Genomic DNA, 70,166 nt, shown 5'->3' with positions numbered 1-70,166 from the left:
ACATCAAGTTTGTTGGTACTGGATAAAAAGGATAACTCCAACAATATCTTTGTCCTCAACGCCGCTTAATTTCCCGGAATTAGTCACCTCAACACCCTTCGATCTCTTTGCCTTTTCATTCGTTGTTTTATCTGTGTTTATCATTGGTATTCTTGCTTCGTTTTTTTACAGGAATTCACCCAAAGGATTACAAAAATACACCCAAAATTCGTTGAAGTACACCTTATGCATAATTCAGAACTCTTCCTCTTCCTCCTCTTCATCTTCTTCTGCTGCTTCTTCTTCTTTTTCATTTTCTTATTTCATATTCTCATAATTTTTTTTGGAGGAAAAAATCAAACAAAAAAAATATATAATGTTGTAAAACCAAAAGAAAAACGAGGAGAAACACGACGATGAAGATGAACACTTCAAAATGAAGAAAAAGAAGAAGCACGGGAAAAAGAGGAAGAAGGAGAAGAAAAAGAAGAGGTATGGAGAAAGAAAAAAAAATAACTTATATAACTTGTATAAAAAAACAGTTGTATATGCAGAATTCCTCAAAATAAAATGCCTTATTCAAATTTTCATTTTCTCAAAGCCTATAAAACCTTCACATCTAAACCTTTAAAATAATGTTAATATTATATTAAAATATAGATAAGAGTGTAAGTAGTAATGGACCTTACCTTAAGATATCAATCTGTTATTAGTTGGGAGTAAGTGTACATCTATGTGAAAAGTGACCAGGTCAGCACTAAATATTAGTTTTATAAAATTTTTATTTTTTAAAAATAATTTATAAAAATTATATTTTAAAAGATATTTTTTTAAAAAAAGATATCAATTATATTTAATAAAATCAAACTAAAAATAACTTAAATGCTTTCAATAATATTTTTATCTTTTAAAAATTACAAATATAACTATATAATTTTTTTATTTATCAAATACAATAAAAATTTTGTATTTTTTAAAAATACAAACATTTCTTTTAAAAACTTTATCAAATCATGCACAATTCGATAAAGTAAATCATGATATTCACCCATATGTATAAAAAATTAAAACGACCAAGACTATATTACTAACAAATTTTATTAACCCAAAGTTACCTGTGAACGGATTGCCCAATTGGTTAGTCCTTGAACGGATTGACGTGTAAAAGTAATTAAAGAACAAACATAGTAAAATTATATCCTCTCTACTCTCTAGGGGAAAACAAAGAAGCCTGTATATGACTAGGCGTACAATGCTATTAAATTAATTAATTATATATTTATGTATATTTATAAACTATTTTTTATGTGTGTTACGTTTTAACATACGATTGATTTATCATGGCATATACACCTTTTGTCTTTTTCCCCTTGTAAAATCTTTGTTTTGTTAAATGTTGGTCAAAGATGCAAAAAACATTTGTTGGGGAAAACAAAAAAAGAAAAACAAGGGAATAGTGGTAGAGAAAGCTTCAACTTTAGTTGGCTGAACCTGGCATGCCAAAATTCAGAATTGACCACCCCCAAGTCGAAGTGCGAGACAGTTGTATTGTTGCATCATTCAACAAACACCTAGAGGACAATAATAAGTGATTCAGTGAAACAGCATTCGATAGGTATGGCCAAGGCCAACAATTTTAAATCAATAAAATAAATAAAAAGGGCAAACGGAAAATGAAATCTTGCATGGAATCCACAGCCCTTGCCAAACACCTCCCAAGACAGAACACAACCACAACCATACATGTAGCCAAAAGAGTGATAGTAAGGAAACACAACGCTCTTCTTTCTTTTTTTTCTTCTTTTCCCTCTGATCTTTTGGCAAATAGGCCCATGATTATGTTATGCAAAAAGGTGAAGGAAGTAATTCATGAAACGCATGATATATGAAGCATCATCATGATGAACCCAACAAACAAACATGCCCCCAAATTCCCCAAAACAAGCATCATGATCATCATCTAAAGCCAACACTTTATCCCCAACAATAGAATCCAAATCAGTGCATATTGAACAAGGTGATTTGTCATCCTATTTGTTCAGCAGAGTTTAGCAATTGAGGATCAATTTGAAAGAACAGCATATCAGAAATCGGGACATTGATCTTGAAAGAATGCTTAATCGCTTACAAAGAATATGTTACTAATAAAACATGAATATAGACATTAATTAAACAAATCAAATAATTTAACACCGAGAAGGGAAACAAGCTTCGCTTCTTCTTCTTCTTTTTTCTTCCCAAATTGTACTGCGTTCACTTCATCACCAGCAAACTCCCCTCCTTCTACAGCAGTAGCCAGTTCTATGTTATTTACAAACATGAATCTCAATGTTTTTTTCTCTCAAAATTTGACTGAATCAATCTTCCAAGACCCAAGTTCTTCTTCTCCCTGAGTTTCTATTGAAAAACGAACTTGAATAGCTGTGACTTCTACTCACTGATCCATGCTCAGAACCTGAATACGACGATGACGAAGAGGAACGTGACCTAGATCCAATTCTCCCGAAGAAGGAAAAGAAATTGCGGAAAATTCTTCCAATTCCGCGATTCTCCCTAACCCTACTGCTTCCAACTGCGCGGGATATTCTTCTAGAACCACCGTTCGAGTTTCCTCCATTGCTTCCACCGCTGCCTCCGCCGTCCATCTCGGTATACACGACGGGCAAACGGTTCTCGCCGGATCTTCGGCCGCCGGAGAATCTTCCGACGGCGAAACCGCCTCCCGGCAACCTCCATATGGTCAACCCTACCGCTTCCTCATCGATCTGACCGGCGACTCTCCCTTCCGCCGCGTTCTGATCGGACGGCAGCTCGTGGCGGCACACAGGGCACGAATTCCGCATCGTGAGCCACGGCATGATGCAATCGGAGTGGTATAGGTGTTTACACGGCATCTCACGCGCCTCCGCACCGAGCTCAAAGGCTTCCTTGCACACGGCGCAGTAAGTTTCCGTCTCCACGTGAGAGCCTCCGATCTCAACCGTTGGCATTGACTCTATCGCCGCCTTCGATGCCGGCGGATTCTCCGGCCGACCAAATCCGTTGATCTCGATCTGAGAGAACTGCTCTAGTAACCTATCGAATCCAGATCCGAGCAAAAACTCTGACATCGTCGGCGGCAGAGGACGAAGACCGGAACCATCGCCGTCGTCATAGTACAACTCGAAAGTGGAACCCTCGTTATCGCCTCCGGCAGCGCCATCCTCCCCTGGTCCACGGAGAACGATAACCGGGTTAAACGGCGAGCGGCTGCCAGCGTTTCGGCGCCTCCGGCGGAAGCCTTGGCGGCGAGATGCTTGAAGACCGTCGGCGAAGAGAGACATGGCAGGGGACTGGCCGGCATGGATCTCTTCAACGAAACCGCTTTGGCAGTGGGGGCAAACGACGTCGTGTCGGTCGAGAAGGTGAACGAAACGTGTACAGCTGTAGCACCAATACGACGCCGTCGTGGCGTGAGTTATATCCGAGTTCATTTCTTTCGTCCAACGAGTTGACTCGTTCTTTGAAAGAGAGAATCAGAGAGAAAGAGAGTAAAAGAGGAACGAAATTAGTAGTAGGAAGAATGTGTTTGAGAGAGAGGTTTTATTTAAGGAGAGAAAAGGCTTGGCGTGTTTCAAACGCGGTTTTGATCTTCTCACCAAACAGTGCCCTAAACTCACACTTGTTCTGAATCGAACATACAAGGCAATTTCCACTTTTTATTTATTTACTCATAATAAAATTCATCTATCAACTAATCAATTCAAAAAATGTTTTGTTACAAAATTTATTAAGGTTATCAATTTTAAAAAGATAAAAATTTATTTTTTAGACATATTTATCGATTTATGATTCAAATAATTATGATTTTTTTTTGTAAATCTTTTGTCTATTTTAAAATCTCAAATTCTTAAATGTTTAAAATAAGGATGATTTAGGGAGATTTTGACTAAAATTAAATTATTGATTAATCAGGATTTAACAGAGATATGGAGGATAACATGGAAAATATGAAATAAACACGGATTTAGATGGTTGAAAATTGGAGAAAATATAAAGAAGAATATATACATTATTTATTTATATATTTTTACATTTTTTTATCTTTAATGTTAATTAAAAAAGGTTATACAAGTGACAAAAGGAGTGATGAGAAGAACATGAGGAGAGGAGGGAAAAAGAGAGGGTGTGATGTAATGGGAGAAGGCATACATAAATAAACAGAGGGCCCTGATTGCCTCAAGTTGGACCTGTTCTACTCATTCCAAGCTGTTGTCTGTGTTGGACAACTTTGTCCCTACAACTCTACACACACACACCTTACACCCATCTCTTCTCTAATCACTTTCTCTTCCAACTCAGCCCTCCTTTCTAAAATTTAATCATTTCACAAATTTTAATATTTTAAATCATCAACTATATTACATGCCTATCAAAATTAATTATTAAAAATAATTATCAGTATAAAATATATATTAAAAATAAATTAAATTATATATATTTATATATAAATATATTAATTATTAATTTTAATATATAAATAATATTATTATTAAACCATATACATACTCTAAGAAAAACAAAAATGAAAATCACACTAAAAAACGAACTATTGTAAATGAAAATCATTTTTTTAACACTAAATATATCTTAAATCATATATAATTAGTTTCTTTAAAAAAAATAGTATTCCATGTCTTTTTCCCATACAACAAATCAAATAAATCAACAAGAAGCGTTATTTTTTTTTCCCGAATAGTGCTTAATTAATTATAATCCATAAGGTTCAATTCTTTTTCATTATTTTCTCGCAGCAGCTGGTGCATGAATTTGGAATTGGAATTCCTTTTCAGATTATGAAAACAGACACACGTGTTGAAATATGCCATTGACCACGTCTATACAAGCTTCATTCTAGATTATTGCCTCCGAGGACTATTTAGTCCATTAGCCATTACATTAATGCATGTTGGCATAACTAATAAATCAAATACTATTATCGTAATATATTATTATACATTATTAATGACGGCAAAACAGTGGAATGAAAACCATGGATTAGGATATTATTATATTGATAGATAGATATAGGTAGCCACAGCCACCTCTTCCTAACCTTCCAATTTCAGCATTCTTTTAGGGTCTTATTAAAAAAGTGATTATGAATAATTAATCTATACAGATGCTAATTATACCATTAGAAGTCAATCAACTACTATATCATACACGATACAAAATATTATTTTGGAACCAAAAATTCACAGATCATACTTTAATTAATTATTTGAAAATATTCTGTAATTATAAATTCAATGAGTCAATTTCTCTCAACTGAAATATTTGTTAACCAAAATAAATTAACTAAAAATAATTAAAACTTATTTAAATATTAAATAAAACAAATTTTAGTTATTTTTTTGTCTTTTTAGTATTATGATTACCAAAATACATACTAGAATATTTAATTGCCAGAAGATAAATATACTACAAATTCTTATTTCTTTAAAGATTAACTGGATTCATGCAATATGTAGTTTTAATTACTTTCTTAATAAAAAACATGAGAAATGATTTGAATTATAATAGTACTTTCGGCGTGTACATGACTACAAATCTACAATATGCACTAAAGAAAATGAGATACAAAACTAGTTAATTTATTTGGTGATGCAAAACTAGTTAATAACTAAGATGCATGTCACAAACCCCTTTTTTTGTAATTAAAAGAAAAAAGGATGCAATAAGTCACGGATTTTTTGATAGAAACATGATACCAATTTTATGAGTCAAACTAAGAGGGGACTCTCTCTCTCTCTCTCTCTCTCTCTCTCTCTCTCTCTCTCTCTCTCTCTCTCTCTCTCTCTCTCTCTCTCTCTCTCTCTCTCTCTCTCTCTCTCTCTCTCTCTCTCTCTCTCTCTCTCTCTCAATGTGACCAAGTGGATTTTAGAACAACCAAATATTATTGATTGCAATAATTGAGTAATTCGATCTTATCAAGAATCTTGCAATTAAAAATCCCCTTATTAATATATTCTTTTCATAGCCTTAACATAAACTTTCAGGCTTGCATGATGCAAATATCCTTATATGTACAATTTGGGAATCTTTTTTGTCTCTAATATTTGGGATAAGTTCTATTTATGTCTTTAACGTTTAAATTATTCTATTTGTATTCTTAATGTTTATAAAAGTAATTTAATGTTATCCTACTATCAATTATACTAACAAATCAGATTATATTTTTCAATTATTTTTACTTAAATATATTCATTCTCAATTATGTCTCACTTGGATGTGTTCGATTTTAATATTATACCCACTATTTGTGTTTAGATTCAATTATGTCCCTAGAAAAGTGAATTATGTAAATATTATAGTAATTAATTTTAATTTTTGATGAGCTATTTTTCGGAGTGGATCATCGATTTTATTCTAGATATTTGTATTCTAACTTCAAAAAGAAAATTTTAAAACTCAAACTAAAGCGTTCATGATGTATAATTGACAGAAGGATAACATTAAATTACTTTTACAAACGTTATGAATACAAATATGATGATTTAAACGTTAAGAATACAAATACAATTTATCCTAAACGTTGGAGACAAAAACGATACTTTACTCTTTTTTGGAATATTGGATTGTGTCTTGTGAGATTTATTAAAACATTGGGATTTGTTGATGAATTTTACTAATATGAGATAGTCTGTAAAAGAGAAATTATTAGTAACAATTTCAATTCCAACTAAAATTTAATAATTAAAAAAATTATTAATTACGATTTCAATTGATTGAAATGTAAAGTTTTTTAAAAAAAATAGTCGTAAATAATGATTTTAATTCTAACTTCGTCCTTCAAAAATTGTTAACGGCAATTTTTTTTATTTTCTTTTTGTAAAATGAGAAAAAATTAATATTATCCATCTCTCGTATCAGTATATTACACCATTTTAACCCAATATTAACATATTATACTAATGTATCTCTCGTATTAAAATTAATTAATTTACCTACATTTCGTACTTCCTTTACAAGCTTATATATAGGGACCAACAACATGTAAACGATCATTTTCAAAAGCATAGGGTGTGATTACGAGTTTGGTTTCGGAAGATTAGATATTTAAATTTCAATTATTTTGTTATTTCTAATAAATTATTGTACTATAAATTTTTTTTAAAAGATAAGATTGAAATTTAAACTCGAAATTTTTAGGTGAAACTACAAAAAGAAAAAATATAAGGAACCAATAGATATATTATACAATGTATAAATTGGGGTTAAATTGAAATTAAAAATATATTATGGACAATTAATTAATTTTGAATTGTTTTTAATTTGAAATTTGAAACAAAGTAGGATTACCGTCAGTTATAGAATCAAAACAACGACCTTCTTCTCTCAATACAACGTGACCTCCATTCTCTCCATTTATCTCAGAATCTTGCCGGTGCAGCGCTGCTACAATCACCGCCTGCCGTTCGAGTCTGTTCCGACCGGCCTCGTCATTCGCACAGTCCACCGCCCAACACGACGTTCTTCTCGTTTGGTCGATCTTCACGGCAACGCAGCAACCCGGACGTCCAGCGGTGTGTGCCTTCTTCCCAATGTCGACGTCGCAAGATGAAGGTGTTTCAAGTGTGCTTCCTCCTTCACGCACATCACCCAGCCGAAGTCCTTAATGGAGTGCAATATGGTTGATCCGCTGGATTGTGTTCCATCTACCGTCGGTAATGAAAATTCATCGAATCCACATGAAAACGTAGCCGACCATTTTGTCATCGACGGTGAGCTATCGAATAAGGTGAGTAACTACGTTCAAAACATTGATAATAGATAGTTATTTTTCAACTGATTTAAATTTTAAATCTCAATGCAAATGGCGTGTTGTTGTTTATGTTTAATGCTTACCTAGATGTGAAGGAGAATTTGTGATTTTACCAAATCTGTGATTGTTTTATATTGAATGGTATGCTTATATATACGGAGAATTTGTATAAATTAATTAATCATGTCATGCTTATATGATTGTTTTATAATGGTATGGTATCCTTATATGCTTCCTGCAGATAATTTGGTATATTTATATGCTTCCTGCATATTATATGCTTATTTTTCATGCTTATATGCTTATATGTATGGAGAATTTGTATAAATTAATTAATGATATGCTTATATGATTGTTTTATAATGAATGGTATGCTTATATGCTTCTTACATGTGTAGATAAGAATTTATGTATATAAGTATACATGATGGTCATTGAATGAATAAAAATAACAACTCTAGGGTGATGCAGGCATTGAAATCGAGGACTGAATTATGTGTATGGTAATTGTATTTAATGCATGTTCAGCTATGTAACGTACAATGACATTGTGAAAGAGAATCCATAGTAGTTACAATCCTTATATAATAGATAAAATAAAATAATTAATTCTAGAATGGTTATTTTCATGCATTTGTTTTTAACCTAGAATTGTTAGGATGATTGACTTGATTTCTAGTTTTTGTTACGTTTTTTGTGCTGGTTATTGAGGTTTTATTTACATGATATTTAATAAGGATTTTTTTGTTTCTGTATTTATTTTGGAATTGTAGGTCATGTAACTGTCGGATGTTGCTGAAGTTGGAAGTGAAGAGATGGATCTTGGTTACGAGGTTTTGGAGTATAGTTTAATTTTTTGTAGTTATGATCTGCATGTTTGATTTGATCATTAATGGTATTGATTTTTTTATAATTAATCTGAAATGTAGTTACCGGATCATGTTGCCTTCAAGAAGACGAAATACCAAAAGTTGAAATGTGGTTTGCGCAGTTGCAGATGGCTCATGAATTTTATGTTACTTACGCAAAGAATGTAGGATTTGCAACTAAGATAATGACGACAATATGTGACAAGATCACAAAGAAACCCATTAACGAAGCTATCCACTGTAATCGCGACGGGTTTCGCGGGTCTCGTGTCAAAGCACCAACGCGGAAGAACACGATTTCAGCTACTGGGTGCAAGGTAAGGATATATGTGAAGTTTGATAAGGACATCCAAGAGTGAATTTTGTTCAAGGTTGAGTTGAGGCACTCGCACCCATGTTCAGTGAGAAAGGCGGTGCACTACCATAAGTATAGGGAGCTGACCATGCATGCGAAGTGCGTGATCGAGGATAATGATGAGATTGGGATTTGACCAAACAAGACATTTCTAGCTTTGACAAATGAGGCTGGGGGCCCGTCTAATCTGGAATTCTCAGAAAAGGATCACCAAGGCTCCGAACCAGCAACATGAATGCGAATGTCACGGAGATGATGAACTACTTCATGAGAATGAAGGACATCAATCCGAACTTCTTCTACGCGATGAAGTTGGACGAGAAGTATAAATTTAGAAGTGCAGTATGGGTGGATGTAAGATGTAGAGCGTCGTATGAATACTATGGAGACATCGTGTCAATTGATAGCACCTACAGTACAGACAGTTATGAAGTAGTTAAGTTGGTGTTTTTTTCTTTATTTTTTTGGTTTCTTCGGTCGTGATTGGGATTTCTTATTTCTGGTTGGTTTTTCTTGTAGGCATGGATTACTGTTTGTATCGTTTGTCGGTGTCAACTACCATGGTAAGTCGACCTTCTTCGGTTGTGCTTTGCTGGGAAATGAAGAAATCCTAAGTTATAAGTGGGTTTTCAACCAATGGGTGAAGTGCATGGGAACTGCTCCACAGCGGATTATCACCGATCAATGTAGATCCATCTTCCATGCGATCAAAAATGCGTTACTTGATACACGCCACCTGTGGTGCATCTGGCACATTACGAAGAAGTTATCGTACAAGCTTAGAGGTTACCGCCGGTACAAAGAGTGTTATGATGACCTCGACATTGTGTGGAACTCTCGGACTGAGGAGTCATTTGAGGATAACGGGTTTGAATTTATAGATGAGTACAACTTACATAACAACACATGACTGTTAGGTATGTTATTGTACAATTACCTTACGCGCTTTAATTGACAATTATTTGGAATCTGGCTTTTGTTAAGTTGTAGTAATAAGTTCAGTGTAAGGTTTCTTTGCTAACATTAGTTTTTTTTTGTAGACCTCTATAATGACCGATGCATGTGGGTCCTCATATACTTCAAGGGTGAATTTTGGGCTGCCATGAAGAGTACGCAAAGGAGTGAGAGCATGCACGTATTCTACGGTGGATTCTTACACAGTAAGACTAACTTGGTCCAATTTGTTCACGAATATGACAATGTGCTTGTAATCAAAGAGCAGAGAAAATTGGAGGATGATGCAGCAGACTCGATGAGGGTTATCCCTCATGCAACGAGCTCACCTATGGAGAGACAATTTCAGCAGGAGTACACTACAAGCATATTTAGGGATATTTAAAATGAGTTCGTGAAGAAGGCTGATTGAAGAGTCTCTGTAGTTGCTGAAGAGAGGCCATCGGTATGCATGAAGGTGGAAGAAGAGAAATTAGTCAACGATACTATTCTTTGCGTTCCATACGATGTCCACTTTGACTGTTCTACACAGGAGGTTCATTGTGAGTGCAATCTTTTTGAGAGTTCAGATGTGTTGTGCTGTCACTGTCTTGCGGTTTTTCATTCGTATAAAGTGTATAAAGTACCTACCTGTTATTTTCTCCCTCGATATTGGATGAGAGTCATGTTGCATTCACAGCATTATGTGCACACTTCTACAATGTTGCTCAAGAGTTTGTCGATGACGACGACGAAACAGCATTGCTGCATGCTGCTCTGGAAGAAACAAGGGTCAAATTGGCTTCGCACCGTGCCAAGAAGAGGTCCGAGAGCATGGCGGAGACCCACACCAGCATTGGATTACAGAGTTCAAATGTTGTCGGTGTAGTCGACACCCAAGGGCCATCGAAGGTCACCACAAAGGGTTGGCCAAAGAGTAAGAGGCTCGGTGCTGCCCTGGAGAAGTTCTTCAGAAAATCTGCTCGGAGGAAAAACAAGAATGCCTCCCTGGTACATGTTTGTATCAACCTTGACCTTGCATGTTTATTTGGTATAGTACTATGCAAGAAGTTAATTATTGTCATTTTTTGTTGTGTTTAGCAGGTGGTTCGTCCGGAGGCATCTCAAGATGTAAACTTCAGTGTTGTTGTCGGCTGGAATGATCCTTAACAAGCTGGTGGTTTCATGTCTTTGTTAAGCTCCTTCAACAAAAGTTAGAATAAGTTAGACATGGGTGTGCTTGTATTTATTTTTAATCTCCAGGTTTATAGGGTTCAGATTGGTATCTATTTATTATCAAGATTAGATGAAGATGGTGGTCTTATATTATAAAAAAATAGTTTTAAGGTTTGTAGGTCGCTGTTGCAAGAGCCTATACTTGATTAATTTCCATGAACCATTTTTCTTTGGCCAGAATGAACCACTTTACTTTATTAATTTCAATGTACTGAATGCATAATGATTATAGATGATGGTTATTCTTTAACTTACGAGTTAGGTTATTAAATTTGTACTAAATTGCTTCATACTATACTATATAGTCATTCGGTATGTAGCTGTTCATTTTAGATAGTGACTACATGGTTATTTTTTTTCACGTACTTAGGAGGTTCATTTCTGTACGTGATCGGATGTTTGCTTTTACTTCGGGTAGGTGGTGCTTGTTCGGAGTCCTTGCGCAGCCGTTTTCTTCCACCGTTGGCATTACCCAAGAGTTTATAATTACATGCACATCACAACACGTTGCACACCAGACAAGGTGGAATGTACCAACATAATAAGAACTAGTCGCATATATACTAAAATAAACATCCATGATAGTAACACAATTAATTTAATGAAAGCAGATCACCTCATGGGCATCCATATACCTTTGCTGAAGTGTAGTCCTGCACCGGGTAGACAGTGCTTGGTCGGAGTCTTTGCTGTGCCTTTTACACCTTGCTTTTTTGTTTTCTACTTTACTACTAGCTGCTTTCTTCTTTTTTTTTCCCTTCTTTGCCTTGTCCACGATGCATCCCTGTGTGTTCAATGTGGGACAACAAAGTTAGCAAAAATCAACTTGAACCTCCGATGACATTTGTATTCAATTTGAGTATAAAAATGAAATTATTAGGGATTGTACCTGTGAAATAACATGGTCGGCCTTCTTATCAAGTTCATTAGCGGTCCATTCATCAATCCAAGGCTCGGGTGCTTGACATGCATGTAACGGACCATGATTTAAGCACTGAAAGTACAGAACTTGGACACAAGTAATTCAAATGATAGAATTTACAACATAAGGCGTACATGTGGTATAAATTTAGGTAAATTATTTGCGATACCAGCAACATGAACATGCACCAACCGCATGTTTTCCGGTTCTCGTTTTGGAATTTTCTTATTGCATCTCGCAACCACTTTAATATCTGATATGGCCAATGAAATCTTCTTGGGTTCGAGACATCCAAAATCGGAGGGAGGTGCCATGGGAAAATAGTCAATTGGCTTGTAGGGCAATGAAGCATCTTCAAAACTACAAGGATAAAGTATCGTCTAAAAGCCATCCTTTATTGCTTGGTCTCCATTGGATAGGCAAAGACAAAGTCTTGCAATTGTGTTGTTGTTTTCTTCTAGAACTGTCTCTTAAGTGCCAGATGGGAAGCATTTTTCTTCTGTAGTTCGGGGATTGAGTCCCCCTACATTAACGAAACATTGTACAACAATCAATCACTGTCAACAAACGCAAACCAAAAAACACACACAATATTTATTACATCTTACATAACTTCTACTAACCTCTAGAAGGTATATCGAATACACTGCCGATCAATTTGGCGGTAACGCGAATGTCTCCTGCGTCGATCCTGAGAGTGTTTGATTTCACGTCATAGGCCCTCACAAGTTGGAGTATGATGCTCTACTTTACATGCCATAACAGTACCCGTCGTAGGAAATCAAATCCAATAGCCTCAATCTTAGCCAATTTAGCGTCCTCATTATGTTTCCAAGTGGGAAAACAGGTTGTTGATGTAGCAAGGTGAGCATCGTGTCTCGACTAATTTCTGTTGAGCAAAAATTAAGCAAAAGAATGACGTCACAACATATAACCAAATATGTTTTTTCAAACATGTAAACAATGTGATACCTTTTTACCCATGTGATTTTACGTTCGGACGGTATAAAATGGATTGTTGAAGCACCGTGAAAATTTACTCACATAGTAGATCCCCTGAATTCTAATGCAAGATTCTATTGAGTTTATAATTAACCAACGAAAATTATAATAACATGAGCAAAAAACCTTGTAATCATTCCAACTGATAAAACTCAAAAAACTATAAGTTCGAGGAAGAGAAATGATGTACACAACAATAATTTAGGTGGTCTGAGAGTTCGACTCGGCCACTTATAAACATAACAATTCAGCAGGTAAATCAGATTCATACAAAGCAAAAATATGACACACCTAAACAACAAAGTAATTAGTGCAATTCAGCCATCCAGTTATTTATTGGATTAACCATATGTTCCACACCGATCTAGGTATGCATATCCGAGTTCGGATTACAGTTTATGGACCATGTATATAATTTCTCACTAAAATACAAGACAACCCTCAAACATCACAATAGTCACACAAAATACCGACACAGTAAACTTTCCCTTTATGAAAATCAACCATCCAAATATGGGCAAAAACTAATCATAGTTACTACTCATATAACATTGTTTTTTCGAGTATTTAATAAATCATACATCAAAGTAACAAGATATATACATCATTAAAATTCGAGGATATAGATCAGCAGTTTTTCAACAAGAATGGTAATTTTTAATGCAAAAGGTAACTTTTATTGGAAGATTAGTGATTAGAGAATTGAAAGGATTTAATCAACACTTCCATGACCTATTGAAATAGAACATAGCCACTTGAAGAAGAAAACAACAAAAAAGCAATAGAAAACTGGTGACTTTTGTAGATTCATAAGTCTGCAGTTGATCTTATTGATATGGTCACAATAAAAGTAAAGTCAGTCGTATGTGTGAAAATAAACATTTAACTTAAACTTTTCCAAACTAAAACACGGTTAATATAATTAGAATCATGCATGCATTATCTTACTTACAAAAACAAGAGATCGATCAAACAGCCACTCCTTCAAACAAGAAGATAGTGTACTAGGATCAAAATAGCATTCACCATCATCAAAATCGATCATCCAAAGGTTTGGTAAACTAACCAACATATTTACACTTTAATTTATCATGTGCACATCAAGATATCTGCAAAGTAAAAATAAATCACACTTCATAAATCACGGAAACAAGGTTATATTGAACAATGATCAAATAGTAAATTAAGACTTGTTCTCCAATTTATTGTCTTATGCAATACGAAACTCGACTTGATGGGAAAATATACAATTACACTCCCTCAGGGAAAATACAATAGTTCTCACATATTAAGATTAATTGCTAAACAGAAAAAGAAAATAAAAAACAAAATCCCTGCAAAAAAAATAATAACCCGTTAAGCAAATAGGTGCTTGTCTATGAAAAATAACTATCCAATAACCTGCTAAGTAATCATCTACATAGTGTCAACTAGATATCAACAAAGGTCCACACAGTAAGGAAAAATAAAAAGGGCATATTTGAACCAAGTTTTTGCAATTCTTCCTGCAAAAAATTTAAATCAAAAGCAACCATCCGCATTACATTTTTAATCAACAAGATTTGACACAATAATCATGCAGCAAAGTGAGGTTTTCACTGTCAGAAAATCAACAACTCAGCAATATAAACAGTTTCCAGCACTAGAAATAGCAGAAATAGGGATCACGAGAAAAAGACATCAAGCCACTAACTGGTAAACATCAATGATGGTAGGTTTGAACTATCCAATGGTCACGCGGGAGGAGGTTCCAGGCCGCCGACTGATGCAGAACGCCGAGCGCAAACGACATTGGGTGATGTAGGTCGCGTCGGCAGATATTAGAGCTCCAGATCGTGCAGGGACGGAGCGCCGAATGTTTAGCCACAACGTGGCTTACGGGTTGCTTCTGTGTCAGGTGGCACTTCAGACGGGGATGCTCAGCAGTCACAGTGCACACCAATTGCTACCAGCAACGGAGGACGTGTGCGAGGGAGGTTGGCTCCTGAAGTCCTGTGCGTCAAGGACGCAGTTCGAAGGTCACATGGCGGTTGCTGGAGACGGGATGTTCAGCTTCGACAATGGAGATTTTAGGTAATAGCGTGACCTTCCGTTCAGAATAGATGAATTGGGGAAAATTTAAAAATAAGGATTAAAATAAAACTGAAGGCATTTAGGTTAATTAGGGTAAAAAGAGGTTAATCCTTATTTTTAATTCATATTGGGCTTAACAAACAGTCAATTGTAGCCATTGTATAGATATCTCATTGACTTTTTAGCGAAACTCAAAATTATGTTATTTGAGTTATAATTATTGTACTAACATTTTGAATTATAGTTAGTTGGTAATTATTGTACTAGCATTTAGTAATATTTGTTATTGTATTATCATCATACATTTACCGGATCTATATATAAATGGCTAACATTTTTAACCATAAATCATAATACATTGGATAAAGCAAAATGAAGCCTCTTCATGCTGCCGATGCAAGGCATTAATCATACCAATATTCATGGTTAATAAACATGTGTAGACATTTTCTTCTTTTTTCCCCCTCATCAATAGAATAAAGGCTATCAATTTGACTCAAGCTTGAAGCATAAGATGTGTATATATACCACCTTAGTGAAAAGTCAATGAAATTTGCAAAGTATTTTTATAATATAATGCGATTCTTTCTTTTTTCCTGACTTTGTTTACTAGTTGTATTAAATTCAACATGAAATTGAGCAAGGCTGACTTGTTCAAACTTCAAACCCAAAATGATTATAGTGCTTTGTCTTCTACTAAGGGAAGATTTTTTTATGATGGAGAAATTGCCTTTGTATTGAACGATTTAAATTACACAAATTTCACTTGATCTTTGGATAATGAAACGGATAAGTACATCAATTTACATTCCTTTTTTCTTTTTCTTTTCCTCTCTTTTTTCGCATAACTTATATTACACTCTCAAATCATTCTTATTTTATTAACTACTAATTCATCCTCAAATAATTTAAAGGCTGACTATTTTTTATAAAAGATGTTATTAATAAAATAGTTCTCAAACAATTTAAAAATATAGCAAAATTAATTAATAAATATTATATTTTTTATAAATAATAAAAAAAATTTATAATTAACAATTGACTTATTCATTTGATCTAAATTTTTGTGATAATATTTTAATAAATATTTCATAAAAATATTCGAAGCAAAATTTGATATCTAATTTTTTTATTTTTTTAAAAAAAATTGGTCATTCACAATTAAAAAAAAAATCACTTGATATCAAATTATCAAATTTTGAGGATACAAAAAAATTTATTTTTCTAATGATACTTGCAAAAAATGACACCAAAATATGATCTTTAAAGTTTTTTAATATATATTTAATATCTAATTTTTTTATTGTATCTGTAAATCTTTCAAAAACTTATTTATTATTAACATCTTTTATGATTATTTTTGTCAACGATATAGATTTTTGGATCTCGTGTTAATGGTTTTTTCCATTCTTTTTTGTTTCTTAACAACACAGGTCACTCCACCCAATTTTAAGAAAATAAATGAGTTAATAGTCAATTTGATTTTTGAAATTTGAAGTTAGACTTAAATTAACTTCTAAAATTTTAACTAACTTAAATTGGACTCCAAATTTACAACAGTGACTCGTATTAATTCCTGATTTTATCTCCAAACCGTTAACGATATGCTAATTTGAGATGTTAATGTATCACATCGGGTAAAATAAAACAACGTTCACATCCAATCTTTAACAAAATAACCTCACCAATAGAATTAAAACACATTTTTGTTCACTAATAATTATTATGAAATAAAATTCGTTCTAAGATCAATTTGAGTGAAACAACGTGATTTCATTTAAGATTGAGTCTAATATAATATATTGAGTATTAACTTAGAATAAATTAATAAAATTGCCCATAAAATCCCTTTTTTTTCTTTTTAAGTTTTCTCAGTCCTTTGAGAAAGATGTAGTATATTATTCTAAAATGTATTAAAATTATTGCTATCAAAATTTCATTTATCATAAGAACTAAGAAGTGACACCGATCTACTCTATTAACTTGCAAAACAAAAAGGACCAATTTGGTTTTCTCTTTATTTTTGGTCGACAAATGGATGAAATTGGATAAATTCAAGACTTTTTGTCAACAGAAAAAATGGTTATCTCCATTTGGTTTTGCAGAAAAACCCATAACCCTAAATTGGTCCATTTGGCATCACCCCTTTGGGCTATCTGTTTTATTTAGGAAAAACTTTACTGAGTTAAATCTTTTAAGTTGCTATCATCATCATTTTTTTTTGACAGCAGCTATAATTATGATTGTACAAAACAAAAGGGGAGCAAAAAAAAAAAAGTATATATCGTGCCAAGAATTGATGACTTCTCTTCTTGATGGGTGGCACACAATTTATGATCATTTAACTAGGTGAGTAAAGTTAACCAGATTGCAGTTCATATGATGACGACTGGAGTTAGATCTTTGTAACTTCAAGGTCAATAAATTTGCCTACCTAGAATTAAATTCGAGAACAATTTTGCCTGTGATATTTACTTAGTTAGTACTTAGTAGTAGTTTTAAAATAAAGGAATAATTGAGTGTGTTAGTTCATTATTCTAATAAACTTATTTAGTATTTATTAATTTTAGTAATAATGAATGAATCTTAAATAAGATAAATTTTAATTATTTTTAATTTTTTTATTAAATATTTTCATACTTAGACGAGTAATAACTTGAATATATATGTTATATTTTTAAAACATAAAAAATAACAAATTTAAAATTCTTTATTTAAAAATTAGAAAAATAATTAAAAATAAATTAAGACTCAATCATTTTTCTTTAATATATAATCCATATACTATAGATCAATGAGAAAATAAAATTTTTATTTATTTAACCGTTGTAGTAACTTAACTTAGGCTGTATTTATTTTTTGAAGTTGAGATTGGAAGATTGAAAGTGAGTATTATATTTGACGATCAGAGATTAAAATTAAAATTTTAATATCGAAATACAAAATTTTAGTTTTTTCAATACTTTTAGATAGTAAAAATACACGGAATATTATTATATTAATATTAAAATTTTTTTAAAAATATAGGCTAAAATTTTAATAACATTTTTTTTAAATATTTTTATTTAATTTTTCAAATTCTAAATCTACTCCTTATTATCATATTTATCTTAAACTAAATACGATATTGAGATATAATTCAATATATTTTATAGCGAATATAGTACAATGTATTATTAATATTGTATTAATGATAGGATTAATAATGTCATAGATAACTTAGACATCGACAAAGTCCTCTTGGCTTTTGAAATTGACTTCATACATCAAGATTGTCCATAAAAAAAATATTAATACACAAAATCAATCTAAAAAATCACTTAAAAACTTTAGTCCTTAGACATATAAAGGTCATGGCGTATAAAAATAAGCTCAAGGAACGTCATTCTCATTCCTTCTCAAGTAAGATAATTTTCTTCTTCATCATATGTTATTTAAATACAAATTATACATTACATAACCTAAATGAAATAAAACGGTTAATATAGTGTATATATAGTTGTAAGTGAGTAGATAACGGAGACAGCACAAAGTTTGGGGAGCAGTTTGAGTAAGAAAAGAAAAGGTAGAAGGAAGTAGAAGAAGTAGAATCCCCAAAAAAGAGAGTGAAGTTAGTTTTCTGAAACCGAAAGTGTGGGAAGTTGAAGAAATTTAACTGGTGCGAATTTTACTGTACTTTCCCTTATTTTACTCAACCAGCGAATCTATTAACACTACGTGGCACCCCCAAACAGATTCTGCTTTTCTGCTCTCTCTGCTCTCTGCATTAATACCCCGCTTTACCACCAAATTCTATTTAATCACTTCCTCCAAAACAAAACCCTAAGGGTTCTTGTAAGAACCAATCGCCGCCGGATTCACCTCTCTTTCTCTTTCATTTCTAACTCTGCTTTCTCCTTTCCCCATTTCCCCCACGTTTATTTTCTCTTCCTTCGTATATTAGGGATGAATTTCCTTCTCAGTGATCATGGCAACCAGCTTCAATTTAATTCCGCAACATCGTTTTCTGATTGATTGAGAGCTTCAGCTCCATGAATGACTGTTGCAATTTTCGTTTAGTTTATTAGATTTTATCTTTTATTTTATTTTATTTGCATATTTGCTTTTCGAGTTAGCAGCAGTTACAAGCTCACTCCTCGAGTTGTAAATACGGGGGATTATCGTTTTGATGAGGAAAGTTTAGATTTTTGATCAGGTTTCTAGCTTTGTTGGGGTTGCTTGGTTAAGGGATTTCCATGATCAGTTTTGGTTGTTGAAGAAAATGTTATCCGAATTCGGAAGGAGGCAGATGCTTGGTGGTAACGAGGGTTCCTTTGGAGATGAATTGGAAAAGGAGATTGGGATGTGCCTTCGCGAGCAACGAAGGCAAGAGGCTGATGATCTTGAAAGGGAACTCAATATATATAGAAGTGGATCAGCGCCTCCAACTGTTGAGGGTTCTTTGAGTGCAGTTGGAGGGTTATTTGGTGGTAATGGCGCAGGTGCAGGAGCAGGTGAAGCTTCTGCTGCTGCCTTTTCGGAGTTTTCCAGGACTAAGAATGGCAATGGTTTTGCTTCTGAGGAAGAGATGAGGTCTGATCCTGCTTATCTATCGTACTATTACTCGAATGTTAATTTGAATCCTCGACTTCCGCCTCCTTTGATGTCCAAGGAGGATTGGAGGTTCACACAGAGGCTAAAAAGTGGAGCTTCGGCTCTGGGAGGAATTGGAGATAGGAGGAAAGTGAGCAGGACTGATGATAATGGTGGTAGATCTTTGCTTGCAACACCACCGGGTTTTAACTTAAGGAAACAAGAAAATGAGGTGGATAACGAAAAAATGAGAGGCTCTTCTGAGTGGGGTGGTGATGGACTCATTGGTTTGCCTGGCCTGGGACTTGGGACCAAACAAAAGAGCCTTGCAGAAATTTTTCAGGTAGCTTCCATTCATCTTGCTCTATCTTCTCAACTCCTTGACTCATATTTGTTTATTGTTTTATATATTCCGGTCATGTGTCATTTTGTTTTTACACCTATGATCGTCTACACATCTCATAGAACCTTCATTTTGTCATGATGTTAAATCAGTTTGTGTATTAGTTTCCCCCATTAGCAAGCTGTTATTTTTCTGTTATTTCTGTTTCTGATCAGACTGACCTTCTATATGAGGGCCCTTGATTTTGATTCATTAATAAAGTGTAAATATTTGGTTTCATTCTAGCTGCAAGACTCAACTTGGACAATCAAGTTTTTCCTTGATAGATTTTGTAAAAACTCTGATATCAGTTATACTATGTATTTGGTTAGAATTTAAGTCTGATTCATTTAAACGCAAAATTTCTCTCTGCGCTTCTGCAATGTTATTTGTAGTGTTTGTGGTGTCCAAGATGGCAGCATGACATACTGTCTGAACTTTAAAAAACAAAAAACATTTTGTTTTTGTTCCAGTTCTACTGATGTTCTGTTCCCTTTTGTTTGTCCACAAGTTGTGGGCATGCACTAAATTCACATTGGTACTGATAGTTCTTTCCTTTGCTTTATATAGTTTATTTGCTACGTTTAGCTCAAAATATTTTGGGCACATTAAATTTGTTAGACCTCATACAGGTTGAATAAAATGAGTTAATGCCATTTTGTCAGTAATCATTCACACACAAACCGTCGCAAAGAAATTATCTTTTTGACATGTGTGTAATGTGTGTGTATGATTCGATCTGTTCTATTTTGTTCCAGCACACTTATTTCTTCTACTTGGTCATTTGGTTTGTAATTCTCCAGGATGATATGGGGCGCAGCACACCCGTTAGCGGCTTTCCTTCCCGTCCAGCCAGCCGTAATGCATATGATGAGAATGCTGATACCATAAGTGCTGCTGAAGTAGAACTTGCTCATTTACGGCGTGATTCTTCGGCCACTGATGCTTTAAGAACTGGATCAAATCTTCAGGGGTCATCTTCAGTCCAAAATATTAGCTCTCAATCTTCGTATACTTATGCTGCTGCACTAGGTTCTTCCATGTCACGAAGCACTACTCCTGATCCGCAGCATCTAGCTAGGGCTCCCAGTCCATGCCCCACGCCTATCGGTGGTGGGAGAGTTGCTGCTGCTGAGAAAAGAGGCATTACAAGTCCTGATGCATATAATGGTGTTTCCACTGGGAGTGAGTCTGCTGATATTGTGGCAGCACTATCTGGCATGAACCTGTCAGCAGATGATGTGCTAGATGGTGATAACCATTTCCAATCACAAGTTGAGTCAGAGGTTGATAATCATCGTAGATATCTTTTCGGTATGCAAGGTGGCCAGGATCATGGCAAGCAGCATGCATATTTAAAAAAGTCTGAATCTGGGCACTTGCAGAAATCATCCTACTCTGAGTCAGTTAAGAGCAGTGTGACTGGATCAGACATCAACAATCTGGCCTTCGATAGACATATTGATCAACAGAAATCTGGTGTTCCTTCCAATAAGTCTTATTTCAAGGGATCACCTACTTCTCCTTTTAGTTCTGGTGGTGGTATGCCAGTTCAATACCAGCCCTTGGATGGTACAAATCCATCATTTACCAACTACGGCATGAGTGGGTATGCTGGAAATCCTGCACTAGCTTCCTTGATGGCTAATCAACTTGGAACTGCTAATCTGCCACCCCTTCTTGAAAACGTTGCTGCAGCTTCAGCAATGGGATCCCCTGGATTGGACTCGAGAGTTCTTGGAGGTGGTTTGCCTTCTGGAGTTGCCTCCCAGCTGATATGCATAGTCATGGTCGGCTTGCAAATCAAATTGCTGGTGGTGCTCTTCAGTCTCCTTTCATTGATCCCGGGTATCTTCAGTACATGAGGACCTCTGATTATGCGGCAGCACAACTTGCTGCTCTTAATGACCCATCTATGGACAGGAACTACTTAGGTAACTCTTACGTGAATATGCTTGAGCTTCAGAAAGCTTATCTTGGGACGGTGCTTTCTCCTCAGAAGTCGCAATATAATGTTCCACTAGGTGGCAAGTCTGGTGGTTCCAATCATCATGGTTATTATGGAAATTCTCCATATGGTGTCGGCTTGTCTTACCCTGGAAGTCCTCTGGCAAATTCTTTATCCAATTCTCCTGCCGGATCTGGCAGTCCTATTAGGCACAATGACCTGAATATGCGTTTTGCATCTGGAATAAGGAATTTAACAGGGGTCATGGGAGGTTGGCATCTGGATGCTGGAAACGTGGATGAAGGCATTGCTTCTTCTCTGTTGGAAGAGTTTAAAAGCAATAAAACCAAGTGTTTTGAGCTTGCTGAAATTGCTGGTCATGTTGTTGACTTCAGGTATGTTCTTTTTATGTTAATTTTTATCGTTTGTAATTTTGTTTTGACCTTCTGAAGAATTTCATTTAATGAATTTGCTCTAATGGACAGTGCTGATCAATATGGGAGCCGATTTATTCAACAAAAGCTTGAAACAGCTACTACGGAAGAAAAAAACATGGTTTATCAGGAAATCATGCCACAAGCTGTTACTTTGATGACTGATGTCTTTGGTAACTATGTTGTTCAAAAGGTAACTATTACCCTCTATATTTTCTCTGGACACTCGGATTGATTCTTTTTCTGATCTTGTGAGTGACCATTGATATGTTGCAGTTTTTTGAGCATGGACTTGCATCCCAGAGAAGGGAATTGGCCAACAAGCTTTTTGGTAATGTTCTGAATCTCAGCCTTCAAATGTATGGTTGCCGTGTCATCCAAAAGGTATTAGCAAATTTAGTGCCATTAGCTGATATTTCTATTTGTGGCTCTGTTTTCTTGGTATTATGTATGTTAATCTTTTTCCCGTTTGGCTTTTGTGCTTCATGTATCCTGCCTTAGGCTATCGAGGTTGTTGATTTAGACCAAAAGATAAAGATGGTTCAAGAGCTTGATGGTAATGTCATGCGCTGTGTTCGAGATCAAAATGGTAACCATGTCATTCAGAAGTGTATAGAATGTGTCCCTGAGGATGCAATCAACTTTATTGTCTCAACTTTTTTTGGCCAAGTTGTGACGTTATCAACCCACCCATATGGTTGCCGGGTGATACAGGTAGGATTTCTTGGCCGCTAATGTTACTCCTTTCTTTAAGCCCTTAAGATCATTGAACGGTGAATTATATCTTTCACATGGCAGAGAGTACTGGAGCACTGCAATGACCCTAATACACAACAGAAAGTTATGGATGAGATTTTAGGTGCTGTTAGCATGTTAGCGCAAGATCAGTATGGAAACTACGTCGTCCAGGTTTATTATTTATTCTAATTACTTAGAATTTGGGCCTCCTTTTGCTACAGTCATTGATGGATCTTTGGCATGTTGCCTTCTAGTCCCTACCCCACCATTATTCTGTGTTCAACTGTTTTAATACTTGAAATTATATTCGCATATCATGTCATCCATACCTGTCAGTTAATCTCTTTTTTGTTTCATCCTCATAAAACAGCATGTACTGGAACATGGGAAGCCTGATGAGCGTTCAGCCATTATAAAGGAATTAGCAGGCAAAATAGTTCAAATGAGTCAACAGAAGTTTGCCTCTAATGTTGTCGAAAAATGTTTGACCTTTGGAGGTCCTTCTGAGCGCCAATTACTTGTGAATGAGATGCTTGGAACCACGGATGAAAATGAGCCTCTTCAGGTTTGTTTTAAATTTTAGTTTCGATTATGATTCTAGAGTTCCCTTTGTTTGAAGCAAGTTGCATATGATGAGATGCATGTTTTGTTGGTAACTTCATTACTGAGGGATGGAGATGTGTTGCTCGCTTAATCGAGTTTGCTTAAATGTGATGTTAGTCGTGTTAAGAAAAGTTCCAATTATGTTCTGTTAAGATCGTGAGGGAGGCTGGTCTGTCGAATATCTTTGATTATTTATCCATCCAATTGGGTCCGACCTAGTAGGACAAGCTTTTGTTGTTGTTGTTGTTGTTGTAGTAGTATCCGCTTTTGCCTTTCAGTATCGTTGATCTGAGTCTAATTTAAATGTTTTGGCATGGGAATTTCTTTTAAAAATAAATTTTCACAATGGATCGAATGTTACGTTGTTTGAACAGAATAACGAGAATTCACATTTTTGGTATTGGAACTTTGATCACAAAAAGTGTTATTCTATGTTGCCGTTCTTGATGCGGATATAATCTTATTTCTTTTTGTATAATACAGGCAATGATGAAAGATCAATTTGCAAATTATGTCGTGCAAAAGGTGCTCGAGACTTGTGATGACCAACAGCGTGAGCTAATCCTTTCACGAATTAAAGTCCATTTAAATGCACTGAAGAAGTACACCTATGGAAAGCATATTGTTGCCCGTGTAGAGAAACTTGTTGCTGCCGGAGGTACGTAATCCTTGAACTTTTCATGTTGAGTTTTCATATGCATGTAAGCATGCTAAATGGGGTCTTTTGGTTTCTTGCAGAAAGGAGAATTGCTGCACAGTCTCCTCATCCTGCTGCTTAGTTGGGCGTAGAACAAGTATGTTGTTTGTACAGCTAACTGAGACTAGTGTGAGCTGCTTCTATTTTCTCTCACATTTTCTACCTGCATCCAGAGGGTATGGTTGCCTCTGTCTATCTGAGATGGGTAGTAGCCTATTAAAAAATAAAATTCTCGGTTGTAATGAACTGTACATTTTGTAGTTCTAAGTTTATACGTAGAATTTAAGTGCGTTGGAGTATCAGGTATGTGCAAGGCTTGGTGCGCGCACACACCTGATGCTCATGCAGAGGAGATAAAATGACAATACAAGCCAGCCAGCAAGTTAAGGATGATGTAAATTCTATAAAATGGTGAGGGTAGTTTTTACAAGTTGGCGCGATGCGACTGTACAAATATATGTTGCCATGTGAAGAGCTGTTAAATGTTTTAGGTTGAGGGCAGGATTTTTTTATTCCCCTTCATGTATGGTTATTCACTGACTGTTTATTCCTCAATTTTCAAGTTTACTTCTATCATCATATGTTCTATGTTGTGATACTGCCTTTATGATGCTGAGTTTCTTGTCATCCTTGAGCTTGAATCTATATATGGATGGATTATGCAAACCGGCTCAAGTGAAATATGTAGGGTTTTAATTTGATCAGGTTTGGAATAGAGTTCTAGTCACCTTTCAAAGATTTAGACTTCCTTTGAGTAGCAACTAATTCCCTTAAATATTCAAAGTAGGAAAATGAAAAACCATCTCTTTGTTTTTCTTTTTCTCGAAATCACCATATTCAACTGTAATTAATTTTTGCTCAAATCTAGTTTTTACAAATTTATAGACCTATATTATGACATGATGTGGCGACGATCGAAATAATGCGATTTTTACCATTAGAAGTGTAAATCAATCCTAATTTTGCTTTAAAATAAATAAATAAATATGCCTAACAACGCCTCTTGAACAGATTAATAAACTCCATGTCAAAATGAGCAACAATACCAACTTCTTATGCTTGATGGTTGACCCAGGACAAGATAAAAGAAAACTCTTCCCGTTTCTAAAATGAAAGTGAAACTTGAAACATTCATGTTCTTATATGAAAACAACTCATCCATGGCATGATACACCCGAGTTGAAAATAAAACCGGATATTGGAAAGGCATTTATAAGGAATCTTATCCAAGTAAAGCTAGTTCTCTCTGCATTTGAAACTTGATATATCAACATTTTCATTCTTCAGTGTGAAATGCTAAGTAATTTGGTAATTCATAAAAAGTACAAAAAAAGGTTCATGATTGGACCCTAATCATCATCTTCATCTTCATCAATCTTCTGTCCAAATCCTCTAGGCCCGGCTCTGGATCTCACCACCTTCTTCTTCTTCTTCTTCCCACTTTTGTTAGCCGCTTCTTCCTTCTCAAACTTGTCCTTCTCTCTCTTCTGCAAGAAATCCGTCACTCCCAAATAGATAACCTGCCATATATACAGAGAGACCTCTCATAATCTGAGAAACCCAAACCAAGAAAGAACATCACAACACTAAAGCTAGAAACTTTGCGTACGGTTCTAATACCCCAATAGTAAGTATTGATAGCCCAATGAAAGCAATGAAGAGAAGTGCTGAAATAACTGTGGACACCCCATCATCATTGCTGGAGACCAATTCCTTGGCAGCATCAACCGCAGTTGAATCCGAAGGTACAATATCTTCAGCACCAGCAGAAAGAGTAGTTGGCCTAACTCTACTACTTCTGTGAGAGATTAGAACTGGTGGGTCGTGAAAAATGATGAATCTTTTTGTTTGGATAAGGTTGTGTGAGACAGGTGTTAGAGACAATGGAAGGGACCTAGTTCTAGTTGGAAGAAACAAGTAGGAGTTGGAGTGAAAACTAGAAGAGAGTAAGCATGCACTCTGTGATGATGAGGTAGCCATGGTTCATCTACTTCCAACTCCAATCACTTCCCAAAGTTTCTCTCTCCAACAACTTGGGGACACATAGGAATAACGAATGTTGCCGTCTGAAATTTGGGTCTTGGGCTTCGTTTTGCCCAACTACAAGGCCTGTCAGATTCAGAAGGCTTCGCACTGCAGGGTCAAAAACGTAAAAGACTTTAATGAGATGAATATTGATTATTGAATATTATTGGATAATGGATTCCAATTCCATCATAGTCAAACTACAGCATCTCGGACACGCATCAATTTACGATTTTGCACTTGCAACTTTCACCCTATTCTTATCCAGAAAAAAGATCTCAAAACCGATATCTAATAACGTTTTTCACACAATACAACTTGATGTATCTCGAGTCCTTCCTTCCTTGGAATCATTTCTTTATTTTGGTTTTATATTGTTGCTTCACAATCAGATGACTAAGAAGAAGAGACTAGAACCTAAGGAAAACCAATTGTATTTATTTTCTAGATCTTTCTATGAAAAGTACTCCTTATTTAAACATTATAAAAGGAAATACAAATAGTATAGTTGGTGCTAGTGAAGGCGGTGCTAGGATTCTCCGCCGCAGGATTTGATGGGTTGATGGGAGAAGACGGAGGTTTGTGAGTTGGCCAATAAGCATATTGCAAAGGATAGCGTCCCAAATCGTCCACGTCGATTGGTTCATACCTTCCAGCTGTATAACAAATCCCAACATATATATATATATATATATATATATATATATATATATATTAATAAATCAATTTCTCCTTTTGTCCCTTTCAAGTTTCAATTCACATCCTTCAACTACGCCATGGAACGAAATCTCCTTCCTTCCAACAAAAGAAACCCAATACTTGAAGTCTTGAACTTTGAGCGCCCCATTTCTTGACCTCCCAATTATTGGCACCTTATATGACGTCTATATTTACCAACTTAGAACTGCCATTAAATTAACCATTTTTTAAAGTGTAAAAGTGCTTTCACTTTGGCCCCGTGGCCATCACCCCCACGCACTTTCACACTAACAGACATTTCACACCTGTCTCTGGATTCTTCCATTATTACCCTTTATTTTTTTTTGGCAAAGATTTAAAATTTAGTTTCTCTAAATTTTAAATTTTCACTTTAAAGGATAAAGTTAAATCTCTCACTATTAAATGCTTTTTTTATCATATTTTTTTTAGTCCCACCTATGAAATAAATGGTGATAGATCATACTTTACCTTTTAAAGTAAATTTCAAAATTTAGAAGATCCAAATTCAAAGATTTGGATTCCACCATCAAATATTCAAGTATTACTATCCCACAGGATGGTCTGATTCTCTGGGCTTCTTATATTTTGTTTCGGTTAAATTATCACTTATTATTATTTTTATTCTTTAAAAAACTTAAGTTGGTAACACTTGTTACTTTAATTTTTGATATAATCTCTTCTTTAGCATGCATAAGTTTATATAAGCTAAGCTTGTTTGAACTTTGAATTCTTCTAACTTAAATATAGATAATTCCTATAATTGGAAATGTGATAAATTGTTCACAAGTATGATGTTATTGCACTTGCCAGAGTACAAACATGGAGTAAAATTAGCTACACTAAGGTAGAGCGCGTAAACTGCAGGGGGTGACACGTGTGGCACTAACGGAGCGGGTAAACGGGAAGGGATTAGACGGAGAGTAAGAATCGTTAGATATTTAGAAGATCAAAAATATCTGGCTAAGTCGTCCACGTTGGCACCGAGTATTGCACTTTTTCCTCTCTATAATTCAATTTTCCCAAACTGCCCCTCTTAAATTCTTAAAATAAAAAAAAGCGCAATAATATATTAATATATTGTTGGGGGCCAAATATCTACACCTAAATGGTGAGATAGTCTTGGCAATTGTTTGCTCTTTTTAATTGAACATCAATCTTCAAATTCCATCAACCCACGCCTTTTTTCCTTTCCTTTCCTTTCCCTTCAGCCTTGACTTTGGATCCAAAAACGCAGATATCGAAACCGTTTTGCTCAACAGACTCTGTTTTCTGTTTTATCAGTAGTGCGCTGCCCACACACCCCAACACTTAACAGAAACGGTTACAGCAACCGTAACAAAAAAAAACATGGGAGAAGAGGTTAAGATCGCCGACTACCCAGGCGGCGGCGCCGACGACGAGCGTGTTTCCGAGTGGGAGCTTGGCCTCCCCTCTCCCGCCGACCTTCCGCCGCTCTCTCAGGCCCTGATCCCGCCGGAGCTCGCCTCCGCCTTCAGCATCACCCCGGAGCCCTACCGGACTCTTCTCGACGTCAACCGCGCCTCGCAGGACACCATCTCCGCAATTCGCGGCGGCGCCTCCCAGGCCTTCTCCTCCAGCAATTTCCAACTCGATGACCGCGCCACCGTGTTTGAGCCCGACGCCACGGCGTTTGCCGATGAGGAATTAGAGCCCGATCGAGATGGCTCTGGCTCTGATTCCAGGAAGCTCCGGAAGATCGACAGCGCCGCCGAGGAGGCTGATTCGGCAGCGCCACCGGCCAACGACGATCCCTCCGCCCGGTCAATGAAGCGGCCGCGCCTCGTGTGGACGCCTCAGCTTCACAAGCGCTTCGTCGACGTGGTGGCCCACCTCGGAATCAAGAACGCGGTTCCGAAGACGATTATGCAGCTAATGAACGTAGAAGGATTGACTCGCGAGAACGTTGCGAGCCACCTTCAGAAATATCGCCTTTACTTGAAGCGAATGCAAGGGTTGTCCAACGAAGGTCCTTCTTCTTCTGACCAGTTGTTCGCGTCGACTCCTGTGCCGCAGAGCTTGCACGAGTCCGGCGGTGGTGGCGGAAGCGCGGGGCATTCCCATGGAAACGGACACCTTCCGGTTCCAATTCCGTTGCCGTATCCAGGTCCGCCGGCGATGATGCCAATGCCGATGCTCGGGATGCCTCCGATGGGTATGGCCGTAGGGAACCACCACGGATTCAACCCGTTGGCGCAGCAACGGGATTGGTCCGGTGCGAATAAATTTGGTTCCGTTGTTTCGTACCCTCAGAGTCACAGTCAGGGCGTCACTCCTAGTGATAAATGAATTCCAACTTTTGAATTTCTCATCTCACTATTAAAGGTGAGCGCTGAGCACTCATCACACAATTATTTTTTTTATTTTTCTTCTCCTTCTCTCCCTCTTATTGTTTCATTATTCTCTTCGAGTAATAATAATAAATAAGAATTAGCATTTAGCAATCATTATTCAGTTACACTTTATCTGTTTTGTTAATTAAATTTGAATACTCTGTTTTTGTTTTTGTCAATCTCTGTTTTTGTTTATATTTTCGGTGTTTACCAATGTGATTATGCCGAAGGTGAGGTGAAAAGATGCAGTTCTGTGATGTTGTCGTCTATTGATTGTGAAGGTGAATACTGAATCCCATTGAATAGGTGTTATATCATTCTTTGCTGTCTTGTTAATTTGTTTTAATGGACTTTCCTGTGACTTGTGACACTAAGCTAGGTATGTACATTTCCCCAGGTTTTTCAACCGTTCTTGTTGCTAATTGATTATTTAATTGTATTTTCAACCCCGTGCGGCTGTGAGAAAATGATCTTGTGTATATGTGATGTTCCTTTTGTAGATTCAAATGTTAAATTAATGGTCATTCCTTCAAGTCAGTTTCGGAGGTAGCTCCACGGATGAGCAACTTCATAATTCACATGGAGACATCATTGAGCCAAAACTACAGTTTGAATAGTAATATGTAACCTTTCAGCAGAATGTACATACCTATTCATTTGCATCATATTGTAGCAGCAATCTACCATGTGGTCTGCCCAAGGACAGCTGATTCTAAAGTAAATCCCTAATTTTTACTTTGATTCATAACTATATCTATCTATTACGTTTTGTACTCCTGAATATGTTTAATTCATAAGGAAAATATTTAAGCCACGCATTTTATATTTTGTTTGTTTCTCATTTTAGTTCACTTAATATTGTGGATAAAGCTGTTGAAGTTTGCCAGCATTGGCGTAGAGTATAGACTGGGAATACAAGATGGTTCCCCACATGTTAGTGTAGAGTGACGACTAGAGGTAGGGTAAGATGCATATCTGAAAATGTTTGGAACAGGAAGCAAGATGCACGGTGTTGGAGAATTTAATTCTGTTTGGGATAAATATTATGAATCAATTAAAGAATTCTTTTTAGCACAACAACAATTTATACCTTAGCATCATAAGGACAAAATTTTGACTCCAACTTAGCACTTTACCCATTCCCTTCCTAAAGAGATAGCACCATAGATTCCCCTTTAGAATAACACTTTTCATTGTGGTTTTGCGGGACAATTTTCCTTTTCATGCTTTGCCAATTACAAAAGTGCAAAAGCGATATGCATGCTAAAGAGGGATGTGTGGAAAAATATGTATGCATCTACATGTATGTAGTTGGGATCTATTCAGACGTCACAGTAAGTGTAATTTAAGAGTTGCTCATAATTATTTTCCCCTCTTTTTTGAACGTTCTATATAATAACATGTGCTTCTTAAGCCACAAATGATTCAGATGACGATGATTGATGTCAAACCAAAGGAGTCTCTAAAGATAGAAAGAAAGGAAAAAAATTATCACGGTTGCTCTAGAGCCACTAGGAAGCTGAAGGTTGCTTAGATGAACGGTTCTCTAATATCAAATTATCAAGTGAGAGTTGTTACTTATGTGGAACATGTTACGAAGTTTAAGATGTTTCCTAACGATTGAGTTGAAAAATTAGATGGTCTTAATTTTTTTTTAAAGTAAAGAGCTTAACACAGTACAATGGAGCAGTCAAATAGAAACAACAAAACAAACAAAAACAAAAAGCGTAGTAATATTAAAAGAAGTTTCGTTGTCATTTCTGGTATTGTCATCAACAGCTAAAGGGGTCGACGCCTCTTCACTCGTTGTGGCTCAACCTCAACACAGTTATGTGGGTAATTTTTTCAACACTTTTGTTTTTATTCTGAAATATCCTTCTATTCCTCTCCAACCATACATTCCAAACCACTGCACAGAAGGATCTCAACCGTTGCTCTCTATCCTCTCTCCTCCTTGGCTCCTTCGTCTAATACAAAAAATGTTCCCTCATTGTCCCTGAGATAGACCATTGTTGGCCAATCACTGATAACCATACACTCCACACTTGCCAAGCAAATTCACAGCATAGAAACAAATGGTGCACATGTTCCACACATTTATTACATAGAACACAGACATTATCCTCCTGGTTAATGATCCCTAGCCGGCTTAACCGTTCTTTTGTATTCAACCTACCTACCAGGACAAACCAAGCAAATAACTCTATTCTAGGTAGAACCAACCCTTTTCAGATGGTCTTAATTTTTTTTAAATTGTTCTTTAACATTTTGGATTCCTTCCAACATTATTTTCTTGAGGAGAGAAAATGACAAATAAGTTCTTGACCTTTTGATCTACAAACATTTAAGTTCTCAAAGATTTAAAAATACATTTAAGTCTTTGATTTTTTTAAAATTTGGACATATTGATCCCTCGTATTTACTTAGATTTATTAGACCCAATAAAAAAAGTTAAACGTAATTTTCATTGTAATGACCTAGTTAATATGGATGTACACGAGAAAAAATTTTAAAATGGGACAAATTATACTCAAAGATCGATGTGTCTAAAACTCTAAATTTTAAAAAGATCATAGCTTAAATATATTTTTAAATTCTCAAAACTTAATGTTTGCAACCAAAAAATAAGAGATTAATTTGTCTTTTTCTCCACAGATGAATTCTCCATCTCAACAACAACAACAAAAAAGAAGATAATGCCACGTCCACCATTATATACTATAACATGGAGTAACGAGAAAATCCTGAATCCAAAATAGACAGAGCCCAAAATAGTTGAAATAGATAAAGTAAATTGAACTACACCATTTAGGCATTTACGTTCTACAGACTATAAATCACAACGTTGATAAACTTTAAAAACAATGAAAAAAATTTGCAAATCAACAAACCGTAAAACTTAATTGACGTAACATTGAGTAATTGGAAACAACTTAGCATCATGATACAATATCCATCAATGAGGAGCTCAGTGGGTGAAGGAAATCAGATTGGCTCTGGAGCAAGGTGATGAAGGCTTTGGAGAGAGGAATCAAAGGTTTGATTCAAGCTCAAGTTGGAGGAGGGGCAAATACAAAATGGTGAAGACAATTAGAATGAGAATATTATTGAAAATAAAAAATTTAGAAACTAATTTGAAAACATTAAAGGCAATTTTAAACAATAAAAACAACTTAAAACTCATTTACAATCAAGCCATTTACAATGTATTTTTTTGGTAATAAACATCAGGCTTATAAAGAATTCGAAAACATTACACCCAACTCAAAATTTTAAAATATCAAATTAACGAGTCTCTTATCTTATAAACTTTTTATTTCTCTTTAGGTTTTTTAATTTGAAACTCGTTCATTACACTTCTTACACTTGTTACTTAACAGAATCTAGTTCAACCAGAGTCTTCTTCAATCCCAACTGCCAGCCTACCTTTAGGCCATGTACAACAGCCCAGAGCTTGGCTTGAAAAGCCGAGCAAGTTCCGAGATTAACCATGTATCTTGCGATCCATCTTCTATCTTCCCTCTAAACAAACCTCCACAACCAGCAGGCTTCGGATTTCCAGATGAGGCTCCATCTGTATTAAGTTTAATCCATTCATTTGGAGGGGTTGCCCAAGCTATGTGAGCTTCTATTCTCCTTTCTGTGCTAGGGTGCTACCTATCATCAACTTAGCTTCGTTGAAAGCTATTGTTATCTCATGATACTATTGAAAGCATTCTCAGGTCTTGTGAATGGTGGGGAGAAAATTTCCCTGTTTGGCTATTTCCAAATCATCCAAGTGGTTGTCGATAGTTAACCACTTAATTTGGCAATTTTGTCCAGTTTCCATTACTAAATTCCAACGGAATCACACCAATATTCTCTCGTTTTTTTGTCAGAAATAAACAATGTTATCCAATCAATTAAATTAGGAAGGCATAAACCCAATAACTTGAAGCCCCCATACAAAAAAGTAACTCCTTACAGACAAAGACTATATATACCACTTTCTACCAAAGGAAGAGATAAAAAGAAAATTTATCACGATTTAACAAAACAAATGATGTATTGACCCCGAAAAAAACGCAAGAACAAAACCCGATTAACATGATAGATTTTTTGGATAAGCTGATTAACATGCATGGATGTGGATTGACTAGGTCTCTTCCTCTTCCTCCTCCTTTGACTGCACCCAACAACTTCCTTTCTCAAATTAGCACACAACTATGCTTGAGATCCCTTCTTTCCATCCAGACCCAAAACCCGTCACTTTCTTTCATACCCACTTCTAAATATAGATATACAGGTGCTTTCAGCTACGGGAATCATGGGATTCGTAACAATGGAGGAAGACGTGGCAACAGACCAGTGGCTATGAGAGCAAGCCGCGGAGAATCTCCGTACGAGATTCTGGGAGTGTCCCCATCCGCAACTTCCGACGAAATCAAAAGGGCCTATAGGAAACTTGCCCTCAAGTATCACCCTGATGTTAACAAAGAGGTAAGTTCCAATGTTTTAAGGGGTTAATTGTTAATTCTATCTCTCAGGTGTTTTTTGTGCCCGCATGGTGTTTGTGAAAAGAACCTTAGGTATTGTTCGGCATTTCTTGACTTTCTTTGTAAGTGGCGGCGTGTTTTACATAAAGAGAAAATGGCCGAAGCTGCAATGACTACAAATGTTGCAGCTTTCATTGTGGGAACAAATAGTAACACTGATAAAGGATAGCAAACAACATAGACAATGGTGATTTTCCGTGAATGCTGTTTCTCCTCCGTTGTTCCCACAAACAGTGCAAACAGAAACTGAAAAATGTAAACTTGAATGATCACCTGAGTGAATAGCTAGGTTTAATGAATACTGAACTTTAGACAATTATGAACATAGGAAATAGTACTAGCACATTGTATGAGGTATATGCTCAAATTTTATGCCTCAAGGTGTAATTGTTCTATTTAAATTTGTCTGCCTCTCTTAGTATTCACATTGATTTTAGACTTTTAGTTATATTTACAGTTATTGTATTAATAATTAATATACTTTTCATAGGATAAGGCGCAGGAGAAGTTTATGAGGATAAAGCATGCATACAATACCCTGATAAATTCTAATTCCCGCAGAAAATATGATTTTGGAAATCGTGGTTCTGATTTTTCATATTCCTCTTCTCAAAGAAGCCAAAGTAGGAGCACACAAGAAGAAGAATTTTATGGATTAGGTAAGAATCCAAGACACTTATTTTTGTTGTATATCAGTGCCTTGCAGTTATTTATATATATTTTTTTAACCTTTGAGATGCTTCGTATCCTTCTGTCCTATCATTTCATTTGTTAGCTGCCTCTGCATTTTTTCCCCTTCAAATCCTCTTATGAACATCTCAATTCTGCAGGTAATTTTTTCAGGGATGTTCAAATAACAATAGGTAGATATATACTCTCTGGTAGACATCATGTGAATATGTGATCATGTCAGCCATAAGTTAATCTACATTCCTTACTAATTTTGTTGGGGAAAAGGGACGTCTCCTAGTATATAGCAACTATCTTTCATAATGAAGCAGTGTTTAGGATCTTATTATTTTGTTATTACAGAGGACTTTTTTAAAGATCTTCAAGAAGAATTCAAGAACTGGGAAGCTAATGCTGCTTCAGAGGGAAAGCCAAAGAGCCTATGGGAGGAAATAGCGGTAAGACTTCCCTCTTAGCATATTTATTTATTTCCTAGATGTCATATATATCTCAAAAAGGTTGGAAAAAATGACATGCATGGGGACTCAGCTCAAAACTTTTCATTTCAGGAAATAGGAGAAGAATTTGTGGAGTTTCTTGAGAAAGAACTCAATATTGTTGATACAGAAGCTGATCAAAATAACAATGAAACAACAACTCAGGGTGGAAATAAATCTAACATGTCTGGGACAGGCACACCGGATAATGAAGCTGGCAAAGGAAAAACAAGCATTGAAGATAACCTTGATGATGTAGAAGCCACTCTGGCCAAGTTAAAGAAGGAACTAGGCTTATAGGCTTATAGCACAGATGGATTAGGTTCCAAGTAGGCCGGGACCAAAAGCCAATGTTTTCCATTAAAGATTGCCTAAGTGGGCGTGTAAAGTTCATTTGCTTTGCGTTGGGAGCTCAAGTTGTCAAATTCATGAGCATACTCTTTTATAGTGTTTTAAATCCTCAATTTACATGGATTCCAGGTTTGAGACCCTGAGTAATTTTATATTAGTAGGGTCTCAAAATACCACAAAGTGAATATATTCTTTTGGGTTACTCATTTCCCCGTTAGAGTGAAGTTTTTCTATATTTGTTCTCTCTTGGTTTTTGGCCAGCATAGAAAATTATAAATTTATATATTTTTTAAGGTAAGGTTTTATAGTTTTACAAAAAGTGTACATAAAAAATTAATCACCAAATTTTGGTTATATATATATATATATATATATATATATATATATATATATATAGTTGTTTCACATATTTTTAATGGATATTTTGTATTTTAACATTTATCTTATACACCTATCATGTGATTTATAATTTTATAATAGTTTAAAAGAACACATTTTAACAGCTTTTTAAGGCTTGAAATTCAAAATAATTTTGTAGTATAAGGTAATTTAAAACTCCCCACAAAATGAAAATATACCTTAAGTTTATAAAATGAATAAAAATAAATCAAATTCAAATCTTTCTGTATATAAATCTTAACTTATAGGAAAAAAACTAAATCTTAACTTATAGGAAAAATACCAAGTTTGATCCTTAAAATTACACTCGAGTCTCAATTTAGTTATTGAAATTTTAATTGTCTCAATTTAGTTTCTAAATTTTTTAATTAATTTTGTAACGAAAATCACCACAAAGACTAACGTGATTAAAATTTAAAAAATTTAGGCACTAAATTGAAGCGATTGAAACTTCAAGAACTAGATTAAAGCTCGAGTGTGGCTTCAAAAACCAAACTGAATATTTTCTCTAACTTATAAGTTAATATAAAGACAACAAAAAAAATACGGAAAACACAAATTTACAATACAATATGCATTTCACGGTATCTAAAATATATTTTCTCAAATAGAAAGATCAATATTGAAAGGCATATTTTTTAATTTTCCAAAAAAGAAAAGCACATATATACCTTCTCTTAGGAATTACTCATTAACATTGTTAAAACAAATGTAGATAATTTTTTTAAAAGGTTTACTGATTACCTTAAAAATATTTAATTAATGAATATTATTAAAATTATAAAAAAACATCTTTATAATTACCAAGCAATAGTGTCCACTTAAACCAAATTCTACATTTAGCATCAAACTCTATAAAATCCGCATTGTTGTTTATCATAAACCGTTGGCTGCAAAGAATTCTTCTGCAAACCAAGAGAACAAAACCTACTCAGCAGCATCACCAATGTTTGTGACTCATTTGAACCTCAAAACCTCTCTCCAAAACGGAAAAATAAAGCACCAGTTCCTGAGTTATGATCAATGGCATATTCTGCTCTGACCAAACCAAGCTTGAGACCAACACCATAAGACGACCCATGACCCATTCGCCTGTATACTTCTGTAGGATTCCCTTTGACATTCTTCGAACTACCAAGATCATTGCCATGTTCAGCAAAAGCATACACATGTGTACCTTTAATGGGTATCCTTAGCTCAGCTGCAAGCTGTGGAAAGTAATAGAAACCATATAGTTGTTTGGATAAGTATTTACGAGGTATATATATATATATATTATCAGAATAAACTGAAAACATATAAAATTACAGAATGCATCCTATAATTCCCACCTCAAGGATATTTCTGGCTGCTCCAATCTCACCCATGTTGTAACCCCTCACAGAATAGGGACCACCAAGAGTGAAAGCATCGTAACTTGGAAGGTCACCTACACACCCACCGTAGTGGCTGTGGAGGACAAGCACTGGTGGTGGTGGCTTGCCGGCACCTTCCTCCACAGACATCAACGGGAGAAATCGTGTTAGAGTAAGCTGGTGACGATTAAAAAAGGGGAACTGGCTACCGATGCCAAGACCTTGATCCACCTGCAATTTGCATATGTAAAAACAGTCAGCTAAAAAAATTTTATAACTTCTGGACAAGAAATTTGCGGAAGACAATATCTAGTCCTCAAAGTTTATGCAAATTGAACCTTACTATAAAATATTTTGCTGAAAACTGGTTTTAAATAGAACCTGATGGCATCAATTTAACCATGCACTCAATAACATATAATAAGATGAGACTTAGTTGTTGGTTAAAGGGAATGAATCTATGTCCAGAAAAATCCAGCATGCTGCTAAATCCAGCCAGTATCTAATCTTATAGTGCACCAAGGATTGTCTCTAACTAACATCAATAGGTTAGCCACACTATGTGGACTACCATATTCAACTCGTGAAATTTTGTTTGTGTCCTCACCACTAATAACTTCGTTCCTATTTATCCTGCTCCTATATTAATGCCAGAGGAGAGAAACTAGACATTTTCTTGAAAGAACCAAGAATGTGAAGACTACAAAAGACCATAATATTTAACTTAGTAAATAATTAAAGACTGTCAGTCAAGATGTTTCAAAGGAATGAGTGAAAAAAATGAGGTCTACTTATATGTACAACAAAGAACATGTAACCTTAAAGGTTTCAAACAATTAGGCAGAATGGGCACAGAAACAATAGGCTCTGCCCCCATTTGATGCTTGTTGCACTCGTTGGTTTTCTTACCAATAAACAAATAAGGAATAACTTCTAAAGCAATGACTGTAAGATGAGACAGTTACCTGGAACACATTTCTTTCTCCAACAACAGCACCATTCACAAAACGTGTGTTGTCGCGCGTGATATTTGCCTGTAAAAATGCCATGCGATCAATGCCAGTCCCACTGAGAGTGGTTGGAGGTCCATCTGCACTAATTCCTCCACTAGGTAATATTCTTTGACCATTTGAACATATATGACTACTTTCATCACGTGTTGTTATCTCTTCCATTACAAGCCCATAAGTGAATTTACTCTGCCGTGTGAAATTCTGCTTGCCACACAAGAAATAAAAATTATGATTGAACAAAGTACCACTAATCCAAATAACCAAATCAAGGATTAAGATTTTATAGAAAGAACCAGTGGAATCACCTCTGTAATATTAGCTTTAACACCAGCTCGATCAACCCATATTGGGGGCACTTCATCCACCCCTGGTCCCCCAGTGAATACTGGACTCAGCTTTCGACTATTGAAACAGCTTACACGGAGAGTCCTGTTGCGTGCATAATATACACCATCCAGATATGGATGCGCGTACTCTAGCTTGAATGCAAGATCATCCTAGGGCAACAAATGTACATTTATGATTTATGATACAAATGCTCAAATGATTAAAAAAATGAGGTAAATTAGATGGACTAGCTTGAGTACCTGAGGATTGAAGAAGTTACTGGTTGTTATAGAACCAGTTAACGATCTATTCAATCCTTGCAAATTCCGATGTTCAAAGGTAACAGTTCCACCCGGCTGAAGTGAAGCCTGCACAAAAATTGGTCAAAAGCAATCAGATTGAACATGAAAAATTCCTCTGGTTGATGGACAACATTGGTTTCTAGTTATGCAGGAATACCAAGGTAGGGCGCCCTCCTCTTCCTGGGACAATACCCCACTCGGTACTGACTTCAGCTGTCTTCTGCTCTAACTCTTTTAGCTTAATTTCAACAATTATGCCTCCATCATTCTTCTCATCGGGCCGTGGGTTCACCTCAATATTTGAAAACAATGCAAGGGAATTTATGTTTCTTAAAGCCTGCTTCCCTGCTTCAATGTTAAAGGTGTGACCTGGGCGTAGCTGTTAATCCAACAGAAATAATGTCCATCAGACCATAGCACAAGCAACTTAAAGCAATGAATAAGTTTAAAACCAAGAACACCTAGACAGCCAAAAAAAAAAAAAAAAAAAAAAACCCAAACATAAACTAGCTACTAATCAAAACAAACAAATCAATTAAGCAGGCTCCAACATTATAAAAATCTCATTTCATTAATACCTGTCTAGGGAGCTCTCTTTGTACCACTGGCACCTGAGTGTTACCTTCAACAACATTGCCAAGCTTGTCCTGGAACTGTATATCCAACTGCGTGATATCGCCTTCCACAACTTCACAAACAACTTCTTGGGTGTTAAGGTTCCCGAAATTAACCACTTGGGCACAAGCATATCCTTCATCATGGTACCACTTCTGGACCCTGTCCCTTATCCTCTGCAGCAACCTAGCACTCACAGTCCCTTGGTCCCTCAGCATATCCTGAATCTCCCTATGAACCGAGATTGGCAAAAGACATGGCCTTGCCCCTTTGATCCTCTCCTTGTAGTCCCTCTCTTGGCTCCTATAGTACTCCAACCTCTCCTTATCAGTCATATCAGGATCCATCTCAATAGGCTTAGTTTGAGGCATTAACCCAACATTGATGCACCTGAACTTCTCTGCTTGCTGCCAAGTGCTCTCAGTGAAAGAAACTGTGACCCCAATTGTTCCATCAGGGTTTGTCTTCCCTTCGAGATCAACCTTCTCGAACATGCCACAGGTTGCAAGGGTTTCAAGCTCCTTCTGAAGCTGCGATTTTGTGTATGTGCCACCGGGGCGAAGAGAAACCATTTCGAAGAATGAATCTTCAGTTCCAACCCTTGTTCTTCGATTCCGATCGAAGAACTGAATATCCGAAACCTTGTATCTCTTGAAGCCACTGAGCTTGTTCAGCTGAACCACGATGTTTGCCGGAAGGCCGTGTTTGTCCCAATCCTGCGACGGAGATTCATCGGCAATGGCGTTCGAGGGAGCAAAGATTCGGGACCAGAAGCCTCCATTTCCGTCTCCTCCTCCCGCTCCTCCATTGCCGCCGAACCATCCACCTCCACCACCGCCGTTGCCGCCATTAGTTCCGCCGTTAATGCCTCCACCTATGCCCGAATCGACAGGAAGGAAGGGGTGGAGGAGAAGTGATGCGGCAGAGGAGATGGCAATGGTTTTGGATAGGGTTTTGATGAGGTTGGTGTTGCGGCGAGAGGGTTTTGCGTTTGCGTTCGGGTCATGGGAGGAAGGTAGGGTGCAATTGACAGTGGAGGGAGGCGGAAGGTTGTTGAGACGGCGGCGGGTGGCGACGGGAGTAGAAAGAGGGCCGCCACTGAGGCTATTGGGAGGAGTGAAGGAAGACATTGTTGGAGTCGCAGATAAGAAACAGGGTTTTTGTTGGGTTTTCTTTTTCTTTCCCTGTTTCCCCAATCTTGGAATAATGTGATCTTTTTATAATCATTTTCTATTGCACCCAAAAAATGTTGAAATTTTAAGGATAAAATTTATGAATCTGTGTTCAAATATAAATTTAATTTATTAATGCTATTTTTGAAAATCCATAAAAACAACTATCATAGGGATTTAGCTCATTTATAACTCACTCATGCTGTCATGCTTCTTTGAAGGTGAATTATATGATAAAGGGCATGTAAGTTTAAGGATTTTTTTTTTGAAAGATAAATTAAAAAAAAGTATGACTCATATTTTAAATAATAATAAAATAATAAAAAATAATTATAAAAAAATTATATTTTTTTATACAACTTTAATCTATACAGTAGAATGCCTTTTTTAAATTACACAACAACATTTAGACGATAAAATGATGATAAGAACCTTAAATATCATTTTAAGTTTTTAACCTTAAGACAATTCTAAACTTTAGAGAAATATAATGTAGGTAAAAATTTATATTACTTTACAGGAGAGAAAAAAAAAACTTGAATGGTTGATGTAGAATGTGACCCAATGCGACATGAGTTGCAGGGTCTCTACCCTCTGCCGCTTACTCCACCGAAAACCACCGGTTTTGGTGCTCTCGCGACCATCAACCACCCACGTTTCACATCACAGCGACACCGATCAAGACCATGCCTTTTTGTGCATTTACTGCCAAATCTTTGGTTACAAACGAAAGCCATTAGACCCCACTCGTTTGGAACTCTTGCCCCATTTGCGAAGTGACCCATTATCCTCTCCTCTTCTTCTTAACAAGTTTGTATCCGTTTGCGCAAAGTCGCTTCTTCTTGATGTGGGTATTCAGCTGCATGCATCCATTGTCAAGTTGGGATTTTCTTCTAACGTTCATATAGGCAGTGCTCTCATTAGTATGTACTGCAAATGTGGTGTTGTATCTGAGGCTCAGAAACTGTTCGATGAAATCACTGAGAAGAATGTGGTTGTTTGGAATTCCTTGATTTGTGGGTATTTACAAGTTAAGTGCCCTTTGATATCTGTAAATTTGTTTATGGATATGCTTAAGTTGGGGATCGATCCTGCGCCATTGACCATGTCAGCTGTTCTGGTAGCTTGCTCCCAAATGGAAGCTTATGAGCTGGGAACTCAGCTGCATAGTTTGTGTTTGAAAGTGGAGTTTGACCATAATGTTATCCTTGGTACGAATATGATTGATGTGTATTCAAAGTGCCGGGACCTGGAAGCGTCGAGGAGAGTTTTCGATCATATGGTGGAGAGAAATGTTATAACTTGGACTTCCATGGTTTCTGGATATGCCCAAAACAATCAACCAGAAAAGGCAATGGTTTTGATTAGAGAAATGCTGCGTTTAGGTTTTAATCCTAATCATGTCACTTACAATAGTTTGCTGAGTTCATTTTCCACGCATGACCATTTGGATAACTGCAGGCAAATTCATTGTTGTGTAATCAGAGAAGGTTTTGAAGCTAATGAATATGTTGTGGTCACCCTCATGACTGTTTACTCAGAATGTAATGGCAGCTTGGATGACTTTTGGAAAGCTTGCTCTGGTATTAGTAAATGGGACAAGGTTTCTTTGAACGCACTCATTGCTGGTCTCTCAAATTTAGGATATGGAGAAGAAGCATTGATCCGTTATTCATTAATGCGGGAAGCAGGCATTGAAACAGACCATTTTGTATTTTCAAGCATTCTCAACTCTGCAGGGATTATTTCGGCCCTGAATGATGGGAAAAAGATCCATGCTCTAATTCTCAAATATGGGTATGCTTCAAATTTGAATTTGCAAAATGGGCTTGTTTCAATGTATGCTAGATGTGGCAATATCAGTGATTCAAAGAAAGCGTTTTCGTCCATGGATAGCCATGATGTTATTTCCTGGAATTCACTTTTGTCAGGATATGCCCATCATGGTCATGGCAAGGAGGCTGTTGAACTGTTTGAGAAAATGAAAAGTAGTGAAATCAAACCCAACGATACCACCTTCTTGGCTGTTCTCACAGCCTGTAGCCATGTTGGCATGCTGGATAAAGGACTGCAATATTTTGAGTTGATGATGAATGATAAGACACTTGCCCCTCCGAGAATGGAACATTATGCTATAATTGTTGATCTTCTTGGCCGGTATGAATATCTTCCCGAAGCAGAGTCGATTATTAACAAAATGCCAATAGAAGCAGGGCCATCTACCTACAAAAGTTTGCTAAATGCTTGTCGAATTCATGGAAATAAAGAAATTGCTCTACGCTCTGCTGAAAAACTTCTGAAGCTGTACCCTGATGATCCTGCAACTTACATACTTCTATCAAATATATTGCATGACAGGGGTAATTGGGCTGATGGAGCAGGTGTACGGAAGCTTATGTATGTAAGAGGACTTGCAAAAAACCCTGGTTACAGTTGGATTTGAATTCACTCGTCAAAGAAGATTAACATAACTAATTTGTAAAAGAATCAGAAGTTATAACTTGAAGAATTACTGAAGGTTTCTATATGGATTTGCATTGGTCTCCATGGAGAGAGCAATATCTCTGGAGTGGCCAATTCATTGATACAAGTCACCATTTTATTTGGAACTCTTGAGTTAGCCTCTAGGGATATGTCATTTGGCTATCCTTTGCAATTGTACATAGTATTTTTCATTATCATCATAATTAAGTTAATGCAGTGTGATTTCATCAAATGAAAAGCTGTACATTCCACCTTACTTAGCCGTAAATTTTCATTAAATCAATTACTGTTACCGTTGTTAATTTTATCAATATTGCTTATGAGTTGAGCGTGCCTGTTAAAAATTAGAAAATTACTATTTGAGATAATAGATAAGATTTTTAGCCTCTATATCACTGCGCACTCCTAGAACCCCGGACACCAATTGCATGGCCACGCTTCATTTTGTGTCAAATTCCTTCCTATTATTATTATTATCAATAGAAACAAAATAAGTATAATTAAACACAGTTATTTTACCAACGCCAAATTATTGTGTTCCAAGGGAATTTTTTAAGCTAATCAGAGAAATGCCTTTGATCTCACCCAAAGATGTTGATACTTCAAGAAATCATAGCGTCTCTACCAAGGAATTCTTCAGAGGTAACCAGTCAATACTTTCACAACATTAACCAAATCAATGATCATGTTATTCTAGTCACAAAAATAATCTATGTTTGTTTGATTAAGAGAATGACATTGTTGGTTGCTGTTACAGGAGGAGAATTATCTAAGAGGTCACCAAACTACTCGCCGACGTCGCTGTCGCCGTCGTCTCCTTATTTCTTGAAGCACCAAGACCTGGAAGAAGACCATGGCCTCTATCAAAAGAAATCAGTTCTCACCAAAGTGAAGGAGAAAGCAAGGAAGCTTAGATATAGCCTCAGCAAGAGAAGAATAGAGGATAATAATAATAATAACATTAACAATGTCACTCCTTCATGGGGTGTCAGCTTAGATGATGTGGAAGAATATGCTGATGCTGAATACCTTGGAGCTCCTAGTATGTAATAATAATAAACATCATTGAATTCATCAACAATTGTTCAAAGATTTTGACTATAATGATTTGTGTCAATTACTTTACATTTCAGTGTATGAATCAGAGGTGGCACCTGAGATATACAAAGAGAATGCAAGGCAGCATCCAAGAGCAGATCCAGTAATATCTGAGAAACATGTTTTGCATAACACTGCTTCCTTCAGCACAATAAGGAATGAAAAAATAGCAGAGAAAGTTATACCAGCTTATTCCAACATGGGGTCTCCTTCGTCGGCTTCATTCACATCGTCGTCGTCGTCTCCTCCTCCGGTGAATATTTCCACCACCAAAAGTGATGCTTCAGTGATATATGAATCAACAAGTCCTAGGAAAGCTCCTTCTAATAATGCAGGTATGATGGAGAAGGTGATAGGAGCTGTGAACTCTTTGCTTGGGAATGAGGAACCGTCACAACAATGTGCCACAATCAAAACTACTCCCACACGTGAAGGTATATATATCACCACTTCTTCGTTATCTTTCTCATGAAATCACTTCTCCCACAAATTTAATCTATATCTCTGATACGTCTTTTCATACAAAAGTCTCTTAAATTTTTATATAGATAGATAAAAAGAGGCACATAAATAATTACATCTATAATAATCTCATCCAGAATAATCCTCTTTATGATTTGTGAAAATTTGACATCTCGATGTATCTAAATACCAATTATATTCAACTATATTAAGTGATTAATGTATCAAATTTTTTAAGTGACAGGTATTGTGAAGTAGAACAAGTGAATAGCACCATCATTTATCTTTACTATTCCTCAAAGTTTCATGCAAACTATTTTGCTGATACAAGAGTAGACAAATTTAATTTGATTGTTCCATAATTTTGCAGTTGGCCAGGAAGGAAACCATGGAAAGATTGTGCAAGCAAATTAGAAGTCCTAAGAAGAAGATGTAGTTTCAACATTTGTGTATATGCCAATATGGCTATATGTAAGAATGTATACAATGTATACAAAGGAATTCTTCAAATTCAATATTTTTGTTTAATTAGCTTCTAGAAGTTAAGTTAAATTTAATTAGCTTTTACCTTCGATTATATCTGAATGAGTTATATCTATTATTATCACTAGTGAATTAATACGCATTTTATTGCCTATTAGCCTACATTTTTTTATTTATTTATGTTTTATGTTATAGTTTAAAAATAATCAATATTTGTGGGTTGAAATATTATAATTAAAATAAAAATAAAATAAAGTAAATGTATTAAATAGATCGAATTCTTAATTAATAAAGTTTAAGATATGAGTTAGTCAACAAGAATTTAATTACTGGCGTTGAACTTACAAGAAATATATAGCCAAGTTATTGTTAAACAAATATTATAAGACGGTTTAAATTTAAAATAAAAAATCGCTTGTATCCGAAAAAAAGATGAAGGAATGGAATAGTGAACGATACCATCTCATTCATATTGATAATTAACGTCTTCAGTAACATTATAACTTGAGCTTCCTATACATATATATTAGTTTTTCACTTTTTCCATTTATAATTCGGATATTGCAATGACAAATTTAGAGCACTTTTAGAAAATAGTAATGATAGCGAAGATAATAAAAAATTAGCCTAAACAACTTAAACTTGTCTTTTCAGCATTTATTAATTCTAGTGATAATTAATAAATATTAAATAAAATAAATTTATACTGTTTAAATTGATTTTTTTTTATCTTTCAAACAATATTATTTAAAAAAAATGGAAATGGTAGGAGCCAAAGGAAAAAAAAGGAGTTAGGAAAAAAAATAAAAACAGAAGCTATCCATCTCACTTTATGGATTTTCTGTTAACAATAAACTTCAAATCTTCCTTTTCTTCTCATTTTTTTTTTCTTTATGATAAGTGAAGATGAGATTTCTTATAAAACTTTGTACAAAGTTAAAGGCACGATTGAAAACAATAAATAAAAAAAATATGTAATACTTTAAAAATGTGATTTTAATTAATCTCTTTTACTCTTAACAATGTAAGTAATGATGATATATAACTAAAACTAGAAAAAGAAGGAAACTAAAATTATGTATTAGACAGCTAATAAAGAAGCAAACACACTATCCAAAAACAGGAAATGCTTGTTTCCCATTTCTCCTCCATATTTTCCGGTGGAAAAAAAAAAGAAGAAGAAAAGGATGAAACGGTAAAACTTTGACTGAGAGAACAAAGGCTATAAGGGACACATCGTCCTAAAACAAAATAAGAACCATCCAAAAATAGGACAAACCGTTTTGGTTTGAATTCACACGTTTGAAAAACAGTTGTTACGTTACTGAAGGAAGGAAAATCAGGTATACCACCTTTGCATATTATTCTTTTCTCTTGTTATCATCCTTTCTTTTTTGTAACGCTTGAAACTGCATTTTGTAGTGTGAAGCTAAAAGTGATTATCATTGGAGTCATTGTATGTGTCTGAAGTGTTATAAGCTTTTGCATAACAAATAGAATAACAAGGAGAAAGATAGAAGAGGATCATTAACATGCAGCTCGATAAAGAAGATTTCATGGAAGAAGAATCATCATCCCAAACGTTTGTGATGGAGGACAGAGGGAAGAATAAGACGATGATGATAAAGAGAGGCAGAGCAGGAGGAGGGTGCCCAACAAGGCTACAGATGCATGCGCCAGCTTCACTTGAGATTGAAAAGGTGATCGGCAGCCGCCCTGCTAACCCGTTTGGCGAGGCTTCCAAGGCGATTCCTTTGTTATCGCCACTCATCCTATCGCCGGAAACTACAGCTAAACAATCGATTGAATCATCACAGAATAATAATGGCAGCAGCAATGATGAAGGTAAGAGAAACAGCTCATCCTCAACGTTGAACGCCGGGTGGGAACATCCAGCTTTCGCTTCATTTCCTGAGCCAAATTTGTGCAGTGTCTTCCAAAAGCAATGCGTCTTTGTGAACCACGGCCAATGAATATGATAGTATTGTACTATAGAGTGCATTAGTCTTTGTCTCTAGTTTGTAGGGTTTTTGAAGGAGGGAGGTGAGGACCTTTCTGCAATTTCAATGAATTTCTTATGAATGCATATAGTATTTAAGGTTGGTTTAAGATGGTTATACTATTGTCGTTGTTGTGTGCTTCTGAAAAGACACGTATTGCAAGGCACCCATATCAATATGTGAGTATTACTAGTATCCATTGTCTTGTGTTAACTCGCTGCTTTTGCAAACAGGTATGGTTCACGACTCACGAGACTCGCAGATGGTAATTTCTCTTTTTCTTTTTATTGAAAGCGATTGTCATAAGAGAACGTAACAAGTCTTTTATAAAACGCCACAACTGCTGCAAACTTACAAATAATATAAGATTTATATACTTGTGAGAATTTGGATAGCGAAGACGAATACATACAAGGTACATACATCAACGATGCAGACATTGAAAACATACTACAGTCATTAATCATCATTAATTTCTCCTCTGAACACTAACAAGCTTCTTGTCTAGCCTATTGCGATTAAGCCAAATCCCATGATTATCATACAAATCAATTCTTAAATTTAAACAATTATACAGTACTAAAGATCTACGTACTTGAAAACGGTGATGCCTCAGTACCTAAAGGCCGAAAATTGCTCATCCTTTATGTACACTAGTCAACAGGCCAACATCAAAGAATAGTCTCCAAGGCATATATAAAATAAAGGATTCCTCTCCTCCTCAAGCTTTCGACTAATTATAATAGAAGAAAGATTACAGTACACTCATCAGCGACACTGATGGCTTACGCTTAGCACCAAAGCACACCCCCCCCCCCCCCCCAAAAAAAACACTATCAGAAATCAAATTCCCCTGTAGCCTGCACAAGTGTAAAGTAGAATTCATAGTAACATTCTGAAAAAAAGTTGAAAGGAAAGGATGAAAAAATGCCGTTATTTGTTTCTCCTTAAAGACAAAGGTACCTTATTGAAGAGAATGTCCTTATTATTTATGTGCATGATGCCATCCTTTAGTGTGCATTTCCACCGGCTCTTTGTACGTGTCACCTATATTTGTAGTGTGTGTAAGATTTTTATTCACAAAAGGATTCTACAAACCCAAACCATTTATATCATATTTCAACAGCACTCTATCAAATAAGCACTCGTCGTGGATGAAGATTGGGTTACCTTGTCAAACTGGGCCAAAACAAGATGATGTGTATGTTGATCCTCTCCTTGGTCCAGATCATCAAAATCATCATCATCATCATTCTCATTTAATGGCTCATCATCATCATCGTCTTCTTCTTCATTATCATTTGCCACCTCATTTTGAGCAATGAGAGCAGGGGTGCTTACTGGTACCTCTAATAAAAAGGTCAAACATCATCAGCAATACGTATATCTTGAAGATAAAACACTAATATAGCCATGTTCTCAACATACCAGGAGGAGCTGGCGTATTTGCAATGTTGTAGTCTTCACTCAACACTCCTTCATAGTTGTATATCTGCCACATGATTAGAAGAATCATCACAGATGATTAAATAGAACATGGTGAGGAAAGTGCCAAATGAAGCACGGAATGAATTACCAAAGAAATAGAATTTCAGAATCCAATATTACTTATTTCCGCTTATTTGGCTAACTATTATCAGCCACCAAAAAGTAGCAAACAAGTGTGATATGTATCATTGTCAAGTATATAATTAATTCAGGTTCCGAATTATATTACGACATCCACCATCAATTGAAAATTTAACCACCAAGAATTTGATCTGCTTAAATATTTCCTCAAGACTACAACTGAAGTCCTGTATTTGGCACAGAAACAGGGAAAAGGAACTCATATTTTCAATAAATCAAAGAGAACTGTGCATGCAAATTTACAACTTCCATTGCTACTTACTTATAATAACTTACCAAAGATCAGCGAGTCCCCAATCCGATCAAATTAAATTAGACAAGAAGTTACTATTGAAACCTTACTTTAACATTGTAGAGAGTTATTAAATGCAAATCTGGGGTACATATTAACAAAGTCTAAAAGTACAAGACCTATGCATCCTTTTCCCCCAAAGAGTTAGAGTGCAACAGAAAACTAGAATAAGTAAACAACATAATTAATGCATATGCTGATGTAAAGGCAAAGAAGAAAAAATAATTGATCCGAGAGCATCCCATTACAAGCTCAGATCATAGCAGAAAGGAGACCCCATAATAATAATAAAATATAATATAATAAAAAGGAGAAAGTATCTCTACTCACATTAGGAGTAGAAAGCATATCATCATCAAAAGGAATTGGTCCATCAAGTTGTGGAATCCCAGAAGTTGGCCTCTCTGTGTTAGCTGACATTTTCTCTCTAGAAGTAGTTTGATGTGCATTAATGGAGATTCTCCCTCCACATACCTGAAAAATTGATGTTCAATGCAAATCCTATATTTAATAAACTGACAGAAATAGAAATATCTGCTAGATAGTGTTCAACCATTTTTTCTCTTCTTGAAAGCTTTTTGAATTTCAACCTTAAGTAGGGAAAGATTTAAAACTGAAAACGACACAGGCTCTTTTGAAAAGAATAGATTATTGTGAAAACCAACAGATTAATTTCGGTTAAATGCCTAACACATTACGTGTAGCTCTAGTTAAATTGTGAATTGTCCATCTTATAACTTTTATTCATTCAGTATAAGTCATAAATTACAAACTCATTACAATAAAAGCAGAAATATTAAATATTCAAAACCAGAAGGTTGACACTTACAAACAAGATGCAAAACCCACCATAAATAAATAAAATTATACTGGCCAATAGAGAACAACATGTACCTCAATTTCGAAAACTCCAGATGCAGAATCTCCAGCCCCATCCTGCTGGGGTATATATCCATCAGCATTGTTATAATGTGAAGACAAATCGTCGCGTTTTCGCTTTCCCATGGAGGCTGTGAAGAATTCCTAGGTGTTTTTCAAGCATAAGAAATATCCAAATGAGATGATCATATATTAACTCTTTAAGTTCATATTTAGCATTAAAATCAGCCTGTTAATATATATAACAAGACAGGAATATTTGCTGCTTCATACAAGAACACTAGCATAAGATCCCTTCAATTTTTACCAAGGCACAACAATTCTTCTATAATACCTCACTGGCTCCGCTTACCTGTGTCAGAGGTTGATTAGAAGTTCCTCTTTGTGCCTCTTCCCGTCCTTCATCGTAAGCTACAGTAATACACATCGTCATTACATTACACAAAGCCGTATTAATTTTGTCCCAAATTTTAAAGGGGACTCACCAACATTAACGTCAAGTGAAGGCCTCTGGTTCATCCAGGGTGAGGGAGACTGCTGTTGCTGCAAGATTTAAGGACAATATGAATGCACTAAAATTTAAAGATGCACTTACATGGTTTAATAACAAGGGAATAGCCAGTGGCCATCAATTGACGCAACTGAATAAATGGAAAACAGTAATTGAGAAACTGAAGAAATGAGGAATTTTTTCTGAAATTTTTATACAATGAATGAATCAATCTGACAAAATAAGCTTTACCACGTATGGACTAGATTGTCCTCCTTTTATATCAGCACTTCCTCCTGTATCATTTCCAGAAGTGTAGTCGCTCGGTCCAGTAGGGATGTTATACATAGAGTTATCCACGGTTCCTGGTAACGGGGTTAGCATTGGAGTTTGTAGAGGCGTCTGCAAGTTCAGAAAAATAGAATCACATAAAATACCCACAGTTCCCGACTCAAAAATCACATTAAAGGCAACTTAAACCTTAGCATAACAAAATTATGATTATGGTATTGGTCAAAACTCACAGGGGGAAAAAGCATTTCAGCAGTAGGAGTTTCGTACTCTTCATTCCCTTCATAAGGCACATTAAGATCATGAACCGGAGTAATTGGACCACCTGGCGTTGGTTTAGCTCCATTGGACCTTTCTATGGGAGCAACAACAACACCAGCTTGTATCATCTTTGATTCCCACAACTAAATAAATCATAAAACAAAAAGTAAACATCTTAATAACAATAAATAAACTAAACAGGAATATGATAATTGATCGGATCTAACCCTAAATCAACCAGCTCCAGCTCAGAAACAAAATATCTTGCAAACCAAATCGAAGATACTTCAATTGAAGTACGAATATCATTCATGTGATAGAAGAGAAAGATATGGAGGAAGCAAAATAAGAAATGGAGAGAAAATACGGAGTGAGAGAAAAGATGAGATTACAGCTTGGAGCTCCTTGAGAACTTCCTCGCCGGGGCCACCGTTGTTGATGAACTCGTCGCGAACCTTGGTGACAACATCGTCGATAACGTTGACGTAGACCTGGCTGGTGGTTGCGGTGGCCGCCATCACGGAAATTTTCTAGAAGCTCTAAGGGTGCGCGAGTGCGCGCGTATTGTAGAGTGTCCTCTCCGATTGGGTCTTCTTGCTCACCGATTCGAAGGAATTGGGAGCTCAGTGGAAGAAACGGAGAGGAGTCATGAAAAATTGGAATGGTGTTATAGGGTTTGGAGAGTGTGGAGTGGGAACTGACTGAAACGGCGAAGAGAGAGAAGAATGTCGATGGTAAGAAGAAACGGAGAAAGAGAGTGAGAGAGAGAATAAAGAGAAAGAGGAATATAAATAGGTTTGCATCCGATTTTTAAAGATAAATCCACGCGTCAATATATGCTTCCTTCTTTTCTCATCTTTTCCTCGCTCTCTCTATGCTCTCGTGATAATTTGGTAGTGACTAGTGAGGGAGAAATGAACTGAAAAACTATGTATCCTTCAAAACATTTTAATATATTAAATATAATTTTTTTAAAAAAATTTGCATTGTTATCTTTGTCTAAATCCTAAATCTTACTTTTATTACCTCCTTTTGTGTACTTTTATTATCCCTTTTGTAGAAAAAAAAAGTGATTTTTTATTTTTTTTGAAAATTGGTAAACTATCATTTTGTCACCTGAAAGATTTTAGGTCTACAAAATAATTATCTAGAAAATTGCAATTCATGACTCCAAATAAAAGATAAAAGTACAACAAATTTCACCAACTATAATTGTAATTGATTTAAAGTTCATTAAGGATAACATGCAAAGTGTCTTGTAAAATATAACGTGCCTCAATGCTCAATGGTATGTTCGTTAACGTTAGCACCTAAAAGATCATGGTTAGTAAAAAGTAAAAAGAGTAGAATTTTTACAATTTTGAGAGGGCTATAATGCATTTTTTTAAAGAAAAAACTATTTTATCTGAATTAAAATCGGAAAAAAAGTTATTTATCCTTAAAAGTCTTATTAATAACACAATTACAAATTATGTTCTTCAAATCACATCACTTCTTTGTTAATCTTTAATATGAGAAACTAATATTCATGATAGTCTAAACAGAGAGCAAAAGTATAGGTCTACAATTAATTCAAGATGTTAAATATATTTGTTTCCATTTTTTTTTAAATATTTGTTTCCTATTAAATATAAAAAGGGTTAAATTCAACCAAATGATAGTTATTCTTTTAAAAAAATGTTAGGAGACAAATATTTTTTACCATATTTTAGACTAATATCTTATTTTTATAATATTAAAATTTAGAATTTAAATTTTAATATTTAAAACTTAATATTGACCAAATATTGACAAAAAAAATAAATTTTATTACATATTGTTCTTTAATAATAATAGACCAAAATCATAGTTTCCGAACACAGTCATCACATGCTCTTGTTCATGTGTTGTTCAATCAAGCAATGCCTTGTGCAAGTTTAGAATCCAGACACATCATGGTTTGAACTTTGAACCAGGCCTACATAAATTCCATTATTATCATACAAAGCAATTCTGAAATTAACCAAAATATCTATTTATACAAAAGCCGAAGAAGGAACTACATACATAACCAGATTTGCACTTCAGGAAATGCTGAGTACCTAATCATCTTTAAAGGGGGAAAAAAATTGCTCATCCATTATGTACAAGAGGCCAACATCAAAAACAATTGTCTCCATTCTCCTCCTCAAGCTTGCAATTAATAATCAAAGGAAGATTACGAAACACTAACTGACACCTATTATAACCTAAAGCACTCCAACAAAATCAGAAATCAAATTCCCCTGTCGCCTGCACAATAAATAAAGTAACTCATCATGACAATTTGAAAAACTCGAAAGGTAGGACGAATAGAATATCGTTTCTTCCCCTTATATAATATTACACACCTTATTGAAGAGAATGTCCTTATCATTTATGTGCATGATGCCATCCTTTAATGTACATTTCCACCTGCTCTTGGTACGTGTCACCTATATTTTAGTAAGACTATTAGTCACAAAAGGATTCTGCAGCCCCAAACCATTGATTATGCAACTCTAGCACTGCATATATAAAGAACACAAAGTGGAGGAAGGTTGTCAGTTGTCACCTTGTCAAACTGGGCCAAAACAAGATGATGTGTATTTTGATCCTCTCCTTGGTCCAGATCATCCAAATCATCATCATCGTCATCATCATCATTCTCATTTAACGGTTCATCATCATCGTCGTTGTTGTCATCATCATTTACTGCCTCATTTTCAGCTACAAGTGCAGGAGTGCTTGCCGGTACCTCTAATAAAAAGGTAGATCATCATCATCAATATTTGTGATTGTCATTACCACAAAAGAAATCTAAGAAATATAATTAATATTTCCGTGGTCTAGGTATACCAGGAGGAGCAGGCGTATTTGCAACGTTGTAGTCTTCATTGAACACTCCTCCATAATTATATATCTGCCACAGGATCAAACAAATCCAGTAAAACCGGTTGAATAACGAGACATGGTGATAAAAATGTCCAATGAAGCATATGGAGTTTTCAGATAATTGCCCATTCAACCAGGACCTTATCTTATTTCATGCCTCTAATAAATTGACATGCCTACATATTTCCTCAGAATTGCAATCAAACTACTCTTTTTAACAGCTAAGAACCAGGGAAAAGGGAGCTAATATTTTTCACACTAAAAAGTGAACACAGGCAGCCATGTAAAATGTGAGTACTTGAATGTATAATTATCCTTGCTACCTAGCACCAAACCAATCTGCTGCTGAGGGGATTATAAATGAGATTCCGTAAAAAAAAAAATTAAAAGTGGCTATTAAAACCTCCTTTCAACATATATTATTGGTTAAATTGCAAGAAGATGCCTCTCTTTACCAAAGACCAAAATTTCAAGGGGTCATATCCATTTTTGGCACAAAAGAAAGAGAACAGAAAACTAGAATAAGTAAACATCTAAATACATAACTCAAATCATAACAGAAGAGAAGGAGAAAAGTGTGTCTACTCACGTTTGGAGTAGAAACCACATCATCATCAAAAGGAATTGGTCCATCAAGTTGAGGAATCCTACAAGCTGGCCACTCTCCATCGGCAAGCATGTTTTCTTTAGTAGTAGTATGATGTGCATTAATGGGGATTCCCCTTCCACATACCTGAAAAATTGACCGTTCAGATGCAAGTCCATGAATAATAAATAGATAGAAATAGATATGTTGTGTACATGTACTACATAAAACCAAAAGAACAATACACAGGAGTAGAGTAAGAAGCTGACAATTGAAACATTATGATAAATCCATAAGAGGCTTTGAGTAAATATTCATACTGCTGGCCATTTTGAGAAGGAAAATTTTGTATCTTAGCAAAGAAAGGGATTTGGACAGAGCCAGGAACCCAAGCACTAACCTGATATCTCTTCTCGTGGTATTATGTTTATTGCATACATGATTTCATCCACAATAAAACATAGACCATTTTGGTTTCTGGTGAACTAATATAGTCTTCAACAATTTTTCTATTTTAATTGAAGGCCTTGATGTAAAATCCCAACCTTAGATAAGGCAAGCTTTAAAGATGAAAAAAACACAAGTTTTGGCGGTAATAGAGTGATAGACAGGCAATCAACAAATTAACCGCTGTTTAATGTCTACCAACATGTAACCTTGATCCGTTCAGTTTAAGTCAAATCACAAATCAAGAAAATAACAATGGGAAGATTATTTATCTTTTATTTAAAAATGAAAAAAGAGCTGACAACTAGCCTACTTACATCATTAGTCAAGTCACAACAAAACTAATTGCAAATGACAGCATACATAAATAAATAATCAAATCATGCTGGCCAATAAGAAGAAAAACATGCCTCAATTTCAAGAAGTCCAGATGCAGAATCTCCAGCTCCATCCTGCTGAGGTAAATATCCACCAGCATTATATTGTGAAGGCAAATCATCACGTTTTCGCTTCCCTGTGGGTGCCCTGAAGAAGTCCTGCATGGTTTTTTCCAAGCATTAACAATATCTAAATGAGATTTTCATATTTTAATCTTAAAGATCAGAGTTAGCATTCTAGACAAAATCACACACAACATATATGATGGCTTCATCAAAAGAACTCTACCATTAGGGCTCACCAAATTTTAACAAAAAGGCACAAGCATTCTTCTGTAATACTTCACTATAATGCGTACCTGCGTTGAGGGTTTATTAGAAGTTCTTCTATTTGCATCCTCCCGCCCTTCCACATAAGCTACAATAATAAACATCATCATTATTTTGCAAAGGAGTCCAATTAAACACTGTCCTAAATTTAAACGGGACTAACCAACATTAACATCAAGTGAAGACCTCTGGTTCATCCAAGGAGAAGGAGGCTGCTGCTGCTGCAAGATTTAAGGACAATATCAATGTACCAATAATACTACTAACAACAAAATATTCATGTGCATCTAATAACAAGGTCTTGGCCAATGGCAATCAACTGCATAAACAGAGAATAGTGATGGAGAAACTAAAACAATGGAAAGTTGAAAACACACATGGGGAAATTTTTTGGAAATTTTTTATATAATTAACTATGGAGTTGATAAGACAAAATATCCGTTACCATGTATGGACTTGGTAGTCCTCCTTTTAAATCAGTGTTTCCTCCTGTATCATTTCCAGAAGAAGAGTAGTCGCTAGGTCCAGTAGGTATGTGATACATAGAATTATCCGCAGTTCCTGGCAAAGGGGTTTGCATAGGAGTTTGCAGGGGTGTCTACACATTCAAAGAGAAGCCCGTATTAAAACCCGAAGTTGTTAACTCATGAAATCACATTAAGGGATACCCTAGAAGTAAAAACTTATGATTATGGTATTGGTTAAAACTCACAGGTGGGAAAAGCATTTCAGCAGTAGGAGTTTCATACTCTTCATTCCCCTCGTAAGGCACATTAAGATCATGAACCGGAGTAATTGGACCACCAGGGGTTGGCTTAGCTCCATTGGACCTCTCAATGGGACCAACAATAACACCAGCTTGCATCATCTTTGATTCCCACATCTAAATACATCATCAACATAACTCAATAACAAAAAATAATACGAAATCCATAAATAAAACTGAAACTCGAATAAATGATCGGATCCAGGCCCTAAATCAACCAGCTGAGCAACAAAACCTCTTGCATACTACATAAAATCATATTTCAAGAAAGTACGGATCCCAGTCATGCAATTACAAGGAAAAAAATCAAATCAAAGAAGATATCAAGATTTCAGAATAAGGAACGGAGAGAGAAAAAAATAGATGCAGAGAAGATGAGATTACAGCTTGGAGCTCCTTGAGAACTTCGTCGCCGGGGCCGCCATTGTTGACGAACTCGTCGCGAACCTTGACGATGACGTCCTCGATGACGTCGACATAGACCTGGCTGGTGGTTGCGGAGGCCGCCATGAGGGAAAATTCTGGAAGGTCGGGGTGTGCGTGTTATCGATCGCGTCTCCTCTCAAATTTGGTCCTCTTGGCCACCGATTCGAAGGAATTGGGAGCTGAGCGGAAGAAATCGAGAGGAGAAATGGAAAATTGAAAAATGGAAGGGTGTTGTAGGGTTTGGGATAGAGTTTTTGGAGTTGGAGCTGAGTGGAACGGAGAAGAGGGAAAGGGAGAAACAGAAGAAGGAGCAGAACAATGTCGATGGTATGAGACAGAAGAAAATGGAGAGAGAAAGAGAGAAAGAAAGAGAAGAATATAAATAGGTTTGCATCTGATTTTTCAAACATCAATCCACGCGTCACATATATGCACCAACTTGCTCCTCCTTTATCTAGAAATTAGTTTTTCACCCTCATTTCTTGTATATTTCTACTTTTACCACCAATCAATCATAAATAACGAAAAAATTGTGCTATGTATAAATAAAAAATTAATCACCTAATTATTCGTATAAAATATATATTAAATTATAAAATATGTGTTAAAATAAATTAAATAATATAAATATATTAATAATTAATTTTTAGAATGTATATATTATTTTTATTATGAAAATATTATTTAATAAAAAAAATATCAGTATTTTATAAATAAATATATAATTTGTTATTATCAAATTAAAAATTAATTATGCTATATATATATATATATATATATATATTAAATTAATTATTTATTTAAATATATATTAAAATAATTAAATAATATATAAATATATAATAATTAATTTAATAACTCATTTTTTATTGGCAATTAATCACAATCTCAAGTATATGTATACCTAAGGATTAGTAGAATGCATGAACATATTGTTAACAAGTCAAATTTAATTGCTTGAGCCGGTATGTCTTTTATAAAAAAAAAGTATAGGTAGATAATAAGTTTAATGAACAATATAGTTATATATATGGTATTTTTTTTCTATTTATATTTTTTATAATTTTTATAGAGGTGTAGTGTATTTTTTATTTTATTAGGCTAATTTTAAAATTTATTGTTCACATTGTTTACAAAAATTATTATCTACCTAACAAAATCGCTTTTATATTCTTCTTTCTTTGCAAATTATTTCGGTAAAAAGTTATATTTTGATCATATAATATTATTATAATAGACCTTTGAACATACCGATTTTTTTATTGAAATAAATAAAAAAAGATTATTTCTTTAAATACGCATACATGAAACTGATTTCGAAAATACGCAACTCTATCTCATGTTAATCACCCATGAAATGGGTGTAGCCACCAATTCCTAGCAGTCGTCCACGAAATGGAGACATGACCTGACAAAAAAGGCGTTGACCTCCATCTCAACCCTGGCATCCGCGAGATGGACCACATCAGTAACAAAATGGCCATGTCACTTGCGGCGACCACGAATTAGACCATGGCGTGTCTGGCACACGCGAAATAGCCCATCTCTTTTGCGGCGCCCACGAAATGTGCACACCAATGACAGCAGTAACAAAATCGTATGGGTTTCAGGTGAAGGCTGTAAGGTTCCAGTGCTCCAGTCCCCATACAAGCATGCATTAGGTGCATGGGGTGGCATGGTTGGGGTTGATGAATTGATGTGTATATAAAGGGGAGACGGGTAGGGGATCAAATGCAGCATGCATTGAAAATTTGTGGAAGAGAGGGTTAAGAATTATAAACCGTGGAAAAGAGATCTAAAAAAAAGTGTGTTTTGGTTAATAATTTTGTGCTGTGGTTTGATTAGAAAAGTGTAACATGGGCGATGGTGGTGGTATTAACGTGGAAGAAAATCTTAATCGGTTAGATGAAGTTCACATTGTCGCGCATTTGATTCATAAGATTAGTTTCAGTGATCATCTGTTGTTAATTTTGTTATTAGTCTTTATCATTATTTAATATTTGCTAGTGTAAATTTAAGTGTGCTCTTCCTGTTTCAATGTTGTAGCCCGCATGTGTTCTGACGTCGCATGGCACACTTGTTGATGTTTTCACATCGGAGCCAGCAGATCCAAGCATGGATGTCAGGCGGCAAAGACTTGAACCATATTTACGACGAGCAAGATTTTATTATGCGTCATTAATAAAGCGTTTTGAGTATGACAATCCACTGATAAGTACATTTGTTGAACGATGGTGACTCAAGACACACACATTTCACCTCCCATGGGATGAGTGTACCATAACATTGGAGGATGTGGCAATGCAGTTAGGGTTACCCATTGATGGCGAGACTTTGTACTCTAAGGTCATGGAGCAAGTTTCACCAGAGAGATATATGGCAATGGTGCCATGAGCTACTTGGTGATGTTCCAACCGGACATGTTGGGACAACAAAGTACAACATAAAGTTAAAGTGGATCAAAACTCGTCTTCAACAGATGCCGCTTGACGTACCAGATGATGTCTTGATTCAGTATGCCCGTTGTTACATTTTGTATTTGTTGGAGGGGGCGTGCTACTGCCGGACAAGGCCAACAACACAGTCCACGTTTGTTACCTACCTTTGTAAGGCGATTTTGATGCCATCAGCACTTATAGTTGGGGTAGCGCATGTCTTTGTTGGTTATATCGAGTCATGTGCCTGGCAACAGATTACACCGTCGAAGGTATGGCTAGCTATCATACGTTGTTAATGTCGTAGATTTATTACGGCCTATCATTCTGGGCACTAGATGTGGCGACGCCGCATAGTTTTCCATTAGCAACAAGGTGTGGTATCATGTGGCCTATCCTGTTTAGTTTCCTTATGTCATAAATTTTGATTTGTTGTTCAGTATACAACTTATTTGCACGTACTCGTTTTCCATCAGGTGGGCGGGGAAGAAGGAATACAATGACTACGCTGAGCAACGCCTACTTAGGCACCGCCTGAGGTTGGACAATCTGCAAGTGGATGAGGTACGGTCTATCCTTTGTTGATATTTATCTATGGTGTTCGTGTTAATATGTGTTTATGTTATAGTCCTCTACTTGCAGTTTAATTGGTTGCCATACATAGATCCTCGTATTCTGTTGAGAGTGCCTGCTGAATTTCTCGGCCATTCTCATGGAAACTTTTACACCTTAGTTATACCTCTAATATTATTCTGGTGGATTGAGTTCCTCAATATCGACAAAGTGTTGCGTCAATTTGGGGGAAAACAAGGACCGCGCCAACCCTCCCTTGAATATCGATACATTCCATCGACAGTCGGCCCGAAACGATGATGGGTGGTGGCCCGTCCGCATACCACCAAGTTATGATGTTCGTTCATTCAAGGCCGACGTCTTTCATTCATAGGGGCTGATCTTGCCGTGGAGAAGGCCGATACAGGTCATCCTCACCGTGATATTCGAGCTCCTTCACGTGGGACAGGTGGGAGATTGGGTCACGACAACCATTAGTGGAGTCTACATAGTATTTAGTTTCATGTACTTTGTATTTCCTTGTGATGTTTCATATAGTTTAAGTTAGGTATGTTTGGGTTATATCTATTTTATTTACTTGTTTTTTGTTGTTTCCACATTTCTATAATGATGGTTACTTATCCAAAATTCGTTTTAATTAACATTGAAAACATATGTAACATAAATTCAATGTTGTAAGCTTAAGGAAAGTAACAACCAACAATAAACATGCTTCATTATAATGTAAAATACAAAGCGACTTAGATGAAATGGCATAACTGGAAACATGCAATACTAAGTAGAAGAAATATGCGGACAATTCCGTCTTGTATGACCCGGTTGTCTGCAAAGTCCGCAACGCTTTCCAAGTCCCGACTCTACCTTGTCCATCTCATTCCTGGTCCTCGTCAACACCGGACGTCCTTCCATTGTTCATCGGAGATGGGGGTTGGGAACGACGCGTTCACCATCGTATGGTGCCCACAACTCCTTGTTCGGCATTAGAGGAAATTCCATCTGGTAAACCCGGAACACGCTCTCAACATAATACACTGCCATGACATAACGCTGCCAATCAACCCTTGCATGTGCACATGCAGCCAACGCATGAGCACATGGATAGTGCAACGCCAAAAAGTATCCGTAGTCACATCTGCCATGTTCTAGGTAAACCGTAAACCACTGTACCCCCGACGGCCGCTATCTCCCGACTGAACAAGCATTTGGGAAATACCTTCTCTATTTGCCAGTATTGCTTTCTACAGAAATTGTGAAAAAACTTGACCACATGCGATCTGCGACTGTGCCTCTCGACCCTTCTTGACAAATAATGCATTAAGACGATGGTAGGTAGACTTCACAATTGCACATACCAGAAAGTTGCGAGTTTTCTTGAGAACTGAGTTGATATACTCCGACAGATTGGTTGTCATGTGACCGTATCGACGGCCCTCATCACGATGCTATAACCACTTCGGCGGCTCTAACCCTCAGATCCAGGCCATCATTCATGGAGATGTGACCGTATCCTCGCTGCTAATTAACTCAATGTAGTACTGTGCCAGCTCTTGTGTCTTAGAATACGCCGCGTTGACTAGGTGCCTTTTTGCTTCCTTGCTCTTGAAACTTGTTGCAAAGTTAGAGGCAATATGTCTCACATAGTACACATTGTGTTTCCATCCACACCCAGCCCGCTCTAAAGCAGCCTTTATTGCTGCATGCCGATCAGAGATAAGTAGTATCCTTGGTTGAGTCGTTACATGTCTCTTTAGATTCGATAGGAAAAAGAACCACGAATCAGTATTCTCCCTTTTGACAATTGCAAAAGCAATGGGTAGGATGTTGTTATTCCCATCCTGCGCTATACCCATCAACAAGGTCCTTGCGTATTTGCCATACAAGTGTATTCCGACCACTGATACAAGGGGCACGCAGTGCTTGAAGGCTTCAACACAGGACGGAAATGACCAAAAAACCTGATGAAATATGACACTGTGCCGGTCCAACGTGTTGCCAACATAGTTCGGACGCGTTTGGAGGTCAACAATTGTACCTGATACAACTACACTTAATTAAAACCATGCTGTAAGGACTCCAACTTATAAATTAACATAACTTTCAATTCACAAGGTTAGCTGGAATGAAAGCTTGCAGTGCGTTGAAATATCTTCGAGCTGGTCGTATGACTCCTCCCGATCACCATAAATTTTGGCAATTGCCTTCTGCTTTGCATGCCAAACCTTCTTGTAAGAAACCTTGTACCCGTATGCTGACTCGACGGAACCTTGCAATACCTTTATGCAAATAGTAGCATTCGCTTGTACCATGGGATATATACGGTGGCAGATGACTTTGCTATCAAGTTGAGCATGATCTTGCGACATCGAGCTTGCCAAACAATTGTGAGGCCCTTCGTATTTTTGAATCACCCAAAATCTGGATGCCCTTGTCTTCGAAACTCGAACCTTCCAATGACATTGGTCCCCAAACTGCTTACATCAACATACATACCAAGTTTGATCTGACTCTACCACCAGTGTTTTGCACTTCTACGAATGCTGTAGTTTTTCACGGCAAGTATAGCAGTTTCTCTATTGAGAAATTTCAAACCAACCTACAGCTCCATCTCACCGGACAAAGCATAGTTGCTCGGTGTGTCTTCAGTGGTGGTCGAATCCATTGCCACGAGATTTAAAGACAGATAGTGGCCTGGAGTGCCGCTAGATCCACCAACCAATTCGACACGACTTGGAAGATCCTTCTCGCGGTAAACGGGTTGGGTTTCAGGAACCACTTCTGCTTCTTCACCACTATCATCTTCGATCTCATCTTTGTCGGAAGTGTCTGCCAACCCGTCAACAATACCTTCTAGGGATGCAACTTGGTTAGAAGGGGAGGAACGTGCACAACGATTTCCTGCAGTTTGTTCGTGCATCACAAAGGCATTGAAGGTGGGACTCGGAGCTCTAACAATCTCCTGGAATGGCATCAAATCGGCGGCATGGAAATTTCCAGGTTGCACCAGATTATTGGAACTAGAGGAGCTTCCACCAACATCATGGAGACACACACATAGCTCCAATGAGTATATACTTCCAATGCTCTGATGATAAGAAAACATCATCGAAATTTGTTGGTCAGATTTAATCTGCATTTTTTAATACACAAATGAGTTGGCGACTGCAACTGGCATTCTCTAAGTCAACTTCGTGATTTTCTTCTTTCCGACCATACTGGTATTCATGAGGATCACATTCTTTAGCTCTTACAACGATGTTTGCGGCAGGATCATTATCCACAGTGGATCGTCCAAATGTAATACCTTCAAATGTAAGAGAAATTTCTCCATTAGGATATACGATAACGTAGACATTTTCGATAGCCATAGGAACAACAAAATACTAACTTCAGTATTTTACAAAGAAGGGATGAAGGGGAAGAGATGGAGATGGGAGAGAGTTGTTGGAGATTAATTTCTCTGTGGCGCAACAATTATTTCCAACCATGGTTGCAAGCTGCCTACCACAGCCCTTTATATAGCAAAATCTAGGCTCCATTTCGTGTGGAGTACAACTGCTTTAGGTCCATTTCGTGTCTGGTCCGCTAGTCTTATCCATCTGGTTCCATTTCGCGTGTACCACCATCGTCATGGCCCAATTCGCGAACGCCGGGCATGAAACGCCCATTTCGTGGGCGCTATCCAGGTAACGGAAACCTGGCCCATTTCGTGGGCACCATAGCTGAGGTGGAGTATATATCCACTTCATGGGTGATGGATCTGAGATGGAGCTGCGCATTTTGGAGATTATTTGCAGCCGTGCGTATTTAGAGAATTAATCTTTTTTCTTTATTTATTTCAATAAAAAGCAGAACATACTTTTGGATATAAGAGAATATATTATAGAAAAAGTTTAGGGGCCAGCAACTTTATTAAATTCTGGCCAGTATGTAACTAGCAAAACGAAAATGAGTAATCTTACACTATTGGATGAAATCTCACACCATTAAAAATATCATTAATAACTATTTAATGGCTAAAAATCACAAAAGTTATTGGTCCTAGCACTCCTCTGTATTATAAATACATTGACGCTTTTCAATTAAATGCATAGTAAACATATTAAATTTATTAGATTCGTTAAAAAAATTTGTTTTAATATTCCAAAGACATAAAATATTTTATATAATTATTTAGGTAATTAATATAAAATATATTTTTTTATTAATGTAATATTATATAATTTAATATACATATAAAATTATTTTATACTAACAATGTATTAAAATCAAATTTTTACCATACAACTAAATTTTGCACATATTTTTAGCTTAATTTGGACAATGTCAGCTGGCCGAATTTTTCTATTATCCACATAGCTCGGCGTCCTCACCAGAATTTTGGTTCAGGATCAACACAAATGACTCTATTAGTAATTTAAGATTGCCAAAAAATTTTTATTAAAATTTTTAGTGCAAATTTGGAAACTGAATTTTGGGATATTTTCTTTGAGTTTATAATTACACCCCAAAGAAGACATGAAAATATATAAGTTGAAGTAATCCAAAAGGGAAAGTATGAGAAATCAATTGAATACTTGTACAATGTGTACAATAGAGGTTTATGGAGTATTAGAAATATAATTATTAGTATTACTTTTTTTCATCAGCTGAATCTTTTGAGATGAGTGGTATCATGACATGATATTAGAGCGCTAGATTCGAAAAGTCAAGAATCAATTTAATATTTTGGCAAAATGTTGGGAAGATGTTTATTATCCCTAGTACTGTATACATTGTACAAACAGTCCATTGTATCCCTAGCAAGATCCAATCCAAAATTGTTTTGGACTTCTGTTAAAGCGATTTGAACAACTCTCATACAGCTTCCCTTCTTGTTGCAACCATTTAGTCGTTGCTTGAGAAATATTGAAACGTGTCATTTAATCATATGTTTAGAAAAAGAAATGGTTGTACATATGCATTGAAATTTAATTACATTCGATAGTTCTTTTTGTTGGGAATAAGGAGTATGACCACAATCCAATCAATCATGTGTTAAATAATTTATTATTATTATTATATTAAAATGTTAATATAATAAGGTCTTTGATTAAATTTAGATATTTATCATTGTGATAGTGATCATAATATTGAGAGATAAATCTTTTATAATTTAATCTAAATTGTTCTTAGTCATAGGATTATTAAAAAGGACATTAATAATCCGAAAAGACCAATATATATATATATATATATATATATATATATATATATATATATATATATATATATAATGGTTTTCATTGGATGAAGATTAATAGATCTCATTTATTAAATTATATATATAAATGGTGCATATAGAGATATGACCATTGAACTGACTCACTTTGAGAATTCCTAATGGTTATAATTACCGCATATTTGTCAGTAGGATATTCTCAAGATGAACATAGTAATAGAGTTTCCTTTGAACTGCGAATGTCATAGTAATTAACAATGTATTTATCATACTTTGATTCCGGACACCTAATACCCTAGGGTGCTAGTTGAATGGATATTGGGTATGATTTAAATACTTGTAGAATTAATGATTAGTCAATAAGAAATCCGTCAACTCTCGGTAAAGAGTTTGAGCTCTATGATTATAATGACTGAGAGGAATAAAACCTTGGCCAAGGGGATTGAATGAATGAAGAAATGCTTTCTTAGGTCATTCACAGTTCATTATAATAAAGGTAACAAGTTAGAGTTTGACAATTAAACCATACTCTAAAGGTTAACCAAGAGCTGAAAAGATGGAAGGAATTGTACTTTGTTCTTCTGAGGTTCTTAGTAAAAATATATTACTTCATACTATCGGGTCGTTGTGGAGTGTTGCTAGACGTCAACCTTGATTAGTAAATTTAGTACGACTAATTTACTACTCGCTTAGTATTGAACCTATAGGGTCACACACTAACGAGTGTTCTAACCTTTGTTATAGAATTATTTAATTATTATTTTGATTTGATCAAATAAATAATTATATTAATTCAAATGGAATATTATTATATTCTTTGCTAGCACCAAGAATATAATAATAGTATGATAATTGAGAACATTAAATGAGATTTGAGAATAATTAGTTATTCTATTTCTGAATTTGGATGAGATCCTAACTGATTCTGTTTTCAAATTGAGTTATGATATGATTCATAAAATTAGAATGATTCGAATTTGGAATTTCAAGATATGATTTAAATTTGAATTGAGAATCAAATTTAAAATCAGTAACAAATCTCATACTATATATATGTACGTCAAGAGTACAGGAAAGTCACAAGAGAGAATAACAAGAGTTTTATTCCTTTACCTCTACGCACATAAATGTATGTGAGCCTAATTCTTGGAGAAGAATTTTATGACGTGCAAAGAGTTGCAAGAGGTTTCTCAATTTAGATCAGATGTCCATTGGTCAAGGAGTTGACAGCAAAGGTTGATCTTAGTGTGGATACACATAGCGTCTTCGTACCATCGAAGGAGAAAAAAGATTTTTTACTAGCGTACTCAGGTATTTAGATCTAATCTATATATTCTTTATTATTGGAATAAAATTTAAGCACAAAAAAAATAGATCTTTAGGATTACCTTCTTTTCTTCCGCTGCGTGTTATGAATACATGGTAATCACTTTTTGGTTATTTTATTTGTTTCTTTTCTTTTCGACAATAATAATAGTAAAAAAAAAGGCAATGCTACCGGCCTTATATAACTAGATACACAGTTTTTTATAGTTGATAGACAGAATCACAGAACTATCTTTAATTATTTTCTTGAATTAACTATGCATAATTATAAACGGTTAAAATATTTTTATCCATTAAAAATGTATCCGCTCCTTAATTATCTAAGGTATGTCCTTCGCTTAATCTGAGAGAATAATTCTTTAACTTATAGTTAAATGTTACTTTAAGATAATCCTTCGCAGTGGTACAAGAGTTACAGATAACCATTATGAACAAAATTTCAGTTTCCACAATAATTGAATCTGATATCAAACCATATAAAAATGTTCTATGATTCACGATCTTGAGTCATGCCATGGAAAACAAAGTCAAGTGAAGCGATCAAGCATTATAGATAAAACTTGAAAAACATATATAGGACTAAAAATAAAGATTCAAATACAAAACGGTAGAGCAAATAAAACATAACCGTACATTAACTAAAAGTAAAAACTCACATGCATTAGTTTTCTTCGTGTGAAATTGATAATTGAGAGTCGTTAGATAATAATTTACTCAAATATATTAAATCATTTAACAATTTTCAATTAACAATTTCACATAAAGACAACATAACCTTTTGTATTAAATAAAAAACTTATAAACGCATGTAATAATAATAAGTTGAGTTTCACCATTACTCTATCTATATAAATGAAATCAGCTAGCACCAGATTCACCACCATGGCCATGGCCATGGCCATTTCCGTCACCACCACCACCGTCGGCAGCCACGGTCACCGCAGCAGCATCTCCCTGAGCTGCGTCTGTTTTTGAAGCTTCACCACCTTTGATGATGTTTCCCTTGTCAGCATCATCTTCCACCTCGTTTTCCTTATTCTTTGGGCCTCTGATGCAGAAACAAAAGCCATTGAACTTCATGGTTGACGACACAAGTAAGAAGCTAAGTGATGAAGTATTAAGGAGTATATATAAGAGAAACAGAAAAGAAATAAAGTAGACCACACTGCCAGCTTACATTTGCTGTTAATTTTTTTTTCTTTTATAGCAGAACGATCAAGGATGGCTAATGAGAATGATTGATAGGTACTATAATTGTTTTAATTATTTTTTTTTTATGTTTTTGCTTTTCATGGTCGAAAAAGTCACCCGGAATAAACGGACATTGATTGAATTTTGCTCTCTTAGCAAATAAAGGCATGCATTCATAGGTCTAATCTATTTATATATCCATTCTATATTATTAAAATCGTATTCTTTCGATTAATAACATAATTGACATGGGATTTAAAAAAATTTGTCCATTGAGACAAAATATACATAATATAAAAATAACTTTTATAATTAAAATTTGTTATTGTAAAATATAATTAATTTTTAAAATTTTAACTAATAAATTAAACCACTAAAACAATAATTTAAATAATAACATATAACATAGAATTTTATTTTTTTTGATATAATTTAAATATAATTAATTATTTATTGAGATAAATATTATATTTTTAATATTTAATTTGACTGAAATAAATTAATTAATTTTATTTTAATTATCATTAATTTTTTGTCTTATGTATTTTGATTGAAATGAATATTAAATTATTTAATATTTTATTTGACTACGTTACCTATAACTCATCAATCATATTAATTATTTAATTTGATTGGAATAAATAAATTAATTTTGTTTTAATTTATATTAATTTTTTTGTCATATATCTTTTGAAAAGATTTTTAGTTTCTTCAACTATTTAAAAGTGATACTTAGCACTGTTATCTAAAACATCAATAAACAATCGTTTATTATTCGGTAATAAGGTCAATCTTTTTATTTTTCTTAATAAGTGAAAGCCTGCTTAAAATTTAAAAATAATTAAAATATATTATGTCTTACAAGAAAAAAAGTCAAAAATAAAATCTTTAGCTTAGTATAATATATACTTCTATGAATAAAAAAGTATGGTATTAGTATAATTTACCTTTCTAAATTTGTAATAAACAGAAAAAATGGGAAAGACAGGCATATGGCAGAAAATTAAGTAAGTAGTACCTAATCGTAAGGAGAGGGAATAAAATTTTATAGGTGAATTTCCTGTGTAAATTTTTTTTTATCGTGTATCTATTATAAATCTACCATTTTTCTAATAACCATCATAATAGTTATAAATAGGATTGGAATAATACTATTTAACCTCGGGGTCTTACCCCAAAAAAAGTGTATATGCTACAGAAATATTGCTTTAATTTGAGAGTCTTCTTTTACATGGTGGTCCTAATATTTTACAGAGATTCGATGCCTGTTTCTAACGAGGCAGGTAAAAATCCATTTTGGCTTAATTTTTAATCAATGCAAACCATAATAAATAAATACATATGCTTGCAAGATTGAGATGATGCATTATTTGGGTAAACCACAAAAAGATAAACCTGAATTATTTCATTGTCGGTAAAAATATTTTTAAATTTTATTATCGGACAAAAATATTATTAAATTATTTAAAAATAAGACAAAAATACTTATTCATGAATTGAGATGTTTTATGTTAAAAGAAAAGGGTAATGTGTAAAGTGCAAAAAAATATTTTTGTTAATGAAATAGGTCTAATCACAACTGAATATTTTTGGTATATTTTTAAATTATTTGAAAATATTTTTGTTAATAACAAATTTTAAAAACATTTTTATCAGTTCTAAATTAATTTGAGTGCATTTTTTATGACTTAACCCACGTTATTTTATTTCATGGGTTTAATACTTCGGTTGCTTAAAGAATCAAGAAATTCTGCGTGTGTGTATATATATATATATATATATATATATATATATATATATATAAAAAAAATATAACAGAAAAAGCTATGATTGATGACGCGATATTGGTCTCTATATGACGATAAAGAACCACTGAATCTTATAATAAAGAAAAAGAATCAAGGAAATTTATATATCAAAATAGTATAAAAAAAAGTATTATTTATAATGCCAAATTGGTCTCTATACTAAGTGCACCGGGTTTTCAAATAATGGTTATTCTAACTTTTAAGAATAGTAATTAATATGCAGAAACGATGAGTCGTACGGTAGAAGGTTAGTATTATTTATATAAAAAATGTGTTGTGTGTATATTGAACTATTGATATCTGCTGAAATCCAAATCGAAACGCCCCCAGATTTAATTCATGAGAATTAATTGTTCTACTCAAGAAAGTGATAGTGCTTTGATTCTACTATACAAATTGAAATGGTACAAAGAATGGGCGTTCTAGACTTCTAGTGTTCTGCAAATTCATGTTTGAGTTTAACAAAGGCTTCACATGCTGAGTGTATAACAAAATTGCTCATATTGAAACCATCTTGCTTCTTTTCTATTAAACTAAATAT

General features: G+C 35.3%; 10 protein-coding genes and 1 pseudogene across 18 annotated transcripts in view; 4 read left to right on the top strand and 7 right to left on the bottom strand.

Moving 5' to 3' along the window:
- Positions 1-2,060: 2,060 nt before the first annotated feature.
- LOC112706678 (E3 ubiquitin-protein ligase RDUF2) lies at positions 2,061-3,697 on the bottom strand. The gene has a single exon (XM_025758101.3). It carries the CDS (start codon positions 3,450-3,452, stop codon positions 2,337-2,339), a length of 1,116 nt encoding a protein of 371 aa, XP_025613886.1. The 5' UTR covers positions 3,453-3,697; the 3' UTR covers positions 2,061-2,336.
- Positions 3,698-18,703: 15,006 nt separating this feature from the next.
- On the top strand, positions 18,704-25,129 carry LOC112706674 (pumilio homolog 2-like; annotated as a pseudogene).
- Positions 25,130-25,729: 600 nt separating this feature from the next.
- Positions 25,730-27,211, bottom strand: LOC112706677 (uncharacterized). Its single transcript, XM_025758100.3, has 2 exons — positions 26,171-27,211; positions 25,730-26,070 (listed from the first exon to the last, which is right to left on the bottom strand). The coding sequence occupies exons 1-2, from the start codon at positions 26,528-26,530 to the stop codon at positions 25,900-25,902; spliced, it is 531 nt and encodes a 176-aa protein (XP_025613885.1). The 5' UTR covers positions 26,531-27,211; the 3' UTR covers positions 25,730-25,899.
- Positions 27,212-28,220: 1,009 nt separating this feature from the next.
- Positions 28,221-31,482, top strand: LOC112706675 (transcription factor PCL1). 4 transcript variants are annotated; one of them, XR_011865016.1, is made up of 3 exons: positions 28,221-29,638; positions 30,147-30,363; positions 30,494-31,482. XR_011865016.1 is itself a non-coding variant. In XM_025758097.3 (2 exons), exon 1 carries the CDS (start codon positions 28,643-28,645, stop codon positions 29,600-29,602), a length of 960 nt encoding a protein of 319 aa, XP_025613882.1. In that variant the 5' UTR covers positions 28,221-28,642; the 3' UTR covers positions 29,603-29,638; positions 30,147-30,471. The 4 variants fall into 4 exon arrangements, 1 of the variants encoding a protein (XP_025613882.1); XR_003155834.3 differs by lacking the exon at positions 30,494-31,482 and adding an exon at positions 29,877-29,927 and having other exon boundaries at positions 30,147-30,471; XR_003155833.3 differs by lacking the exon at positions 30,494-31,482 and adding an exon at positions 29,877-30,025 and having other exon boundaries at positions 30,147-30,471.
- Positions 31,483-33,559: 2,077 nt separating this feature from the next.
- LOC112706676 (uncharacterized) lies at positions 33,560-35,904 on the top strand. 2 transcript variants are annotated; one of them, XM_025758098.3, is made up of 5 exons: positions 33,560-34,125; positions 34,672-34,840; positions 35,012-35,044; positions 35,214-35,308; positions 35,420-35,904. In XM_025758098.3, exons 1-5 carry the CDS (start codon positions 33,733-33,735, stop codon positions 35,645-35,647), a joined length of 918 nt encoding a protein of 305 aa, XP_025613883.1. In that variant the 5' UTR covers positions 33,560-33,732; the 3' UTR covers positions 35,648-35,904. The 2 variants fall into 2 exon arrangements, with proteins under 2 accessions (XP_025613883.1, XP_025613884.1); XM_025758099.3 differs by lacking the exon at positions 35,012-35,044.
- Positions 35,905-36,849: 945 nt separating this feature from the next.
- Positions 36,850-41,123, bottom strand: LOC112706673 (protein TOC75, chloroplastic). The gene is made up of 7 exons (XM_025758096.3): positions 39,673-41,123; positions 39,252-39,473; positions 39,053-39,160; positions 38,771-38,962; positions 38,418-38,666; positions 37,429-37,683; positions 36,850-37,305 (listed from the first exon to the last, which is right to left on the bottom strand). The coding sequence occupies exons 1-7, from the start codon at positions 40,837-40,839 to the stop codon at positions 37,066-37,068; spliced, it is 2,433 nt and encodes an 810-aa protein (XP_025613881.1). The 5' UTR covers positions 40,840-41,123; the 3' UTR covers positions 36,850-37,065.
- Positions 41,124-41,452: 329 nt separating this feature from the next.
- LOC112706672 (pentatricopeptide repeat-containing protein At3g09040, mitochondrial-like) lies at positions 41,453-43,324 on the top strand. Its single transcript, XM_025758095.2, has one exon. It carries the CDS (start codon positions 41,453-41,455, stop codon positions 43,322-43,324), a length of 1,872 nt encoding a protein of 623 aa, XP_025613880.1.
- A 4,435-nt stretch (positions 43,325-47,759) lies between these two features.
- Positions 47,760-52,152, bottom strand: LOC112706671 (transcription initiation factor IIA large subunit). 4 transcript variants are annotated; one of them, XM_025758093.3, is made up of 11 exons: positions 51,643-52,152; positions 51,223-51,393; positions 50,951-51,100; positions 50,694-50,751; positions 50,561-50,619; positions 50,224-50,352; positions 49,660-49,803; positions 48,837-48,900; positions 48,579-48,757; positions 48,372-48,455; positions 47,760-48,268 (listed from the first exon to the last, which is right to left on the bottom strand). In XM_025758093.3, the coding sequence occupies exons 1-11, from the start codon at positions 51,766-51,768 to the stop codon at positions 48,245-48,247; spliced, it is 1,188 nt and encodes a 395-aa protein (XP_025613878.1). In that variant the 5' UTR covers positions 51,769-52,152; the 3' UTR covers positions 47,760-48,244. The 4 variants fall into 4 exon arrangements, with proteins under 4 accessions (XP_025613878.1, XP_025613879.1, XP_072057036.1 ...); XM_025758094.3 differs by having other exon boundaries at positions 48,579-48,748; positions 51,643-52,068; XM_072200935.1 differs by having other exon boundaries at positions 48,259-48,455.
- An 885-nt stretch (positions 52,153-53,037) lies between these two features.
- Positions 53,038-57,512, bottom strand: LOC112706670 (transcription initiation factor IIA large subunit). 2 transcript variants are annotated; one of them, XR_003155829.2, is made up of 12 exons: positions 57,033-57,512; positions 56,595-56,765; positions 56,328-56,480; positions 56,046-56,103; positions 55,912-55,970; positions 55,586-55,711; positions 54,732-54,875; positions 54,107-54,170; positions 53,823-54,007; positions 53,620-53,703; positions 53,297-53,521; positions 53,038-53,207 (listed from the first exon to the last, which is right to left on the bottom strand). XR_003155829.2 is itself a non-coding variant. In XM_025758092.2 (11 exons), the coding sequence occupies exons 1-11, from the start codon at positions 57,156-57,158 to the stop codon at positions 53,498-53,500; spliced, it is 1,194 nt and encodes a 397-aa protein (XP_025613877.1). In that variant the 5' UTR covers positions 57,159-57,512; the 3' UTR covers positions 53,038-53,497. The 2 variants fall into 2 exon arrangements, 1 of the variants encoding a protein (XP_025613877.1); XM_025758092.2 differs by having other exon boundaries at positions 53,038-53,521.
- A 4,057-nt stretch (positions 57,513-61,569) lies between these two features.
- LOC112705158 (uncharacterized) lies at positions 61,570-62,445 on the bottom strand. The gene is made up of 2 exons (XM_025756011.1): positions 62,214-62,445; positions 61,570-62,114 (listed from the first exon to the last, which is right to left on the bottom strand). The coding sequence occupies exons 1-2, from the start codon at positions 62,443-62,445 to the stop codon at positions 61,570-61,572; spliced, it is 777 nt and encodes a 258-aa protein (XP_025611796.1).
- A 7,530-nt stretch (positions 62,446-69,975) lies between these two features.
- LOC112706669 (uncharacterized) overlaps positions 69,976-70,166 on the bottom strand; it is a 4,037-nt gene continuing 3,846 nt past the window's right edge. The window contains exon 15 of the mRNA XM_025758091.3: positions 69,976-70,166. This exon is cut by the window's right edge and continues 189 nt beyond it. The gene's annotated coding sequence lies outside the window, so the exon portion shown is untranslated.

Source organism: Arachis hypogaea, chromosome 8, assembly GCF_003086295.3.
Source record: "Arachis hypogaea cultivar Tifrunner chromosome 8, arahy.Tifrunner.gnm2.J5K5, whole genome shotgun sequence".
Classification (NCBI taxonomy): domain Eukaryota; kingdom Viridiplantae; phylum Streptophyta; class Magnoliopsida; order Fabales; family Fabaceae; genus Arachis; species Arachis hypogaea.
The sequence above is the reverse complement of the archived record's forward strand: the minus strand, read 5'-3'. Positions and strand labels throughout refer to the sequence as shown.

Bases quoted from the DNA above. Each gene is read 5' to 3' on its own strand.
- LOC112706678 (XM_025758101.3), bottom strand. From the start codon at position 3,452: ATGAACTCGGATATAACTCACGCCACGACGGCGTCGTATTGGTGCTAC.
- LOC112706677 (XM_025758100.3), bottom strand. From the start codon at position 26,530: ATGGCTACCTCATCATCACAGAGTGCATGCTTACTCTCTTCTAGTTTT. The intron at 26,071-26,170 runs GTATTAGAACCG...TATATATGGCAG, and splicing joins TATCAATACTTACTATTGGG to GTTATCTATTTGGGAGTGAC.
- LOC112706675 (XM_025758097.3), top strand. From the start codon at position 28,643: ATGGGAGAAGAGGTTAAGATCGCCGACTACCCAGGCGGCGGCGCCGAC.
- LOC112706676 (XM_025758098.3), top strand. From the start codon at position 33,733: ATGATAGATTTTTTGGATAAGCTGATTAACATGCATGGATGTGGATTG. The intron at 34,126-34,671 runs GTAAGTTCCAAT...TACTTTTCATAG, and splicing joins ACCCTGATGTTAACAAAGAG to GATAAGGCGCAGGAGAAGTT. The intron at 35,309-35,419 runs GTAAGACTTCCC...TTTTCATTTCAG, and splicing joins GCCTATGGGAGGAAATAGCG to GAAATAGGAGAAGAATTTGT.
- LOC112706673 (XM_025758096.3), bottom strand. From the start codon at position 40,839: ATGTCTTCCTTCACTCCTCCCAATAGCCTCAGTGGCGGCCCTCTTTCT. The intron at 37,684-38,417 runs GTAACTGTCTCA...TGCAAATTGCAG, and splicing joins GAGAAAGAAATGTGTTCCAG to GTGGATCAAGGTCTTGGCAT. The intron at 37,306-37,428 runs GTGGGAATTATA...TACTTTCCACAG, and splicing joins CAGCCAGAAATATCCTTGAG to CTTGCAGCTGAGCTAAGGAT.
- LOC112706672 (XM_025758095.2), top strand. From the start codon at position 41,453: ATGAGTTGCAGGGTCTCTACCCTCTGCCGCTTACTCCACCGAAAACCA.
- LOC112706671 (XM_072200935.1), bottom strand. From the start codon at position 51,768: ATGGCGGCCACCGCAACCACCAGCCAGGTCTACGTCAACGTTATCGAC. The intron at 49,804-50,223 runs GTACATGTTGTT...TCAATTTTTCAG, and splicing joins CTGGAGTTTTCGAAATTGAG to GTATGTGGAGGGAGAATCTC. The intron at 48,901-49,659 runs GTGAGTAGAGAT...ATCATGTGGCAG, and splicing joins ATATGCTTTCTACTCCTAAT to ATATACAACTATGAAGGAGT.
- LOC112706670 (XM_025758092.2), bottom strand. From the start codon at position 57,158: ATGGCGGCCTCCGCAACCACCAGCCAGGTCTATGTCGACGTCATCGAG. The intron at 56,766-57,032 runs GTAATCTCATCT...TGATGTATTTAG, and splicing joins TTCTCAAGGAGCTCCAAGCT to ATGTGGGAATCAAAGATGAT. The intron at 55,712-55,911 runs GTACGCATTATA...AAAACCATGCAG, and splicing joins CTAATAAACCCTCAACGCAG to GACTTCTTCAGGGCACCCAC.
- LOC112705158 (XM_025756011.1), bottom strand. From the start codon at position 62,445: ATGTCGCAAGATCATGCTCAACTTGATAGCAAAGTCATCTGCCACCGT. The intron at 62,115-62,213 runs GCAAGCTTTCAT...TAGTTGTATCAG, and splicing joins CGAAGATATTTCAACGCACT to GTACAATTGTTGACCTCCAA.